Genomic DNA, 72089 nt, shown 5'->3' with positions numbered 1-72089 from the left:
CTAGGAGGGTCGTTATATTTTGAGCCTTGTGATATTTTTACTGTTGCAAAAGGCAACGACTAGTTATTAAAAAATTAATTAAATTTTATCACTATCTATACACATTTTCATACCCATTTTTTTTACACCAACTCATCCAAACTCTCTTAAATTCTTATAAAAATATTCTCCGTATTTAAAATGTCATGGATCCATACAACCCAAACAACCCGAACCTAAACCCGTTCTCGTTACCGGGTACACTCCACCACTCGATCTGAATTGGTCATCCCAATTTTCTTTTTCGGGTTTCCAACAAGCCCCCAATGCTTTCACCCAATTGAACCAAATGCAAATGCAACAAATGCTAATGCGAAACCAGTTTAACATGCCATTTCAACCACAACTACAATCACCACCATCGCCACCACCACTGATATGACCGTCTCAGCCGGTAGAAGATGAGCTTGAAAAATACGTGCCAGAAACGCAACCCCAAACTTACAAACGGAAAAAAATAATAAGCAACGGGTGTGTGAACGTGTTGAGTAAGGCACCAAAACGAAGCAAATTAGTTGGACACAAATCCATGATGAGGCATTAGCTAAGGCGTGGGTTGCTGCGTCAAAATACCCAATAGTTGGTAAATATTATTAGGTATATATACACACACACACATATTCTTGTTACTAAGATTTATTACATTTATAAAATGTAAGTAACAACCAAACCGCTGAAAGTTTCTGGAAGGAAGTAGTTGAAAATTTCCATTAGAGTATAAAGCAAGGTCCGACTCGAGAGATCGATTCTATCTCTTCCAAGTTTCGGAAGATGAATACTACGGTTCAAAACTTTATGGGTTTTATAATAATTTGTATGTACGTCGTCCAAGTGGGTGGAACGACGAGGACATTTTCAAAGAGGCGATACGTAAATACGAAGATTAGTATAGGCATCATTTCCCACACGTCCGGGCGTGAGATGTTTTGAGGAAATCTATCAAGTGGGCGCCGGTTCCAAACGAGGTTGCAACCACTAAACGATGTAAAACTTCGGAATCTGGAAGTTACAGAGTAAGAGGCTCGGACGACCGTTTTCAAATAAATAGACGAGCTGGAATTTGACAATGATATAAATGAAACTCCAGAGACGCAACGTCCCATAGGGTGGGACAAAGGCAAAAGGGAGGCGGCTGCCAAAAAAAAAAACCAAGCGCATCAGGGAGCAGTTCGAAAATGCAAGATTTAATGGCCCAATTCAAAGCATTCACCGAGGTGGAAGCCGAAAAGGTAAGAGTGAAGAAACATGAAGTCGACGAACGACTTAGGTTGAAACAAGAAACGACACAAATAGAGGAATGGAAAATAATGACAATTGACATCAACGCGTATATGGAAGAAGACTGTCACATTTTGCAAAAAATAAAAGAAAAGATCGCCAAAAAATGGAGTTCCTAGTTTTTTTAAATTTAGTAATTTTTTACTATTTTTTTATTTAAGCAATCTTTTATTTTTTTAATTAAGTTTTTTTTTCATTAGTTTAGGTCTTATTTTTTGAATATTATATACTTATACAAAAAGTAACTTGCACCATTTCAATGCCACCGAAGCGTTTCAATTGATATGATACACATCTAGAAAAATAACTCCTACCGTTTGAATACCTCCGAAGCGTTTCAATGCTATTTAAACCACAAAATTACTTATATACAATTATATTAAAGTTGCGATTTCACCGCTATACGTCACGTTCTTTCCAACTCTCAACATATGTCCATGTGCAAAGCAACACGCCGCTTGGAACTTCACAGGGATAAAATCCAACCGACAGTCAATATATAGTTTGTGAAAACGTTACGATGTTTTGACTCACACATCACCGGTTGTGGTGCAACCGTTTAATATTCTTTATATACCATGAAAACTGAACCAAAGAAACTGTCGAGGAACCGAAATTGCATGAACATCACAGACAATCGATGAAATAATGACATTCAAATTCGTAAACAAATTTCTCACATCGATTCATCATAATCAAACGAAGGATTGTCGAATTCTTTACCAAATAAACGCCCGTTCGTGCCATTTTGTTCTCTCACACACAATAACGCACACAGTATCTATGTCCACTTCGTTGCAGTAGCCGAAATCGGAAGTTATCGAACGACTTCTTGCCGGCCGGACGTTTGCCATCGCCGCCCGAATCTCACCGGTTTTATTCTCTTTCTCTCTGATATATGAGTAAGTAAAGTAACTTAAATGGATTTACACGTTTGTGGTTTTAACTTGAATATTTAAATGGTTTTACACGCTGTTGGTTTTACAAAACCAGTTGTTAGAAAAGTCTATTGATTTCAAATTTTAAATAAAAAAGAAATGGCAGAATGAATAATCTAAAAAGTGTTTCACTGTGACGTTTTTGGTTTTCAAATACTGGATCTAAAGGACACTTATGATATTAAACCCATGTTAAAATATTTGCTTTTGTAGGGGATCTAATTTGACAAACTTTATGCATAATAACTGGTTCAATACTTAATAAAACTTTATGTATTAGCACACGTCGTATGTCAATAATTAGGTAAATAACGATGCTTAATTTAGTTGAACTTAAATCTCTAACTGATTAGATATTTGAATTGAACCATTTCTTAAAACACTTTTGTATTTTAAGGTAAAATGCTTTAGTGTGGTATTCTACAACGAGAATAAAGCAAAAATGAAAAGAATACTTCCCGTAAATTAACATCCCGCCGCAACGCGCGGGTTAGCGTGAACTCGTTAATTAACAAAACAAAAAATAAAAAAAGGGGAACTTACCCGGACCCAAAACCATTTTAATGAAATTGTTAGCACCTTAACCGGACCGATTGGTAATATAATAGTTCGGGTCCTAGGAAGGTCTAATGGGTCTAGACCAATACAGTTCTAGTTGCTGAAACCATTTATTCAATGGCATTATCTCAGATAAAGCACCCAATCTCAAAGGGTCGTATTATTGGCACCTTGGCTTATTAAATCGACACCCTCAATACGTATCGTATAGGCCTATACGATGCGTATTGAGTTGGTTAATTAATTATGTGCCAGCCTTTGACACTGTCTCATGGGTTTAAAGTAATACGCATCGTATAGGCCTATACGACGCATATTACTTTTTTTAGAAAGTACGATTAGCTTTCTGTCACTGTTGAGTGACGTAAAGTGATTGACGTAAGCCCTATACGCATCGTATAGGGCTATACGACTCGTATTAAATTCTGAATTTGAATTCTTCCTCCCCTATTTAAACGACGAAGAAGACGATATATATATCGTCTTCGATATATATTCACATTCATTAACAAACATGTCTTGGTACAACTATGTTTTCGGTGAGCCATCTGACGCAAACACGAGCACGTTTATTTCGGATAGCAGTGTGGTATATCATTTTTTTAACTTATTCCGTTTTTTTTTGTTTATGAAATACTTAGCATACCGTTTGTATTAGGCGGGGTCTAATGTCCCTGATTCTTACGATTTGAGTGGAAATGATGATCACGCGCACGAGGTCGTGTCCGGCTATCATCCCCATCATAATGAATCATTGTTGCCAGACCTCAACGAGGTAAGTATATATATTTACTTTTTTATATTCGGCGTTAAACTTACCATTACCTTTTACCCGTTGGTTTTTTTTAGTCTGCTATGCCCTGCCAACCGTTGTTATCAGATTTGAACGCGTGTAGCCATGATCAAGGTTATGGGTCTCCGTATTATGAACTCGGTTATGTTCACTCGTACGGATAGGAAGAATATGGCAATAACGTTTTCGTTGGTGGTGTCTCGGGAGTACAAGAAGACGTTGGTCAGCCTTCTTGCGTGCAAGAGTCATTGAATGACGATCCACCCGTGCAAAAGTCGTTGGGTGACGAGCCACCCGTGCAAGAGTCATTGGGTGACGAGACACCCGCTTACCCTGAAGTTTCGTACAAAACTGATCAGGTACGAACCATATATATCTTTGTTACATGTTATATTTTTTCTGTTAAAAAATTATTATAAAATTATTGATACAAAATACATTAAAATTGTTATATTTTTCAAATAGGATAAAAATTAATTAATAAATGTTATATGAAATATTTTTATAAAATTAATTAAACCTGTTATTTTTCTTTAAATATTAGAAAAAATACATTAAAAATTGTTATATTTTTTAAAATATTCGTTGAAGAGTTGAAGACATTCGTATTATACAAACGAGATGATTTCACCAAAATAGGCATGAAACCCATAATTTGGTGAATGACTCTCAATCCGCTTATTCAATTTTGCACGAAATTACACCATCAAGTTAGGAGTGAGATCCACATCTTGACGGTAAGTTTCCAATTCAAACTCTAGTGGACGCTCGTCAAAGTGTCGGAATTAACTTTCTTGACCCGACGAATATCAACCACACTTATGGTACGAAATCTTCAAATTAGGGGTGAAACCCGCATCTTGTCGACTAGTCTCGATCCTCGATTTTCAATCCCGCCAAACTTTCGATTTTTCAATGGATTAGGGACGTGTAGTAACTGGAAGGGTAAAGTACCGTTAATCGCTTCTCGACGAGAGTATTTTACCTATAGGCCAAAGCACGTTTCCCTAATTTGAAAGGACTTTCGATTCACTTTGGAATAGTCGAAGTTTTTAAACACGAAACAATCCGATGTTTTATCAAGCCTCTCTTTTACTTTATCTCAATTTCTCTGTGTTTTAATACTTGTTACCTCGTTCATTTCAAAACCGATTCACAATTCGCACGTTCCTCGCAATAAAAAACGATAATAATTTGTACAATAATAAAAAATTGTAAAGAAAAAATACATTCAAAATTGTTATATTTTGTAAATAGGATAAAAAATTAATTAAAAAATGTTATATTTTTATAAAATTAATTAAAATGTTATGTTTTTATAAAATTAATTAAAATTGTTATATTTTTTAAGAATTTTTAAAAAAGTACATTAAAAATTGTTATATATTTTTAAATTACTTGTTATATTTTTAGGATTTTTTATCCCGCGATGATTTGGAAAGTTGGGTAAAACGAAGGGGTTTAGCCTACGGATACATTATTGTTACCAGACGTTCCAAGGATAACCGGGTGTGGCTCCAATGTTGTCGTAGCAGCGAGCATGAGAGTAAGGCCATGGTTAGGAAAACCGGCAGCAAAAAATGCGCGTGCCCTTTATGGTGATAGGTCATCTCAACCAAAGTCGTCGGGCTTGGCGAATAGATTATCTGAACAAAAATTTTTACGAGACGCACAACCACGGCCCTGCTGAACATCTGGAGGGTTACGCGTATGCCAGGAGGCTTACTCCTAATGAGTTTAGACTGGTGCAAGAGCTGACAGATCAAGACATACAGCCACATACAATCTGGAAGGCCGTATCCGAACAGAACCCTGAGTACAAATGTGTTCCGAAAGACGTACACAACGCTCGCCAAAAGATTAGGACCGCGAAGTTCGAGAAAAAACCGTCTCCCATGCAACGGCTAGAACAAATCCTCCAGGAAAAAAAGATGACCTATTACATACAGGTGGAACCTTCCACCAACGTCGTTCAACATGTATTTTTCCGTCACGATAAGTCCTTTGAAATGTGGAGGGCATTCCCGTATGTGCTTATGGTCGATGCTACCTACAAGACTAACATGTACAATCTTCCATTTTTGCAAGTTGTGGGTATGACGTCGACAAACCACACCTTCTGTGTTGCGCATGCATTTCTTTCAAACAAGCAGGAGGCAACGTACGTCTGGGTCATGGAGAGGGTCAGGTCTATGCTGCATGAGTGCATGGAGCCGCTTGTAATTCTAACGGACAGGGACCAGGCACTGATAAACGCGTGTAGAAAAATATTCCCTGGCGCACACAGATATCTCTGCAGGTTCTACATCTTACAAAATATTATGAAGCACTGCAAGAATTCGTTTAATACGCAAGATTGGGATGCCTTTATATCTCAGTGGAAAACAGTGTGTAATTCCGCTACCGAAGAGTTATACAAATATAACGTCCTCAACCTTCAGAGACACCTTATCAATCAACAACGTGTAGGAACTCGGTTCACGTTTTATTAAGAATATTAATAAAATAAATAATAAATAATAACGAGACTCTCGTTATTTGTGGGAAATTCGACTAGTACAATACCGGTTACAAAAACTAAATAAACGAATATAAAATACAATATAATTGTACCAATCTTGATTCAAGCAAGCGTCTTTGGAAACTTCAACCACACCTTCCAGATCGAAACTCCGCTGCAAGACAAGCAAAATTATTGACGGTTTTGGTTGAGGCACGTGTTCAACACGCTTCCCTTAAAACAGATTCCGCGCCTCCTCTCAGACGGTTCTGTCTCCCAGGGTACAACAACCGGAACAGTATGTGTACTGCCGGAGATGGCTCTCACGCCCAAGATTCCACCGGGTATAATGGTGGTCTAATGTAGTAGAAAAATGTGAAGTTGTTTAGTTTGAGAGTTCTCCTCTCAATGTGACAGAAACTCGTTTCTAGCACTTTTGAGTTATTGAGATTCTCTAGTATATCTCATGCCATATGAACCCAACGTTCATATATATATATATATATATATATATACACACACACACACACACTTACAAAAGATGAAACATATTATCCATTAATATTGTAATTAACAAGATCATCAATCTAGTAATAAACGATATTAATTTGTAATAAAATGTACCATTAATATTGTAATTAACAAGATCATCAATCTAGTAATAAACAATATTGATGTGCAATAAAATGGAATTGATGTGGTCAAATGAAACCGTCATATCAATTCATGACATTCTAGTAACTAGTGAAGACCGGGTTGACTGACTTAACTGAGTTGCGCGCCACACGGATGCCACTACGCATACCGGGACGCCACCTGATCATGCGCCAACCAAACTCGCGTGCCACTTGCAGTCTTCACCATAGCCAACGCATGGACATGCGCCTAAGGAGCTTGCGCCGCATCGACATGCGCCATGCCAAGGCATCCGCCTACGCCACCCAAGGGTGCGCCATAAGCGGACCCGCCATGTATCTGACCACACGCTCATGGGCAAAAATACAAAGGCGGTGTGCGAAGTCAAAGCGGACCACATTGGGCTTATAGCCCACGTCACGCGTGCATATGTGCAGGTGCGATGCACCCTTTGGGTCCCCACTAGTGTTTGCCTTTCAAGGAGTGCTCCTCCTTATATACCACTTTAAGTTTTGTCATTCCACCTATGTGGGACAAGGTGACAAATCTCAATCCATTTTTCTCATCTTTGTTTGTTCCAAACATACAACTTCAAGCTTCGATATCTCATTCATCTTAGCTCTATTTGGACATAGTTTGAACACAAACCATAAATAATTATTTATACAACACATATATAAATATTATTGATGTCCAAAATATTTAGTGAAAAACTCATTTTCACTAAATTTCCAACAATCCCCCACATGAATGGAGATCGATGAAAACACCCAAAAATTCCCCGATAAAACCTCGACAGTCGAGTATTACAGGATATGTAGGTTTTGCCTTTGAACCTTCCTTTGTGAAGCATACTTAGTCTACTAGGGTTTTGTAGACGTGATGTCCTTGAACAACCCCCCATTTGTGTAAACGACAATATACATTCACACAATACTTTCCCTAGCCGGGCCATCCCCTCACTATCGTGTCCTTTGAATCGACCCTACTTCTCTCTCACCTAGGTGATTGCTTTGAATCATTAAAAGCATTTTGGCTTCTATGATTTCCACAAATCAATTAGCCATATATTATGCTTAGCCTCACAACAATGTCACTGAATATTATAGGAATGGACTAGGACGTATTTTAAACACCCTTTTATAGTTTTAGGGGATATATGAACATATACACTAGCTTATATATAAACATATATATTAGCTATGCCCCCACAGTGACTACCCTTCAGTTCATGATTAAGTTGGCCTATTGAACCTAGATCTTGGGATCTCCAGTCAACTAGGTTAGGTTTCCCTCATGTCCCTTTTCCATGGGCTTTAGTCTCATTCCACAGCTTGATCTCTTATCAACCCACTGGTTGTTGGATCCAAAATTATTTGTTGACTTCGCTAAGTCACCAATGATAATTGAAATTGCGATCAGTTGTTCTAACGTGTTCTTGACTCGCTAGTCACCTTTGCCTTTTAGTCAATTCATAAGACTTATAACTCGTGATCTCAACCTGGATCTAGTTATGTACCTTGTCTTTAGAATGACATGAAACTCAATTCATGGCTAGACACGTTTTCACCATGCCTTTGGTGGGTCATGACTGACGTCTTACTAGATTTTGAATCTAACCAATTGGCATTCGAGTCTAATCTACTCAATTGACTCCATATAACCATTGTGTACTCCACTTGGTTATGCGTTTGCAATATATGCAAGTCACCCCCACATTTAAGTGTAATTGGATAGCATCCAAATGGGGCGATGAAAGGTTCTCCCTTTCATTTTGAGTTTGAGGAAAACTTCTCAACTACCATTTCCACCTTCAAATGCAAGTCACCCCCACATTTAAGTGTAATTGGATAGCATCCAAATGGGGTGATGAAAGGTTCTTCCTTTCATTTCGAGTTTGAGAAAACTTCTCAACTACCATTTCCACATACCCTAAAGGGTTTGTTTCTTAAATGGCTCCTCCCCCCACACTGCTTGCATTTTAATGAAGTTATATTTATAGTTTTGTTTAGCACAAAATTCGTTCTTGTGCCATCACATATTTTGAATGTTTAAACTTAATTTAATCTACGTCGAGCATATAAATTAACAAGTATTAGTCTAACATGCTTAAAACCACAATACTCTAGCATGTGAACAGAAGATGCATCATTCTGATTCTTCACAGCCTTAAGAGATAACGCACTATCTCTTCCAAACATTCGCTTTTTAGTTTAGACACAATAATGAAATTTTATTTCACCATTCCAAAACCATCGGTTTTTAGGAAGGCCTCAAAACCATAGTTAACTCCATCCATTAGGATCATAACTCGTTTGCCATTTTATCTCCAAGGCTTCACCATTGACTTCCTAAAGACTTAAACATAAGTCTTAATCCAAGTCACTTTGATGAAAAATCTTTGTATAAAATCACTTGAGTCTTGAGATATAGCCAATTAGATTGACTCTCAACCAAAGCATTCACGTATGCCTATAGTGATATATACATTTACGTTGTTTCATTAATACCATGTATTGGGATACTCTCCCAAATTAAGGACCAAGCCTCCACATAGTTTAAACAACATTGATGGTAGTAGAAGCATCTACAAGTCCATCACTATTGTAAAATTCCATTAATAAATTTGCTAAATTTATTAAATTCATTTGCAATAATAACATATATTTCTTTCATATGTTATATTCTTTGAAAACTTACATGTGCATTTCCATGTTGATACTCTCAACATTAGATGACATATCTCGTTTTCGTGCATTTCATCTCAAACCATACACCACGTTTCTCACGAACTCATTATACGTTTGATGTTTTATTTGTGACTTATTACATAAGTCATGATCACAACCCGCTCGTTGTGTTCGTGTAAATTACTTTTTACACATTGTATCAAAATGTGTATCATTTTGACAACTTATTAGTAGTCCAAAATAACGGATACACCAATGATATCTAAACATCAAATCCCAAAGTGTTATTATTTTCAACACAGTTTAGAACGACATAAACGCAATTACATCGTTCTGTCATGTTTTGAGGTACTCCCTCAATGGAACACGTATAACTTGTTTCGTCTTGAAACTCTAAACTTGAATAATCACAAGTTGTCCAAAATATAAAGTTGTTTACAATTAACTACTCGCAAGTAGTTGAGCAACTTATTATATTTATAACAAAATCAAGTTGTTTTTCACCAAATAGTCTATCCGAGACTATTATATGGTTGAAGACGTTATACTTCTCGTGGAAGTATCGAATCACTTATACTTCGCAAAGACATGTTTTATTCGTTCAAAACATTTCTCGTTTTTGCAAGTGTTTTAATATTAAACTATATATTTATGTTTTGATTACAAATCAAGACAATAAACCTTATAATAGTTTAATAAATAAAACAATTTCAAACTCGCTGGTTTGAAAATAAAACGAATACACATCATTTTAATAAATGGTTTATCATATTCAAACAACCGTTGTTAGATAATAACGATTATCAATCGTTAAAAAGAGTGGTTTGTATGATAACCGATTCTAATATGCTAATTAGAATTTAAATGTTGAGCAAATATTCAAAATATTCGGTTTTTATAAAGTAAACCGCTTCTAACGCGCTCGTTAGAAATAAAACGAATACAATTATTCACTTTTGGTTTAAATGAACGTTTTCTTACACGTTCGTTAGAAATGAACACAAACCTTTTCTAACAAGCTCGTTAGAAAATATATATAAATGATTACAAATCATCTTAAAACGTTTATCATAGTTAACCCGGTTCTAACCCGTTCGTTAGAAATTAACGATTGCAAATCGTTAAAATAGTTGGTCATAAGATAAACTAATTCTAATATGCCCATTAGAAAATTAAATGATTATTTATTTCCATAAGTTGTTTTTGGTTTATATAAAATAAACATTTTCTAACCCGCTTGTTAGAAACAAACAATTGACAAAGTCGTTAATCGTTTCTAACACGCTCGTTAGAAAATCAACAACTATCAAACTTTTTAAATCGTTTCTAACACGCTCGTTAGAAATAATCGATTACAATTTTTTTTCGAAGTTTATAAAAAATTATAAACTATTTCTAATACGCTCATTAGAAATAAACAAATAAAAATCGTTTAAACATATATGGAAAAAAATCCGTTTCTAACTCGCTCGTTAGAAATTTAATAGTTTAGATGAAACCGTTACAAGCTTTATTATCCAAAATAATTGTCTCCAACACGCTCGTTGGTAATTATTTGAAATAATAATATTTTCTAACACGCTCGTTAGAAAATCTAAACGTATATTTTCTAGCACGCTCGTTAGAAAATCTAGTCGTCTTTTACAAGCTAGTTTTACACAATCATCGTATCTAACACGCTCATTAGATATAAAAGATGATATTAAAACTTATTATTCTATAAAATTCTAACACACTCGTTAGAGATATAAAAAGTTTTACTCTTGTTATTCTTTCAATAACGTTTCTAACACGCTCGTTAGAAGATATTAAAACTAGTTATTTTATAAAATAATTATTTTCTAATATGCTCATTAGAAAATAAATATATTTCATGACTTTTAAAACCAACATTAATATATCAATTATGGTTACTAAAAGCTTATAAATTAAACGTTACAAACATTTAATTTGTATTGGGTTACAAAATATATATTTCTAATACGCTCATTAGAAACTTTTAGTATTTCAAAAACAAATTGAAATATATACTATTTTGTATATGGTTCGATTTATCTAAACACGAACAAAAAACCCATGAATTGTAAAAACTTGAATCAAAACAGTCGTTTTGCAACCCGGTATTCGGATTAAAGATTGTACTCCAATCATAAAATTAATCCGACTCATTGTACTAAATAAATATTTCCCAAAAATTATTTTCAAGATTTTAACAAAAATCCCATTAAATATTTTAACTTTCGTGAACCTAAATCCTCGTAGAGAAGTGATTTAAGATTGTAGCAACAATCTTCACGAAAGTCTATTTTAAGATTGTAGGAACTAGGTTCACGTTTTGTTAAGAATATTAATAAAATAAATAATAAATAATAACGAGACTCTCATTATTTGTGGGAATTCGACTAGTACAATACCGGTTACAAAAACTAAATAAACGAATATAAAATACAATATAATTGTACCAATCTTGATTCAAGCAAGCGTCTTTGGAAACTTCAACCGCAGCTTCCAGATCGAAACTCCGCTGCAAGACAAGCAAAATTATTGACGGTTTTGGTTGAGGCACGTGTTCAACACGCTTCCCTTAAAACTGACGGTTCTGTCTCCCAGGGTACAACAACCGGAACAGTATGTGTACTGCCGGAGATGAATCTCTCGCCCAAGATTCCACCGGGAATAATGGTGTTCTAATTTAGTAGAAAAATGTGAAGTTGTTTAGTTTGAGAGTTCTCCTCTCAATGTGACAGAAACTCGTTTCTAACACTTTTGAGTTATTGAGATTCTCTAGTATATCTCATGCCATATGAACCCAACGTTCATATATATATATATATATATATATATATATATATATATATATATATATATATATATATATATATATAGGGAGCCGCTAGAATGAGAACCACCTCGAGTTGTAAGAACCGCGAGAACTACACCCCACGGAGCGCCGTTCGCCGCGATTTTTTTTTTTACAAGTAGATGTGTGCATTATAAACACGGCCGTAAAAAATCACGGCGAACGGCGCTCCGTGGGGTGTACTTTTTTACACCTCAAGTTTGGTGAAAAAAAAAAGAAAAAAGAAAAAAAATTAAAAAACACCAAACTTGAGGTGTAAAAAAGTACACCCCACGGAGCGCCGTTCGCCGTGATTTTTTACGGCCGTGTTTATAATGCACACATCTACTTTTAAAAAAAAATCGCGGCGAACGGCGCTCCGTGGGGTGTATTTCTCGCGGTTCTTACAACTCGGGGTGGTTCTCATTCTAGCAGCCCCATATATATATATATATATATATATATATATATATATATACACCTACAAAAGATGAAACATATTAACCATTAATATTGTAATTAACAAGATCATCAATCTAGTAATAAACAATATTAATTTGTAATAAAATGTACCATTAATATTGTAATTAACAAGATCATCAATCTAGTAATAAACAGTATTGATGTGCAATAAAATGGAATTGATGTGGTCAAATGAAACCGTCATATCAATTCATGACATTCTTGTAACTAGTGAAGACCGGGTTGACAGACTTAACTAAGTCGCGCGCCACACGGATGCCACTACGCATATCGGGATACCACCTGATCATGCGCCAACCAAACTCGCGCGCCACTTGCAGTCTTCGCCATAGCCAATGCCATGCGCCTAAGGAGCTCGAGTCGCATCGACATGCGCCATCCCAAGGCATCCGCCTACGCCACCCAAGGGTGCGCCATAAGCGGACCCGCCATGTATCTGACCACGCGCTCATGGGCAAAAATACAAAGGCGGTGTGCGAAGTCAAAGCGCACCACATTGGGCTTATGGCCCACGTCACGCGCGCATGTGTGCAGGTGCAATGCACCCTTTGAGTCCCCACTAGTGTTTGCCTTTCAAGGAGTGCTTCTCCTTATATACCACTTTAAGTTTTGTCATTCTACATGTGTGGGACAAGGTGACAAATCTCAATCCATTTTTCTCATCTTTGTTTGTTCCAAACATACAACTTCAAGCTTCGATATCTCATTCATCTTAGCTCTATTTGGACATAGTTTGAACACAAACCATAAATAATTATTTATATAACACATATATAAATATTATTGATGTCCAAAATATTTAGTGAAAAACTCATTTTCACTAAATTTCCAACACAACGTACATGTATGTTCTCTCTAAGTAAATACATTCATACAAATACAAATTGATATATAATTTGAATATGTTTATTTTTTTCAGATGTTTTTGATTACCTATGGAATAACTGGTTAAGCACGTCCGGACAATTGTTCGTATCTGCATGGACCAATCAAACCCTGACATTCTTCCAAACTACAACAAACAGAGCTGAAGGCGCACATGCTGCATTAAAGAAACAACTAACTACACCGAGATGCATTCTGGAAATGCTGGTGAAAAAGGTGGACACCTTGGTACTAAAGCAATATGCGCAAATAAAAAAATCCTTGGAAGAAAGCCGCACCAAGCGAATGAACAGCCACCTTCAGATTCCTATGTTTTGCAACCTACTTCATAAAGTTTCCATCCATGCTCTTAACATATTGGAAAACGAGCTAACACGGAGAATAAACACGTTGCGGTCATTCGGATCAACATGTGGCTGCCAGCTGTACTCGGGTGCCGGGTTGTTATGTGCCTGTCGCCTGGAGAGATTGTAGAATACAGGTACGTATAGACTTATAAAAATGTTTTGTTGTCTTAATTTAATATGATTGTCTAATGCTCTTTTTTTTTTTGTTTTGCAGACTGTGTCATTCAGCTCGAAGATATAGACATTTTTTGGAGAAAACTTGACCTGAACCCATCAAATTTTGATGAGGAAGATGTTGACGTAGACAAACAATTAGAATATGTGAAACAAAAATTGTCTACCGAACCCCCGCAAGTGAGCAAAATCGTCTTATCGAGGATCATGGTGGTGGTAAACCCATATATGAGTGACAAAAAACCGCCTGTTGTAAGTCCCGTGAAACCGGATCTTTCAATGATATCAAACAATCACCAAGTTTGTGCGGAATCCAAACTTGGTGAGATTCAAGAAAAACATGAAAATATGAAATATCAAGAACACCAAAATCACCTTTAATACTTGCACACGTTCTATTACTATGAATTAGCAAAACGTCTGGTACAAGTATCTTTCACAACCAAATTGCCTCCCTCTCTCTCTGTAGGAATTCTGTAACTAAGAGGCTCCAAGAACTTCAAACCCTAAAACAAGTTGTAAACTTGTTTATATACCTAGGCAAGCCCAATTCCCTACATGGGCTCCCCTTGGGCCTGCTTGGCCCACATGGCCTAAAGCTTGGCCCAAGTAACCTATAAAGGTCCACAACCTAATATAAACTAACCCGGTAAATCCCAGTTCGTAACCATAGCCCGTTGTATTAATTTGATGCGTCAGTCTCACACTTTAGGGCCTAACAATCTCCCCCTAGACTGATGCCATCAAATTGTCTTCATAACATGAAATCTGGAACGTCTTCAACGTCGTCTATGGTCATTACTATGCTGCAGATGTTGTGGAAGTTCTTGACTTCTGAACTCTCAGCACTGGGTCTCTTTCTTCAGCTCTTGTGGTTAACTTCATATCAGGATCTCGATCAGCATCTTCTTGAAAGTCTTTGTTAAAAAGAATGTGAGAGGAGGATTCTCAGCAGCTCTTTTCTTCTTCAATCTTTGTCTTTCAAGCAAGTTCACGGTACTTCTTCAAATGTACTTTCACTGTCAAACGGCGTCTCGTATCCGGTTCTTCTGACTCAGGTACATCTTGTTGTTGTGATGCTTTAGGCTTCTTCAGCAACTAACAGCATCCCAGTCTTCATCAACCCCTGTTCTTGATTGAAATCAAATTCTGCACATGCTCACAAACTCATAAGCAAACATTTCTTATGCAACAGGGAGAGTACCACATGAACACTAGGTACATAAAATTTCATGATTTAAATTCTTTTAACTTTTGATGATCAGTCAAATCTTCAAGAACGGTTATAATTTTTAATTTTAAGAAAATCAAATAAGCACTCTATTTTTGGATTTTTTGATTTTATAGAAAAACAAGACACTATTTTTGTATTTTGAATTTTCCATTTTTTTTAATTTTTTTTAAAATAAGAACTAAAAACAAATAAAAACTCAAAATATAAACAATTACCATAATATACAATTACAATTGCAATGGGATCAAAACTCGTTCTCAGGCAGACTAAGGAACACTTTTCAGTACGAGCCTAATCAGACTGGTCTATGCAATTGCCAATATGTTTGTCCACTTAAACTTTAACGCTCAACTTTCAATTTTTCAACTTCGTGATATGTTTAAGGTAATATTATACTATTATACCCGTGTGTCCCATTCCAAGGCATACCCCTGCGATCAAGGTAAGCACAACGATTCATCATAGCAGGTGAGTATACTGATGTCATCCTTTAAGATATCCTGACTGTGTCTAGGTCTGCATATAATATGTTTTATCATGTTTTGATTTCTTAACAATGAACACCCAAAGAAATACTAATCAAATCCCAGAAATATAAACAACACACTCTATCATGCAAGTATCTTCCCTACCACATATTTCACAAGTCCAATCCAGATTTCTGAAATCTTAACTGGGAATAGGTTGAGAAGAGAACAGAATAGATCTTTTGCAGAGATGGTATAATATACAGATCAAATGAGTTTTTCTCAATTTGATATAGGTTTCTTGGGTTTCTTTTGGGCACTAGAGGGCCTCTTTCGGGTGTTTAGATCTACAGCGCGACAATGTACAGCTAGGTCAGCATGTATCTGGATGCAGCAGAAGCTGACGTTGCCTAGCACCTCCAGGTCAGCATGTATCTGGATACAGCAGAGGAGGTACACGACTTTTTCAGAGAAGATTTCAGAATCAGATCAAAATTGTGTGTATCGGGACAACATACAGACATTCAAATAGAAATGAGCTAATTCCAAGTGACTTTCTTTCCTGGGGTCATGTACAATTTTAGTTCTAAGCAGAAGAACAACCAAGATATCCCCGGATGATTCAACAATATAAAGACCCGAAACCTCAGATATTGGCTATCTATCAACGCAAGATTTAAGACCATAAAATCATACGCCGTTGGTATGTTACCCACATGATACATAGTTCGTTATGTTTATATCACTTAGTATCTTTTATCATGTTGAGCGTCAAGCCTATCGACATATCGCAGTAGATCCTAGTCTTTTCAGCTATGGCACCTTACATGTGTTAGTCAAACCCTTTAACACGAACATTTATTTCACTTCCCATATCATGCAATTTATCTTTTTGGCTTTTTCATTTTTCTAATGTTTTTGTATTTTTCTCATTTTCTCCCCCTAAAACAATGCATATATATACAGCAAACTCTTTTTGTATTTTTCTTTTGAGTTTTCTCCCCCTAAACTCTATATATGTCTCTCTCTTCCCTTAAATTTGTGCATAAATCTTGGATTTTTGCGCAAATTTACCATTTACTAGAGAAAGGACACTTTATATACAAAGTTATAAACTAAGAAAGAGAAGAATATTTTTGCTTAACCGTTCTGTCATCAGATTGAAGACTAATCAAATTCAAATCAAAGTACTGAATTTAAACGGTACCTTTTGCTGATCATTTCTTACTTCTTTTATCTCCTCTAAAGGAAACATATCATCTGTAAAAAAAAAAAAATTGAACTTTTTGCAACAGTGAAATGTTACCCGTTTTTATCTCTGGAACACCCGCTATCAACATTCCAGAGATTGTCAACAGCTCCTCCTTGGTTGTTCCTGAAAAGTAAGGAGATTAGTAAGACATGGGTACCCAGGCCATCGTGGTCCTGGGTTTACCTGAAGCATCAAAGTAAGACACTTCCTTCAAACACAAGTCCCCTTTCGTTTCAAGGATTGGAGATGTAGCTGCTTTTTGTTTTGCTCTCCAAATTTGTTTAGGCTTTCATAGTTTCTTAGAGGCCTTTGGCAAAACAGTTGGCTTATCAACCTTGTTATTTTTCGAAATTTGTATAGGTTTCAAAGCTTGTTTTCTTTTTGCTTTAGCAGCATTCCAATCCCTATCAGAAGGTTTAACCTTGGGATTCACATTCTTCATTGCCTTAGGTGAAGAAACCTTCATTGGCTTGGAATGGTAGTTACCCTTTGGTGTAACCCTCTGATTTTGCACATGATAGGGTATATAGGGACGATGTGTGCAGTTTCTTGCAATATGACCCGCAATGCCACAATTGTAGCAAGTTTGTCTTTTCATCGTAAAGACATTTTGAGCAGCTTGATTTGCTCTAGCAGGTCCTGAAGGACAAACCGGTCCTTTTTGCGTTGGATGCGCCTGCACATTTCTCTTAAACGAAGACGAATTTGGGTGCTTGTATTTGTTGTTTGCAGAAGTCTTGTTGCTCTGAGCACCATTCTTCGTCTTTTCTCCCTTATTGGAGCTTTCAATCACCTTGTCACGAGCCTTATGAGATCGTGATTGTCCTTGATAAGCAGACTTCGTAAACCCGCGACTTTGATCTGCTCGTTTTGGCTCATTTTGCTTTTTGTGAACCGGCTCATAAACATCAGCACAAGAGCGTGTATTGGCATTTTGTTGCACATTTGGACGATGAACACAATTTCTAGCAATGTGTCCAGGAATTCCACAGTTGAAACAAGTCTGTCGCTTCAATGTATGGAGATTCGGAGTGCTAGCAACAGTTGCTGATCTGATGGGTCTAGATAACTGAGCTTGCTTAGGTTGCTTTGCTTGTGTTCCATGTGCCTTTTCTGATTCTTTCTGTACCTGTTGATCAGAACTAGCAGAGGCATGAGATTCAGACAGATGATGTTTTTCGTCTTTTATAATTTTATCAGGGTCATTTTGAAAAAACGATTCAGTTTCTGTTTTAATTCCCTTATCAGAAACATTTTCTTGTGACCTTTCATTCAATCTGACCACCTCTTCTGTTTCAAAATCTGGTTCAGTTTTAATTTCAAAAGATGTAGAAGTTTCATCAACACGTGTTTCATCAACGCACGTATCATGTGAATCTACTTGTGGTTTACTTTCAGCTACGGTTTCCAATGGGGTCCCACTAGGTTCAACATTAGGGACACCCACTGAGACAGATTCAGAAGAAGAATCAGGATACTCTTGATTTTCTTGAGAAGAAGTTTCAGTGGTTTCACTGAATGTGTCTTGAGGAACCTCACCTGTAACACTGCCAACAACTGAAATATTAGAAGCATCACAATCACGTGCATTAACTGAAACACAATCATCACCACAATTATTGTTCAAAGATTCAACACAAACATCATCAGTTTTGCCCAAAACAACAGGCTCACAAGACGAAACATAAGCAGAAAACGACGCAAATAAAGAACGACTAAAAGCAATGTCAGATTCAGTTGGTTCAGAATAAGGTTCAAAATAAGGTTCAGAAATATTTGAAATAACGACTGGTTCACTCCCATGAACATCTCCACACTTTACTTCAGAAATATCATCTGCACATGAAGACGAAACGTTAGGATCAATTGAGCCTTTAGCAACAAAATTTATTGGAGGAGTCGCTCGTTTATCAACAGGTCTGCTGTTGATTGATGACTTATCAGTTTTAGGACCGTAAGCCATCTTGTCCTCATTCATCAATTCCTCCTCAGTCATGGGTAAATATGTGTAGTTGTCATTATATGGAGGAGGAACTTGATTGAAACCCAAACCACACCCTTTCCTTGCATGCGAGCTGTTGATCACATAAGTTTTTATAAAATAAACCCTTTTTTTTATAAAATAAACCCTTTTTTTAATTAATTAATTAATTAAACAATATAACTAAACTATTATTATTATTATTATTATTATTATTATAATTATTATTATTATTATTATTATTATTATTATTAATGATTAAGTAATGATGAGATAATGATTGATTAATTATTATTATTACTAGATTAGAACCCCGTGTATTACACGGGCTGAATAAATGTGAATTTATATACTAAATAATAAAATAATATATCTTTAAAAACTTTGTTTATTACATGGATTGAATACATATAATTTTATATACTAAAAAATAAAAAGTTATATCTTTAAAAACCCCTTGTATTGTTGTACAGGTTGAATAAATATAATTTTATATATCAAATAATGAAAAAAAATACTAAATAATAAATTATTTATATATTTAAAAAACCCCGTGTATTGTACGGGTTGAATAAATCTAATTTTATATATCAAATAATAAAAAAAGTTATATTTTTAAAAACTCATGTATTACACAGATTGTATAAATGTAATTTTGTATAGTAATTTATAAAAAAAATTATATCTTTAAAAAACCCGTGTATTACACGGGTTGAATTTATATATCAAATAATAAAAAATTATATTTTTAAATACCTCATGTATTACACGGGTTGGATAAATGTAATTTTGTATAGTAAATGATAAAAAAAGTTGTATCTTAAAAAACCCCGTGTGTTAAAAGGGTTGAATAAATGTAATTTTATATAGTAAATAATAAAAACTTATATCTTTAAAAAACCTCGTGTAATACACGAGTTGAGTAGTTGAGTTCTGATTAATTTCAGATTTTGATTTGCTGCATTTTCTCTCCTATTAAATAATAATAATTTTTCTCTCCTTAAAATTAGATCTTAAGTCATATTCTTATTTTTATAAAACATATTTAAAAAATATATAATATTTTATTTAAAATAAATATATTTAAAACATTTACTGATTATAAAAAGTTAAATATATTTAAAACATATTATTGATTATAAAGAGTCATAGACAATTTAAATATGTTACCTAAATTTGGATGTAAAAGTATAAACGTAAATATTAAAATAAAATCTCTCTACGATATAATAAAACTATAATGTAACCTATTCCTATATCTAAGGAAATATATTATAAAAATAATAATTTAATATTAATAGTATATTTTCTAAATAAGTTTTTAATCTATACTATATCTCTACGTATATCTCATAAATATATATATTAAATAGTATATCTCTACGTATATCTCATAAATAATTATTTAATTTTAAATAATTATTTAATTTTAATAGGCTAAAAAATAGATGGCTTAAATGAATGACATGTGTCCCCAAAGTGGTTTCTTTTATTATATAGTATAGATTATTAATAAACAAATACGGTTTTCTTCTCCGTTTAAACAAAAGCATCCCCGAAACCCTAATTTGAACTCCGCCGTCACCAATATGATGATGACGATGAAGAATGATGATTGTGGAGTTCGTGGTTCGTCGGAAGCGATGATCGGACGGTAAACAGTGGTGGTTGTACGGTGAGGATGGTAACGGAGAATAAGATGATGAGCGACGGGGATCAACGGAGAAGATGAAGGTGATCGCCGGAGTTGATGACGGTGCTGTGACGGAGAAGATGGACGGAGTCGATGGTTATAACAGGTTGGCTGGAGAAGATGACCAACGACGGTGATGATGATGATCGAAAACTAGAAAAATCGAACTCGAAACTCTACACTCGAAACCGTAACTCGAAACCTTGAATGAGTTGAGACCTTGAAAGCTTTGTGAGTCGAGACCTTGAAAGGTATGTTGTCGAGACCGTGAAGTCGAGAACTCAAAACCGTGATAGTTGGTTGCGACTCGGAAAAGAGAATGGACACCTTTGCGACTCGAGAACTCGGAAACGGTTTAGCGACTCGAGACGGTGAAGATGAAACTCGAGACCTGCAACTTGAGAAGTCGAAATCGTGATTGCGACTTGGTGAAGATCAACAGAGGTTGCGACTGTGGAGGTTGCGACTCACAAACGTACAACTCGAAACCTTGGTTGCAGATGATGAGTCGAGACTTCGGAGCTTTTGTATAATCCGAAGAATATGGAGTTGCAGGTGGCGATTAAAGGTTGCGACTCGAGAACTCGGTTGCGACTCGAGACTATGAAGATGAAGTGAGTCGAAACCTGTGAAGTCGAGACCGAAACCGTGATGAATCGAGACCTTGATTGCGACTTCGGAACGATGGACTCGAGATGAACGGTGGAATGTGATTGCGACTCGTCACAGTAGAGATGAACGGTGGTTGGATGATTGCAAAGGTGATTTGATGATTGACTCGAGACTGTTTAAAATTGAATTTGAAAGTAAACAGATTTTCAAAGATTTTGTCAAATTAACAAATTCCCGAAAATTTGTAAAGATTTTTAAAATCAAGATATTTCCAAAATTTTAAAGATTACATTTAATCCTTTTAACAGCTCTTTTCAAAATCAAAACACCAAAATGTAGTGATTTTTGATAAAATTTCGATGAACACTACGAAGAACGCGAAGAATACGAAGAACATCGAACAAAAATTAACGAAAATCTTGAATCTTTGATATTAAACCGAGCCTAGAAATAGGTTCTAAAAGCTCTGATACCACTTGTAAGTCCTGTGAAACCGGATCTTTCAATGATATCAAACAATCACCAAGTTTGTGCGGAATCCAAACTTGGTGAGATTCAAGAAAAACATGAAAATATGAAATATCAAGAACACCAAAATCACCTTTAATACTTGCACACGTTCTATTACTATGAATTAGCAAAACGTCTGGTACAAGTATCTTTCACAACCAAATTGCCTCCCTCTCTCTCTCTGTAGGAATTCTGTAACTAAGAGGCTCCAAGAACTTCAAACCCTAAAACAAGTTGTAAACTTGTTTATATACCTAGGCAAGCCCAATTCCCTACATGGGCTCCCCTTGGGCCTGCTTGGCCCACATGGCCTAAAGCTTGGCCCAAGTGACCTATAAAGGTCCACAACCTAATATAAACTAACCCGGTAAATCCCAGTTCGTAACCATAGCCCGTTGTATTAATTTGATGCGTCAGTCTCACACTTTAGGGCCTAACACCTGTCGTACAAGAAAACACTCGCGGGCGGCCAACTTCCAAGGTCCAACAACAAAGAAAAGAGTAAGCTGCTAGAGATAGCTCAGTTGGGCCTCCCAGATAACAAAGTAGGTGTGACCCTCCTCGACATAGCTCTTATGTACCATCGCAAGATTCCCTAATACCGTCTACGTCTGCAATGTCACTAAACTCTCAAAGGTCGTTAAATCGACGCGGTCTTTCAACATCTTCACGTGAAGAAGAGCCTGGGAAGGGCAATGCCTTTCCGTTAATCACTGATGAGGGAATGCTTGAATATGTGCACCGATACAAAAAACAAATTCCAAAAGTGTTCCACCCCAACATTTCAAGAATAAAAGATGTCAGGCCGGATGGACATTGTGGGTTTCGGGCGGCGGCTGTGGGTTTAGGGTTTGAACAAGATTACTTTGGGTATATTCGAAACCAACTACTTAAAGAGCTGACGGGTCCGAACAAAGAAATGTGGAACTACGTCTTCGATAGTGAATTACCAGGGGACTACGACCAACAAGTACAGAGAATAAATTTTAGCGGGGTTGGAATGGCACCCAGGGTACATTGGATGGAGATGCCTCAAGCAACACTCCTTCTTGCCAATAGGTTTGGTGTGATTGTTCACATATTAAACATCCAAGGCTGTTCTACTGTATTTCCCTTATATGATCCAGAGTACGCACGTTACCCCCATCAGTTCATTTCACTGTTATTTGTTAATCGTAGTCATTTCATCCACGTCAGACTTGAAGGGGACTATCCAATTCCGCCACCGAACCTTACATGGAGTAGACGCGCGCGCCAAGAAGCTTTACGTTGGACGGAAAACTACACGGAACGGATAGCATGGTATGATATGCTAAGCAAGCCTAACATTGACCCTACATTGTTTGTTATTGATTGATTTGTAATTTTAAAGAATAACTTATTTGTATAATGTATTGCATTTGTTTATTGCCAAATCAATGCATTATATTGATTAATTTGTAATATGAAAATACGGTAAAATATTCGAAAATGCGCTAAAATACGTCAAAATACGTTAAAATACGCCGAAATACGCTAAAATGCGCTTAAATACCTTAAAATACCCTAAGATACATGAAAATATGTTAGAATACCTTAAAATACGATATAATGCTCTAAAGTACGCTAAAATGTTGGAAAACACGGTAAAATGCATCAAAATACAATTAAATATGCTAAAATACGCTAAAATGCGCTAAAATACCTTAAAATACCCTAATATACATGAAAATATGTTAAAATACCTTAAAATACGATATAATGCTCTAAAGTACGCTAAAATGTTCGAAAATACGGTAAAATACGTCAAAATACAATTAAATACGCTAAAATATGCTAAAATACGCTAAAATGCGCTAAAATACCTTAAAATACCCTAAGATAAATGAAAATATTTTAAAATACCTTAAAATACGATATAATGCTCTAAAATACGCAAAAATGTTCGAAAATTTGGTAAAATACGTCAAAATACAATTAAATACGCTAAAATATGCTAAAATACGCTAAAATGCGCTAAAATACGTTAAAATACCCTAAGATACATGAAAATATGTTAAAATACCTTAAAATACGGTATAATGCTCTAAAATACGCGACTAATGATATTTCCACGAGCGTATACATATAACACGCAACCGAACGTCACCGAAATGACGTATGTTGAAGTCATACGTCATAAAATGACAAAATATGCAAAAGTTCGTCAAAAACCGACTCGTATACGCATCGAAACGAGAAAAACACGAAAAACCAAATTTTCAAACTATGGCATATACGATCGTATAGGCCAAAGTTGTATCGTATTACCCCTTAAAAACGCATCGTATAGATCTATACGATGCGTATTATCCCCTGGATTTATTTAAAAAACAGGGGTATATTGGTAATTTACTAACCATCGTATAGATCTATACGATTCGTATAGAATGAGAAAACGATATGACCCCTTAAAACGCAGGGGGTTGATATGATCCAAAAACAAACAAAACTCAAAATACACCCAAATACACACACATACGGTCATCATACGGTCAAGATTTCAAGATCGAAGACTAGTACGGTGTTCATCTCCAAACCCTCATCATTTTAACGTTTTCAATTTTGCATTTTAGCCGTAGGTTTAGTGTGATTTTTGGGTTAAAACTGGGGTTTTTTTTTGGGGGGGGGGGAGGGGTTTGTCACAACCCCCGACTTCTATCCCGGGAGCGGGCGGCCGTGAGCCAGTTTCGGTGGTATCTGGTTATTGTCTAATTTGGCAGCGGAATTTTTCATCAGGACCGTAGTTAGGAAATATTTTATCAGAGTAAAATACCACATTTTCATATCCTTAAACACATGGGTAAAAGCCAAGTTTTCAATACACGCATTTTCATAGGGATACACCCTATTTTATTGAATAAAAACATCCATTTTATTCTTAGGTAACTTTATTGCCACTTTTCCAAGCCTTCAGTGCTGTCCAGTTGGCTTCTATTTGCCTTTCATATTTTGTTACCTGAAACGCGTTTTAAAAACATTTTGTCAGTGAGAAATACTGGTGAGTGAATCCCAGTTTAATCAAGTTTAACAAAAACCATTGTACAGTATTGAGGGCGATCTCGCAATTACATTTGTTACCAAGTTATAACAATTAACATCCATGGTACTGTCATACTCAACTTGTGGAAATGTTACTCCTTGACCAGGTGGTAACAAATTTTGTATACAAAACCCCAACATACTCATGATAATTGTATTCTTACAAATACTCAATAACTGCTTAATATATAATTAATCATGTGAGGTTTTGTAAAAACAGTTAACACAAAAAGAGGATTACTCACATTGCTGTCTTAGATTATCCGTAAGGGTTTCCTGATGACAATCTATAAATTACACAAATGCACGCATGTTAGTATAATAACCCATTTCAACATTAGTGATACCCTCCCCGAGACGGCATTCCAACGACTACGTCGGGCAGAACCACGACAGCCGTTACGGAACCCTAGATCAATCGGGCAGAGTATCTAATACGTCTCCAGGGGTTATGATACTTACATCGTAGCAGAACCTCGCTATTTAGTGGGGTATTAGACCCGAGTATAATGCCCACTATTTAATTTTGAGAGAGAAAGAAAGATTTTGAACGACAAAAAGTGAAATCCCGAGGCCTTCTTATATAGGGCCTGATTCTGGTCCTTTCGCGACCTATGTAAAGGTAGACAGGAGTCTACGCGGCCCGCGTCAAACCCAGGTAAACGCGTAGCTCGTCCGGATCAGCGACGAGACTTGACACGATGATGACACGTGTCATCACCGGGCTGCGCCACCATTTCGATCTCTAGCGGCCCGTGTAAGGTTGAGGTGTGGCATTCGCGGCCTGCCTCAACTTAAAAATTTGATTTTTAATTTATTTTTAATAGCATAATGGATTTTAGGCTCGATTTTCACCCACGGGGTATATTTTAAGACATATTGGGATATTTTAAATATTTTTAGAGTGTCGGAAAATTTATGAGGGTGTCGGTTTACGTTAGGGTTGTTATATCCTCCCCACCTTGTTTTATAGCTCATCATCGAGATCTACTGGAACAAGTGTGGATATTTTCTTTACATTTCTGATTCAGGCTCCCATGTATACTCAGGTCCTCTTTTGGAGTCCCACTTCACTTTGACCAGAACTAGTCTCTTATGCTTAAGATTCTTGATTTTCCTATCTTCAATTTGTAGAGGTTTTTCTACAAATTTGAGTTGCTCATTTACCTCTATATCCTTAAGAGGCACCATCAGTGATTCATTGGCTAAGCATTTCTTGAGATTAGATACATGAAATACATCATGTGTTCCTGCCATTTCCTCTGGCAGTTGTAGCTGTTGGTGCATATGTCTGTCGACTTCTTCTTGTATCGAGTCTTGTAATAGGAATGATAGATCAGGGCACGTTATACGAGGAATATAGGTTTGAGTGTTGATGGTTCATTCCGCACGAAATGGCAAGAAGCCATTTCGCATGAAATGGTTCTTGACCATTTCGTATGAAATGCTTTCCCTATATATACCTAGCTTGCCATTACATTTGTAACGTTCCTGATTCCGGTACCAAAGTGCTGCCGACGTGTCGTTTGATCTGTATCTGTGTTATATCAATAAACAAGGCAATTCAAGAGTGAATCAAGCTGTTTCCAAGTCTATATCATTGAATTCCGCCTTTGATATGGATTAGAACTCTTCTGATAGACTCGTTTAGATCGATTCTCGATCCTACAAGTGGTATCAGAGCTTAGGAGGAAGAGTTCTTACCAAATTCAGCTTGTTTTCTTCAAAATTCTGATTTCTACACCTTCTTTTTCAAATTTAACAAGTTTTCACGGTTAAAATGGCTTGAATTTCACGTAAAACACAGTTTTATCGAATCCTTGAAAGAATTGGACCTAAAATCGACCAAAAACCAGATCAATTTGACAAAATTATGGCCGATAGGATGATGCCATCATCATTTCGTACGGATTGATATAGTCCATTTCGGACGGAATCATCTTTGTTGAATCCATTTCGCACGGAATCAACATCTTGGACTTCATTTCGCACGAAATCGACCGTTTGTATTTCATTTCGCACGGAATAGACACTGAGTATTTCATTTCGTACGAAATAGGCCTCCATTTCGTACCAGAGGACCCATTCCGCTTGAAACCTGCATTTCGTGTGAAAGTGCCATTCCGCTTGAAGAGGCTATTTTGCACCAAAGTTGATTTCGCACCAATTGTCCATTTCGCACCAAGTTATTTAGTTTGAGATCTCATTTTGTGTGAACTTATATTTTGTGTGAACTTTGTGAATTTGTGAAACAGGTTACCGAAACATGGAAGAAGAGTTTTACAATGCGTTTGCTACACCAGTTGCTCCAATTACAGCTGCCGAAACTGTTTACAGTGAGAATGAGACAGGAACTTATCAAAAACCGCCAAAGCTTATGTACATTGAAGATTTTAAAGGATGGTAAAATCGATTTGAAAACTGGGTGCAAGCTTATAAGTTTGACGCATGGTGTTCGTTAGATGTAGATTACGTTAAGCCGAAAAATGAACATGGAATTGAAAAAGCTTTCAGTGACTATTCAAAGGTTGAGAAATTGAAATACACCAGTGAAAAAATGATGATTAGTATTCTTCAACAAGCAGTAAAAGAAGATATCTTTGTTTTGCTTCAACATGAAGCCACTGCTAGATCAATTTGGTTGGCGTTGATTAACAAGTTTAAAGGAAGCGTTAATATGATAAAGAACAAACAAGCTTTACTAAAGAAATCATTTGATATGTTTGTAGCTTTTGAAGGTGAAACAACAAAAACGACTATCGATAGATATTGTCATCTTGTTCTGGAAATGGAAGATTGGAAATAAAGAAAGACGGCGATGAATGGGTTGATAAGCTAGCCGATGCATTACCACAGAATAAATGGGGAACATATTTGGTGATCTTAAAACATATGAGAAAATCTGAAAGTATGAATTTGGCGAAGTTCATTCAGAAGATTGAAGAACATGAATTGGATATTCAGAAAACTGCTATCATGAATAATCCAAATGCTCAACAAGATCTTAGTCTATACTACAAAGGAAACAAATTTGAGACTACTCCAAGTCCAAAGATTAAGACTGCTTTCAGTGCTGATAGTTCTTCTGCAACAAATGGTAGTACTGTAACTCAGATTGGTGGATATTCGTCGTCGTATTCAAGTTTTGATCCGAATTTTACAAGACCAAGTCCTCAACAACAAAATTCAACAAATCTGCAATGCAATGTTACGTTGAATATTCAAAATGGTCAAAATCTCTCTCCAGAAGTGGCTAAGCAACAGATGGCATCACTTGTTACCATGTTAGAGTCTTATGAAAGCTTAGTTGCTGGAAGAATCGGAAATCCAATGCTTACTAAAGAGGATTATGATCAGATTGATGCTGAGGAACTTGAGTTAATGGACATCAAGTGGTGTTTAGCCAGTGCTGTAAGAAGAGCAGAAAAATTTCAACAAATCACCGGAAGAGATGATTTTCGTGAGATTGCTACGTCTCTGTTAGGGTTTGACAAATCAAAAGTTACTTGTTTTCGTTGCAGAGAAAAAGGGCATTTTAAACGAGAATATAAAAATAACGAAGCAACCGGAAGACAAGATCTGTTTGGAAAGAACGATTATTATCAAAAATCAATTTTTCATCAGATTGCTCAACAACCATCATCATCCCATGCAATTGAAGAGGGAAAGAAGAAAGCTTATCTTGTAAATCAAGATGATGAAAAAGTAGCAGAGGGTTTTAGCTGGGACAAATACATTCCAGTTGATTTAGGACTTGTTGCTCGAATCTTGGAAAAAGAAGAAGTCAAATCTAAGCCAAAAAGAACGAAGATTTTCAGATCATCAAATAGTGATGAAGATACCGATGATGAGGAAGAATACATTAATAATGCTAGAAAAAGTTTAGACTCATTCAGTTTTAATTTGTTTTTTGCAGATAAAATTGAGATGTTGAAAGAAAAAAGGGCTGCTCGTCTGAAAAAGAATTGGAAGAAATGGAAGCTGAGAAAGCAGAAGTTGAAGAAAATTTGACAGATAAGGTTGAAGTTGAAGGGTGGGAAGAAGAAGTAGAACTCGATGAAGAACCAATGAAGACTCAAAAGGTGATTGAGAAGGAAATAGAGAAAATTGTTGAAGTGGAGAAAGTAGTTGAGAAAATCATCGAAGTTGAAAAAATCGTTGAAGTTGAGAAGATAGTTGAAGTTGAGAAGATTATCGAGGTTGAAAATATTGTCGAAGTCACGAAATCTTGTCTGAAATGCTTGGAATCATGCAAATATTGTGAAGAAAAAGACAAGGAGATTAGCGAACTTGAAGAATTGAAAGAAAAATTGTTGTTTGATGTGAAGTATGTAAAAGAGTCGTATGATGTGCTAAACAAAACGGTTGACAGTCTGAACAAGACAAATCTAGAAATGGGAGCTGCTCAGACGATGATGAGTTCAACATTAATGACTAAGCAGAAGGTTATCAATGAGTATATTGAAGATTGTGAAAAGTTGAAACAGGATTTGGAACTCGAAAAGATTGAAAGTGAAAGAATCAAAAGATTGTTGTTGAGTTATACAACTTGTGATTATTTGATTGATCGAGTTTATCCTACTGTTGTAGGTCTTGAAGCTTTTCAAGATAAAAAGACGGAAGAGGATACTGGTAAGAAACAAAGTATCAAGTATAACAAGTGTCCGCCTCCAATCTATGAAAGTTATTCTCCCAGAAAACCAAATGAGAAACGATTGAAAAAGGCTGTCAATATAAAATTAAAGTCTGAAACTATTGATGAGTTACCAGACATCATTGATGTCCCATTCACAGCGTCTGACACTGATCATGAGTCTGAGTTATTAAAGAAAGTGGTCGATCAGGTGTTGGATATAGATGAAGAGTCAAAGTCGGAGTCTAAATCTGAAAGTTCAAGTTCATCAGACAAGAGTCCGAGTTCACCGGTCAAACGGGTTTATAATAAAGATTTTCTGTTGTTAAAAAATAATTTGAATGATGAAACATTCAAAGTAGCTTATACTTTGAAAGATTCTGACAAATTATTTTCTGATAAAGAATTTCCAATAAGAAGTGTCAAAACTGAAATGATTAAATAGGTTTTCAAATTAACAAAAATTAATATTTCTGAAATAAAAGGTGTAAATCTTAATGAAAAACCTAAAAAGTACACTTCAAGAGTTCAACAGAGATTGAACAAGAAAAAAGGTTACAGTTTTGGTTCAGGTTTTCAACAAAGATCAAACCATAACAGTAATTTCAACCAGAAAAGTTTAGGTTTCTTTCCCCTAGAAACTCATAAAAATGAGAAATCTTATAAACCAAAAACTAAATTTGTTTCAAGTATAAGTTCAGAAGAAGAAGAAGAGAAGAAACCTTTTTGGAGACATTCAAACAAAGAGTTTCTTGCTGAGAAGAAAAAGAATATGTTGAAGATATCTGTACCAAGAGTTGAAAGACGAACCTGTTACAGATGCCAAAAGGTTGGACACATCGCTTGGAATTGTCCAAAGTGCACCAACACAAAACAGGGAGTTTTCTATAACTCTAAAGTTGAAAAGAAATGTGTTGATGAAAAGAAACAACCAACAGAAAGTTTTAAAAAATTCAAAGATTTGAATTTCGAAGTTGGTGAAAGTTCGAAACGGTTTTACAAAAGAAAAGTCGATTTGAACAAAGAGAAGTGGGTTGTTAAATCAGAAAGTAGTTCTGACAATGAATCTGACTCGTCAAAGTCAGAGGAGTCATTTGTTGAGAAGATTGATGAGAATTTCGTTTCAGAAATGAACGATGAAAACTTTCCACCGTTGACAAAAGAAAACTTGAAGTTGAAAGTTGGTAAGGTTGAGATCAGATCAATTCTTTGCTGCTAAGGAAGAATTTGATGTTGAAAAAGTGTTTAATGGAAAACTAAAACATTTTTTTGGGAAGATGGTTGACAAGAAGGTGAAAGGTGCTAAAGAGTTTTACAAATCAAAAAGATGGTGGGATAGAGGTGAATCACAATCACCCAAGGCTGGCCAGGCTTGGGTGAAAGCACTTTCTACTTAAAATCCTGACTTGCCGGAGCTCCCAAGTTGGTAATCGTGGAGCAGGAATCGGCATCATTCTTAAATATGTTTGTTTGAAAATCCTACAAGTGGTTAAATTCAAAATTGTTATATTTCAATCTACAAGTGGTAGGGTTGCTAAGTGAACCTACAAGTGGTTTTCATCTACATGTGGTTAATCAAGGTCATTGAGTTGAACTTGATTTAACTATTCATTCAAATGGTTGAAAAATTCAAAGTGATGAATTTATCTCCTAACCTACAAGTGGTTGGTGAATTTCTACAAAACTAATTTTTCGGAAAAACCATTTTGATTAAAACAAACTTAAGTGTTTTGAAATCATAATGGGAAAATAGTTTGTTGTCAGGGGGAATTCTGATTGTTTAAGCCAAGTGGATGGAGATTTGAAGCGATTCGCATCAGTTTGTTACTTTACTTGTGCAGTTTATCAAATTTTCTTTAAATGATTTTGAATTTTAGGGGGAGTAAGAATTTCAAAAAATCCAAAAACATTAGAAAATTTGAAAACAAGAAAAACATGAGAAAATGAAAAAGAGTTTTGCTGTAAAAAGAGGAAATGATAATACATCAGTGGACTATCACAACACGCTAAAGAATTAGAAAGTCAAATGTGATAAACGATCTCACTGACGATATGCCAATAGGTTTTTATACACTCAGTAGATTGTTTTTGAGATATAAACCTAAAAAATCAAACTTGCTTATTTCGTGGGGAACATCTCTCGGATATATAGGTAACCCCTAAAATCTTGTTTGAAAGGCTCTCTATTTCTGACATACTAGGTCTTTGTGCGTGATGATATCTGGGGTATTATACCAGGACTTCTGATTTTGCGGGAGCAATAGCCTAGTCCTCGTATAATACTTTGCACTACTTAAATTTTTAAGCTCACCCTCAGTATAAAAAATAATGAAACATTGAAAAATGCTAATCATGTGCTGTTGAAGAAAAGATCCCCAAACGGGACACACCAAAAGTCGAGCCATCATCTCTTTGTCTGAACGGAAGTTCCAACCTGAGCTCTCATTGTAACAACTGTCACTAGAATCAATAATTAGGATGATAATTAGTCAAAAAGAAAACCCGAATTGAGACACCCAAGTAATTCTGCATTAGCCCTAAAATTTTCAGAACAATCGGAATCAGGATCAGGGCCCCTAAAACTCAAGGGGGGCAAACCCTAGTTGAATAATTATCTAAATTATACGTTGCTTAAAGCTGATTGGCCAAAATAGTTGATTCATGCAAGCTAGTCCCGAGCCTAGGCAGCCTATAATTAGACTGCTTAGCTTACGGACCGTAAGGGATCAGGCATACGGTCCGTAAGGGAGTCCCAAAAATTAGTATAAATAGCCGACCTTGGGACTTGCCTTCTGCCTTTATAACGACGTTTATACCTTCTGTGTACGTCGAGTTATACTCAAAACAGTCCCCAACACACACACGAATCACGAGGTGCTGCCGCAATCAGGGTAATAACTCGATCGCTATTACGATTCAACATCCGATCGATTATACTATCCAACGATTGTCTGAGTGCTGCTCAAATTGAGCTGATACTTTGTTATTCATTGTGATTTCGACTTGAATGTTTGAGTGCTGTTCGAATTCGGACTATGCTCTGTCATTCGTTGTGAATCCATTGAATTATTAAGTATTGCACTTATTAATTGTTGTGAGGGTTTAATCTCGTGAATTGACGTAACTGCTGAATTAGTTACTAACCCGTTTGTGTGTGCATTTTATTTAAATTAGGTTAATCACAGGCAAATCAGTAAGGCTTAAACTCTGCTCGTAAAATCTGCAAAGTGAGTCATTCTCTTTTTATCAAATATGCTTTACAAAACTCCAAACTATTTTAAGTTATAATTACAGGGATTAAGTCTATGTAATCACCAAATTACAGCCGGTATGTGGGGTTTTGTATACATTACTTATTTCCCGTCACACTTGGACAACGAGTTAGCCAAGGGGTGATCTGACCACAGTCACAGACACCATTTGGACAACGAGATAGCCAATGGGTAGTCGAGTGACAAGTATTGTGGGTAGTTGGTTTGATATCAGAAACATTGTAATTCCCCTTAATACTGTAAATTATAACAAATGCGTCGTTTTTATAAACTGAATGATTCACTCAGTATTTCCCCACTGACAAAACCTTTTTCAAACATGTTTCAGGTGATCTGTTGTGAGCAAGGAAAAGTGCCGTGGAGCACTCTCAGCTTAGAAAAGTGGCTCAATGTAAATAAACAAAAGAAACATGTTTTGAAAAATAAAGATTTCCCTGAGAAATCACATTATTGTAAATTACGGGAATTTATCCCTAAATTATGAAACGGGCAGTTTCAATTATTAAAAGATCCTGTTTTAAAAGTCTTCCGCTGTCGCCTAAATTAAATACCACGGGATTTCTGTCCCGCGGCTCCTGAAACGGGTCAAACCGGGTCGGGGGCCGTGACAGAAATAAGGTGGTATCAGAGCCACTGTTTTAAGCTTACTGATTAAGCTCACTGTTCTAATTGATTTAAGCCTATTACAATTAGGAAAAATTTTATTTGTCATTCTGTGAATATATGTGCATTAACTTATTAATTGTTGAAATTACAGTATGGGTAAACAAAAGATTTCTGCTATCTACCGCAAATTAGATAGTACACCTAAGGAACAAGGAACCTCTTCCTCCAATTCTCCCATCAAGTTAGAGGAAGGAATCTTTGTCCGTAAGGAAAATTATGAAAACCCGCTTACCCCGGAGAAAAGGAATTTGATTATTAGGAAGGGTCAAGAGAAAAAGAAACCCCAAACCAAGAGAGTGAGGTTTAACCAAGAGATTCAGGAAATTAGCAATAATCCACCAGGGGAAAATAACCTAGATGAAAAATGGGCAAATCTGTATCTGCTCGCTACCGTAGCAGAAAATACAAATCTTTAAACTCTAAATCTAGAAATAAGTACTTCCCAGTAAATAAAGTGGTATCAGAGCCACTGTTTTAAGCTTACTGATTAAGCTCACTGTTCTAATTGATTTAAGCCTATTACAATTAGGAAAAATTTTATTTGTCATTCTGTGAATATATGTGCATTAACTTATTAATTGTTGAAATTACAGTATGGGTAAACAAAAGATTTCTGCTATCTACCGCAAATTAGATAGTACACCTAAGGAACAAGGAACCTCTTCCTCCAATTCTCCCATCAAGTTAGAGGAAGGAATCTTTGTCCGTAAGGCAAATTATGAAAACCCGCTTACCCCGGAGAAAAGGAATTTGATTATTAGGAAGGGTCAAGAGAAAAAGAAACCCCAAACCAAGAGAGTGAGGTTTAACCCAGAGATTCAGGAAATTAGCAATAATCCACCAGGGGAAAATAACCTAGATGAAAAATGGGCAAATCTGTATCTGCTCGCTACCGTAGCAGAAAATGCAAATCTTTAAACTCTAAATCTAGAAATAAGTACTTCCCAGTAAATAAATAAATAAATCTGAGTGTGTTCTGTTTGCTATTATGTTGTACAAATTGGTGTGCAATAAAAATGTTTATTTGTTAAACTTTGTTCCAAAGTTTTAACTTAGCATTTTTGTGCATTTTGCATATATGCTACACAGCATGAGTGAGCTATCCGAGGCGTTTCAGAACCTCAACCTCTATCCTGTGCCAATTGAAGTCTCCCACAACTTCACTGGTTACATTGCTGACATAGAGGAACCTTTGGAATTCCAAGCTCCACCGCTGGAAAAAGCAAAACCTAAAAAGAGGAGAAGATATGTAGGGTGGCAAAAAGTGCGCAGAAGGAAACCTAGAAGACTCCCTAAAATAGAAAATCATGTAAGTGTGAGCAAGGGAAAGGAAATAGAAACTGGAGAAAGTTCCAAACCAGTAGGGACAGAAATAGGGATAGACCTAAAGTAAAAGGGAATAGAGATCGGAGAAAGCTCTAAACAGCCAGAGGAGATCACATTCCAGGACGAAATAGACCGTCTACTGGCCAATTGTGACGTCATAGAGCCTGTCAACAATAATCTCTTCTCTTATCCTGCTATAGCCCAATTCCCAATAAACCTAGAACCAGTTATTCCAGACCCACTAGTACACACACGACCATTAGGCCAAATGGAAGAATGGTGGACCAATGACTGGCAATTCCAGAATATAGTCAATAGTCCCTATAGTTTTCTCCCACAGTTTGATCCAGAACCTATCCCTAATCCGCCAATGAGCTATGAAAATTTAGTTGAACTGCATCAGTTTGGTGAAGAACTGATTGGCACTGGGAATAGGATCAGGGAAATTGGGGAGCAGATTTCCTGGAAGTATGACGAAAGGGAACATCACTACTGAATTGTCAGTTGATCCAAGAATAGTGGGGAGGGTTGGAAAAGTCTGTTTGTATTATAACTAATACAGTAAAACTAACTCTGTAAAATGGGCAATAAAACAATGTAAGATAAAAGGTGTGTATTGAAGCAGGTATAATATATAAAACAAAACAGAAGTCGAGGCATCGACAATTTTGGTTATATTTGTATGTTGTAATAATCTATGTGTTATCTGTGCTGATTTTGTTACCAATAATTAGATACTAATAAATTACACTTATACCAATTATCAGATGGAAAACGCTAGTAATGAACCAGTTAATGAAGAGAATCAGTCTGAGCAAAATCAGGAAAACCAATACATGACTAGACAAGATATTGAAAATATCATCACTCAAGGGATAGCCAATGCTATTCCAGAAATCATGGCTGCTGCTAGGAAACCTATTGAATCCCAACAAATCATTCCTAGTAAACGTACTCAAGAAGATAATTTTAGCCATAGTGTAAATGGAGGCGACAATCATGATAATCATGATAACAATCCGCAACAGGCCCCACTCCCTAAGAAAATGAAAGCTGCAACGCCTGGTTGCACTTACAAGGAATTTCTTGCCTGTAAACCAGCAGAATTTGCAGGTAATGAAGGGGCAACTGCAACACTACGATGGTTAGAGAAAACCGAAGCAGTAATTGCAATAAGTAAATGTGCTGAAGAAGATCAAGTGATGTATGCATCAAATCTGTTCAAAGAAGGGGCGCTAGAATGGTGGAACACAGTACTACAAGCAAAAGGAAGAAGAATGGCCTATGCAATGAATTGGGAAGAATTTAAGAGTCTTGTAGAAAGAAAATTCTGTCCCGAATACGAAAAGGAACAAATGGCAAACAAGTTCCTGAGTCATCGTATGATAGGCGTCGACTGTCGGGGATATACTTCGACATTCTTCGAATATGCGAGAGTAGTACCTAACTTGGCTTCGCCAGAACCGGTACTCATTTCCCGTTATATTTGGGGATTAATCGGAGAAATCCGTAACATCGTTAAAGCTGCGAGACCACGCACTATTGACGATGCTGTAGAGTTAGCTAACACCTTAACCGATGAACTGGTGCGCACAAGAGAAGAAGATCGAAAGAAAGAATTGGCTCAAAAGATTACCCAAGGATTTCGTATGGGTAATAATAACCGCTTCAAAAGAAGAGGAACAGGGCAATCCTCATCACCTCCTGTCTGCAGAAATTGCAATAAGAAACACTGTGGGCAATGCAATATAGTTTGCAACCTTTGCAAGGCAAGAGGACATCGTGAGGAGGATTGTAGGAAAAAAAAACCAGAATTTGCTATAACTGCGGAGAAACAGGGCATATCAAACCCGACTGCCCTAAGCTAGTCAGAACCGCAGATAATAAAGGCAAACAAGCTGAAGGGACAACCAAGAAAAATGCTCGCGCATTTCAGCTGACCACTCAAGAAGCCGAACTCATTCCAGACGTGATAGCGGGTACGTTCATAGTGCATAACGTCTATGCAAAAGTATTATTTGACTCTGGTGCAAACCAAAGTTTTATTAATACTGCATTCTGCCAAGCTCTTAACTTACCTCTAACTACTCTTAGGCAGATTTTTACAGTCGATACGGCAGATGGAAATTCTGTCAACATAGATAAGGTATTGCAAGAAGGAAAGATAGAACTGTTAGGCCATAGTTTTCTGCAAACTTGTTACCTATGAATGTAGCCGGATTCGATATTGTATTAGGAATGGATTGGTTAGTCGCCAACCATGCTCGAATCCTGTGTGATAAGAATTCCGTAGAAATCCGTACCCCCACAGGAGAAGTAATCTTAATTACAGGAGATAGACCTCGGAAGCCATTAAAATTCATTTCAGTAATGAAATTGGCTAGTTATTCAAGGAAACAAGAAATGGTGTATATGATTTCTGTAATCATTAACACTAAAAGTAAGGAACTCCAGGACATTCCTATAGTTTCAGAATACCCAGATGTCTTTCCAGAAGAATTACCTGGGTTACCACCGGATAGGGAAGTAGAGTTTAGAATTCATCTAATTCCAGGTACTACACCAATAGCTAAGGCACCTTATCGATTAGCACCTACTGAAATGCTAGAATTGAAAAAGCAATTAGATGAATTACTAAGCAAAGGATTTATACAACCTAGTTCATCCCCTTGGGGTGCACCAGTGTTGTTTGTGAAAAAGAAAGATGGGTCGATGAGAATGTGTATTGATTATAGGGAATTGAATAAGGTTACAATTAAGAATCGATACCCATTACCTAGGATTGATGATCTTTTCGATCAATTACAAGGAGCTAGGTGTTTCTCTAAGATAGACTTAAGATCTGGATATCACCAGCTGAAAGTGCAAGAGGAGGACATACCTAAAACTGCTTTCAGAACTAGGTATGGTCATAATGAGTTTACAGTCATGCCCTTCGGATTAACAAATGCTCCCGCCGCATTTATGGACATGATGAATAGGATCTGTAAACCATACTTGGATAAATTTGTAATCGTGTTCATTGACGATATACTCATTTATTCCAAAAGTCAGGAAGAACATTGTAAGCACCTGCATGCACTCTTAACCTTGTTAAGAAAGGAAAAGCTTTATGCCAAATTCTCGAAGTGTGAATTCTGGCTGCAGGAAGTACAATTTTTAGGTCATATGGTGAATCACGAAGGAATTCACGTAGATCCTGCTAAAATAGAAGCAGTCACCAATTGGAAGGTTCCACGAACGGCTATGGAAGTTAGAAGTTTTCTAGGATTAGCTGGATAATATAGACGATTTATTAAAGACTTCTCTAAAATAGCTGTACCTTTGACTAAGCTAACCTGTAAGGTAGTTAGGTTTGAATGGGGACCTAGACAAGAAGAAGCTTTTAGGATTCTAAAGCACAAATTGACGAACGCTCCAATCTTAGCTTTACCCGAAGGAACCGAAGATTTTGAAGTATACTGTGATGCTTCAAAATTAGGATATGGATGTGTGTTGATGCAACGCAAAAGGGTAATTGCGTATGCCTCTAGACAGTTGAAAAAGCACGAGGAAAATTATACAACTCATGACCTAGAGTTAGGAGCCATAATTTTTGCCCTTAAGATCTGGAGACATTATCTGTACGGAAGTAAGTTTACTATCTATACAGATCATAAAAGTTTAAGGTATATATTTGGGCAAAAAGAATTAAACATGAGGCAAAAAAGGTGGATGGAAATCCTAAGTGATTACGACTGTGATATTCAATATCACGAAGGGAAAGCAAACGTAGTAGCAGATGCCTTAAGTCGTAAGTATCATGAAAAGCAAAAACGAGTTCGTGCTCTTTGGTTAAATCTACAATTAGATTTAATGGAACAATTAAAGAAAGTTCAAGGAACGGCAATCAAGGACGATGCCGAAGGAATGAAAGGTTACTTAAAGGAACTAGAACAAGGAAAGGATGGAATTTGGAGATTCCACAAGAAACGAATTTGGGTACCTAAGCAGGGAGAATTAAGAAATAAAATTCTAGAAGAAGCACATAAATCTAGGTATACTGTACATCCAGGAAACAATAAGATGTACCAAGATTTAAGAAATAATTTCTGGTGGATAGGAATGAAAAAGGACATAGCTGAATATGTAACCAAGTGTCTTACCTGTTCGCAAGTTAAGGCAGAACACCAAAAATCTTCAGGACTACTACAACAGTTAGAAATGCCTGTATGGAAACGGGAACTCATAACAATGGACTTTGTTACTAAGTTACCCAAAACCAGAAAAGGTAATGATGCTATTTGGGTAATTGTGGATCGATTAACCAAATCAGCTCATTTTCTACCAATGAGGGAAACCTTTAGCATGGAAAGGTTAGCCAAGTTGTATGTAGATGAAGTAGTATCCTTACATGGAGTCCCACTCTCCATTGTATCAGATAGAGATAGTCGTTTTACTTCCCGTTTCTGGACAAGTTTCCAGGAGGCAATGGGAACTCGACTCAATTTAAGTACTGCATATCATCCTCAAACAGACGGACAAAGTGAAAGGACGATACAAACCCTAGAAGACATGCTCCGAGCATGTGTAATTAATTTTGGTGGTAATTGGGATAGCCATTTACCATTAATTGAATTCTCCTATAACAATAGTTATCATTCAAGCATCAAAGCTGCTCCATTTGAAGCACTGTATGGACGCAAGTGCAGAACTCCCGTATGTTGGGCAGAAATAGGAGAAAGTCAATTATCAGGTCCAGAGATTGTGCAAGAAACTACTGACAAGATATCACAAATCAAGGAAAGACTGAAGACTGCTAGAGATCGTCAGAAGAGCTATACAGACAATCGCCACAAGCCGTTAGAATTCCAAGTCGGAGACAAAGTACTATTAAAAGTATCTCCTTGGAAAGGAGTAGTACGATTTGGTAAGATAGGAAAACTGAGTCCAAGATATGTTGGACCATTCCCCATGATCCAACGAATAGGACCAGTAGCTTATCGTTTACAACTACCAGAAGAATTAGCTGGAGTACATGATGTGTTTCATGTATCCAATCTCAAGAAATGTCTATCAGACGAATCCCTGGTAGTACCTCTTCAAGATATAGAGGTAAATGAAAAGCTGAAATTCGTAGAGAAACCCCTACAAATAGAAGACCGGAAGATTAAGTTTCTCAAACACAAACGACTAGTGCTAGTGAAAGTCAAATGGGAATCCAGGAGAGGACCAGAGTACACTTGGGAACTGGAATCAGAGATGAAGCGAAAGTACCCTCATCTATTTCAGTAAATCTCGAGGACGAGATTTTTCTCAAGGTGGGGAGGATGTAACAACTGTCACTAAAATCAATAATTAGGACGATAATTAGTCAAAAAGAAAACCCTAATTGAGACACCCAAGTAATTCTGCATTAGCCCTAAAATTTTCAGAACAATCGGAATCAGGATCAGGGCCCCTAAAACTCAAGGGGGGCAAACCCTAGTTGAATAATTATCTAAATTATACGTTGCTTAAAGCTGATTGGCCAAAATAGTTGATTCATGCAAGCTAGTCCCGAGCCTAGGCAGCCTATAATTAGACTGCTTAGCTTACGGACCGTAAGGGATCAGGCATACGGTCCGTAAGGGAGTCCCAAAAATTAGTATAAATAGTAGACCTTGGGACTTGCCATCTGCCTTTAGAACGACGTTTATACCTTCTGTGTACGTCGAGTTATACTCAAAACAGTCCCCAACACACACACGAATCACGAGGTGCTGCCGCAATCAGGGTAATAACTCGATCGCTATTACGATTCAACATCCGATCGATTATACTATCCAACGATTGTCTGAGTGCTGCTCAAATTGAGCTGATACTTTGTTATTCATTGTGATTTCGACTTGAATGTTTGAGTGCTGTTCGAATTCGGACTATGCTCTGTCATTCGTTGTGAATCCATTGAATTATTAAGTATTTCACTTATTAATTGTTGTGAGGGTTTAATCTCGTGAATTGACGTAACTGCTGAATTAGTTACTAACCCGTTTGTGTGTGCATTTTATTTAAATTAGGTTAATCACAGGCAAATCAGTAAGGCTTAAACTCTGCTCGTAAAATCTGCAAAGTGAGTCATTCTCTTTTTATCAAATATGCTTTACAAAACTCCAAACTATTTTAAGTTATAATTACAGGGATTAAGTCTATGTACTCACCAAATTACAGCCGGTATGTGGGGTTTTGTATACATTACTTATTTCCCGTCACACTTGGACAACGAGTTAGCCAAGGGGTGATCTGACCACAGTCACAGACACCATTTGGACAACGAGATAGCCAATGGGTAGTCGAGTGACAAGTACTGTGGGTAGTTGGTTTGATATCAGAAACATTGTAATTCCCCTTAATACTGTAAATTATAACAAATGCGTCGTTTTTATAAACTGAATGATTCACTCAGTATTTCCCCACTGACAAAACCTTTTTCAAACATGTTTCAGGTGATCTGTTGTGAGCAAGGAAAAGTGCCGTGGAGCACTCTCAGCTTAGAAAAGTGGCTCAATGTAAATAAATAAAAGAAACATGTTTTGAAAAATAAAGATTTCCCTGAGAAATCACATTATTGTAAATTACGGGAATTTATCCCTAAATTATGAAACGGGCAGTTTCAATTATTAAAAGATCCTGTTTTAAAAGTCTTCCGCTGTCGCCTAAATTAAATACCACGGGATTTCTGTCCCGCGGCTCCTGAAACGGGTCAAACCAGGTCGGGGGCCGTGACAGAAATAAGGTGGTATCAGAGCCACTGTTTTAAGCTTACTGATTAAACTCACTGTTCTAATTGATTTAAGCCTATTACAATTAGGAAAAATTTTATTTGTCATTCTGTGAATATATGTGCATTAACTTATTAATTGTTGAAATTACAGTATGGGTAAACAAAAGATTTCTGCTATCTACCGCAAATTAGATAGTACACCTAAGGAACAAGGAACCTCTTCCTCCAATTCTCCCATCAAGTTAGAGGAAGGAATCTTTGTCCGTAAGGAAAATTATGAAAACCCGCTTACCCCGGAGAAAAGGAATTTGATTATTAGGAAGGGTCAAGAGAAAAAGAAACCCCAAACCAAGAGAGTGAGGTTTAACCAAGAGATTCAGGAAATTAGCAATAATCCACCAGGGGAAAATAACCTAGATGAAAAATGGGCAAATCTGTATCTGCTCGCTACCGTAGCAGAAAATGCAAATCTTTAAACTCTAAATCTAGAAATAAGTACTTCCCAGTAAATAAAGTGGTATCAGAGCCACTGTTTTAAGCTTACTGATTAAGCTCACTGTTCTAATTGATTTAAGCCTATTACAATTAGGAAAAATTTTATTTGTCATTCTGTGAATATATGTGCATTAACTTATTAATTGTTGAAATTACAGTATGGGTAAACAAAAGATTTCTGCTATCTACCGCAAATTAGATAGTACACCTAAGGAACAAGGAACCTCTTCCTCCAATTCTCCCATCAAGTTAGAGGAAGGAATCTTTGTCCGTAAGGCAAATTATGAAAACCCGCTTACCCCGGAGAAAAGGAATTTGATTATTAGGAGGGGTCAAGAGAAAAAGAAACCCCAAACCAAGAGAATGAGGTTTAACCCAGAGATTCAGGAAATTAGCAATAATCCACCAGGGGAAAATAACCTAGATGAAAAATAGGAAAATCTGTATCTGCTCGCTACCGTAGCAGAAAATGCAAATCTTTAAACTTTAAATCTAGAAATAAGTACTTCCCAGTAAATAAATAAATAAATCTGAGTGTGTTCTGTTTGCTATTATGTTGTACAAATTGGTGTGCAATAAAAATGTTTATTTGTTAAACTTTGTTCCAAAGTTTTTAACTTAGCATTTTTGTGCATTTTGCATATATGCTACACAACATGAGTGAGCTATCCGAGGCGTTTCAGAACCTCAACCTCTATCCTGTGCCAATTGAAGTCTCCCACAACTTCACTGGTTACATTGCTGACATAGAGGAACCTCTGGAATTCCAAGCTCCACCGCTGGAAAAAGCAAAACCTAAAAAGAGGAGAAGATATGTAGGGTGGCGAAAAGTGCGCAGAAGGAAACCTAGAAGACTCCCTAAAATAGAAAATCCTGTAAGTGTGAGCAAGGGAAAGGAAATAGAAACTGGAGAAAGTTCCAAACCAGTAGGGACAGAAATAGGGATAGACCTAAAGTAAAAGGGAATAGAGATCGGAGAAAGCTCTAAACAGCCAGAGGAGATCACATTCCAGGACGAAATAGACCGTCTACTGGCCAATTGTGACGTCATAGAGCCTGTCAACAATAATCTCTTCTCTTATCCTGCTACAGCCCATATCCCAATAAACCTAGAACCAGTTATTCCAGACCCACTAGTACACACACGACCATTAGGCCAAATGGAAGAATGGTGGACCAATGACTGGCAATTCCAGAATATAGTCAATAGTCCCTATAGTTTTCTCCCACAGTTTGATCCAGAACCTATCCCTGATCCGCCAATGAGCTATGAAAATTTAGTTGAACTGCATCAGTTTGGTGAAGAACTGATAGGCACTGGGAATAGGATCAGGGAAATTGGGGAGCAGATTTCCTGGAAGTATGACGAAAGGGAACATCACTACTGAATTGTCAGTTGATCCAAGAATAGTGGGGAGGGTTGGAAAAGTCTGTTTGTATTATAACTAATACAGTAAAACTAACTCTGTAAAATGGGCAATAAAACAATGTAAGATAAAAGGTGTGTATTGAAGCAGGTATAATATATAAAACAAAACAGAAGTCGAGGCATCGACAATTTTGGTTATATTTGTATGTTGTAATAATCTATGTGTTATCTGTGCTGATTTTGTTACCAATAATTAGATACTAATAAATTACACTTATACCAATTATCAGATGGAAAACGCTAGTAATGAACCAGTTAATGAAGAGAATCAGTCTGAGCAAAATCAGGAAAACCAATACATGACTAGACAAGATATTGAAAATATCATCACTCAAGGGATAGCCAATGCTATTCCAGAAATCATGGCTGCTGCTAGGAAACCTATTGAATCCCAACAAATCATTCCTAGTAAACGTACTCAAGAAGATAATTTTAGCCATAGTGTAAATGGAGGCGACAATCATGATAATCATGATAACAATCCGCAACAGGCCCCACTCCCTAAGAAAATGAAAGCTGCAACGCCTGGTTGCACTTACAAGGAATTTCTTGCCTGTAAACCAGCAGAATTTGCAGGTAATGAAGGGGCAACTGCAACACTACGATGGTTAGAGAAAACCGAAGCAGTAATTGCAATAAGTAAATGTGCTGAAGAAGATCAAGTGATGTATGCATCAAATCTGTTCAAAGAAGGGGCGCTAGAATGGTGGAACACAGTACTACAAGCAAAAGGAAGAAGAATGGCCTATGCAATGAATTGGGAAGAATTTAAGAGTCTTGTAGAAAGAAAATTCTGTCCCGAATACGAAAAGGAACAAATGGCAAACAAGTTCCTGAGTCATCGTATGATAGGCGTCGACTGTCGGGGATATACTTCGACATTCTTCGAATATGCGAGAGTAGTACCTAACTTGGCTTCGCCAGAACCGGTACTCATTTCCCGTTATATTTGGGGATTAATCGGAGAAATCCGTAACATCGTTAAAGCTGCGAGACCACGCACTATTGACGATGCTGTAGAGTTAGCTAACACCTTAACCGATGAACTGGTGCGCACAAGAGAAGAAGATCGAAAGAAAGAATTGGCTCAAAAGATTACCCAAGGATTTCGTATGGGTAATAATAACCGCTTCAAAAAAAGAGGAACAGGGCAATCCTCATCACCTCCTGTCTGCAGAAATTGCAATAAGAAACACTGTGGGCAATGCAATATAGTTTGCAACCTTTGCAAGGCAAGAGGACATCGTGAGGAGGATTGTAGGAAAAAAAAACCAGAATTTGCTATAACTGCGGAGAAACAGGGCATATCAAACCCGACTGCCCTAAGCTAGTCAGAACCGCAGATAATAAAGGCAAACAAGCTGAAGGGACAACCAAGAAAAATGCTCGCGCATTTCAGCTGACCACTCAAGAAGCCGAACTCATTCCAGACGTGATAGCGGGTACGTTCATAGTGCATAACGTCTATGCAAAAGTATTATTTGACTCTGGTGCAAACCAAAGTTTTATTAATACTGCATTCTGCCAAGCTCTTAACTTACCTCTAACTACTCTTAGGCAGATTTTTACAGTCGATACGGCAGATGGAAATTCTGTCAACATAGATAAGGTATTGCAAGAAGGAAAGATAGAACTGTTAGGCCATAGTTTTCTGCAAACTTGTTACCTATGAATGTAGCCGGATTCGATGTAGTATTAGGAATGGATTGGTTAGTCGCCAACCATGCTCGAATCCTGTGTGATAAGAATTCCGTAGAAATCCGTACCCCCACAGGAGAAGTAATCTTAATTACAGGAGATAGACCTCGGAAGCCATTAAAATTCATTTCAGTAATGAAATTGGCTAGTTATTCAAGGAAACAAGAAATGGTGTATATGATTTCTGTAATCATTAACACTAAAAGTAAGGAACTCCAGGACATTCCTATAGTTTCAGAATACCCAGATGTCTTTCCAGAAGAATTACCTGGGTTACCACCGGATAGGGAAGTAGAGTTTAGAATTCATCTAATTCCAGGTACTACACCAATAGCTAAGGCACCTTATCGATTAGCACCTACTGAAATGCTAGAATTGAAAAAGCAATTAGATGAATTACTAAGCAAAGGATTTATACAACCTAGTTCATCCCCTTGGGGTGCACCAGTGTTGTTTGTGAAAAAGAAAGATGGGTCGATGAGAATGTGTATTGATTATAGGGAATTGAATAAGGTTACAATTAAGAATCGATACCCATTACCTAGGATTGATGATCTTTTCGATCAATTACAAGGAGCTAGGTGTTTCTCTAAGATAGACTTAAGATCTGGATATCACCAGCTGAAAGTGCAAGAGGAGGACATACCTAAAACTGCTTTCAGAACTAGGTATGGTCATAATGAGTTTACAGTCATGCCCTTCGGATTAACAAATGCTCCTGCCGCATTTATGGACATGATGAATAGGATCTGTAAACCATACTTGGATAAATTTGTAATCGTGTTCATTGACGATATACTCATTTATTCCAAAAGTCAGGAAGAACATTGTAAGCACCTGCATGCACTCTTAACCTTGTTAAGAAAGGAAAAGCTTTATGCCAAATTCTCGAAGTGTGAATTCTGGCTGCAGGAAGTACAATTTTTAGGTCATATGGTGAATCACGAAGGAATTCACGTAGATCCTGCTAAAATAGAAGCAGTCACCAATTGGAAGGTTCCACGAACGGCTATGGAAGTTAGAAGTTTTCTAGGATTAGCTGGATAATATAGACGATTTATTAAAGACTTCTCTAAAATAGTTGTACCTTTGACTAAGCTAACCTGTAAGGTAGTTAGGTTTGAATGGGGACCTAGACAAGAAGAAGCTTTTAGGATTCTAAAGCACAAATTGACGAACGCTCCAATCTTAGCTTTACCCGAAGGAACCGAAGATTTTGAAGTATACTGTGATGCTTCAAAATTAGGATATGGATGTGTGTTGATGCAACGCAAAAAGGTAATTGCGTATACCTCTAGACAGTTGAAAAAGCACGAGGAAAATTATACAACTCATGACCTAGAGTTAGGAGCCATAATTTTTGCCCTTAAGATCTGGAGACATTATCTGTACGGAAGTAAGTTTACTATCTATACAGATCATAAAAGTTTAAGGTATATATTTGGGCAAAAAGAATTAAACATGAGGCAAAAAAGGTGGATGGAAATCCTAAGTGATTACGACTGTGATATTCAATATCACGAAGGGAAAGCAAACGTAGTAGCAGATGCCTTAAGTCGTAAGTATCATGAAAAGCAAAAACGAGTTCGTGCTCTTTGGTTAAATCTACAATTAGATTTAATGGAACAATTAAAGAAAGTTCAAGGAACGGCAATCAAGGACGATGCCGAAGGAATGAAAGGTTACTTAAAGGAACTAGAACAAGGAAAGGATGGAATTTGGAGATTCCACAAGAAACGAATTTGGGTACCTAAGCAGGGAGAATTAAGAAATAAAATTCTAGAAGAAGCACATAAATCTAGGTATACTGTACATCCAGGAAACAATAAGATGTACCAAGATTTAAGAAATAATTTCTGGTGGATAGGAATGAAAAAGGACATAGCTGAATATGTAACCAAGTGTCTTACCTGTTCGCAAGTTAAGGCAGAACACCAAAAATCTTCAGGACTACTACAACAGTTAGAAATGCCTGTATGGAAACGGGAACTCATAACAATGGACTTTGTTACTAAGTTACCCAAAACCAGAAAAGGTAATGATGCTATTTGGGTAATTGTGGATCGATTAACCAAATCAGCTCATTTTCTACCAATGAGGGAAATCTTTAGCATGGAAAGGTTAGCCAAGTTGTATGTAGATGAAGTAGTATCCTTACATGGAGTCCCACTCTCCATTGTATCAGATAGAGATAGTCGTTTTACTTCCCGTTTCTGGACAAGTTTCCAGGAGGCAATGGGAACTCGACTCAATTTAAGTACTGCATATCATCCTCAAACAGACGGACAAAGTGAAAGGACGATACAAACCCTAGAAGACATGCTCCGAGCATGTGTAATTAATTTTGGTGGTAATTGGGATAGCCATTTACCATTAATTGAATTCTCCTATAACAATAGTTATCATTCAAGCATCAAAGCTGCTCCATTTGAAGCACTGTATGGACGCAAGTGCAGAACTCCCGTATGTTGGGCAGAAATAGGAGAAAGTCAATTATCAGGTCCAGAGATTGTGCAAGAAACTACTGACAAGATATCACAAATCAAGGAAAGACTGAAGACTGCTAGAGATCGTCAGAAGAGCTATACAGACAATCGCCACAAGCCGTTAGAATTCCAAGTCGGAGACAAAGTACTATTAAAAGTATCTCCTTGGAAAGGAGTAGTACGATTTGGTAAGAAAGGAAAACTGAGTCCAAGATATGTTGGACCATTCCCCATGATCCAACGAATAGGACCAGTAGCTTATCGTTTACAACTACCAGAAGAATTAGCTGGAGTACATGATGTGTTTCATGTATCCAATCTCAAGAAATGTCTATCAGACGAATCCCTGGTAGTACCTCTTCAAGATATAGAGGTAAATGAAAAGCTGAAATTCGTAGAGAAACCCCTACAAATAGAAGACCGGAAGATTAAGTTTCTCAAACACAAACGACTAGTGCTAGTGAAAGTCAAATGGGAATCCAGGAGAGGACCAGAGTACACTTGGGAACTGGAATCAGAGATGAAGCGAAAGTACCCTCATCTATTTCAGTAAATCTCGAGGACGAGATTTTTCTCAAGGTGGGGAGGATGTAACAACTGTCACTAAAATCAATAATTAGGACGATAATTAGTCAAAAAGAAAACCCTAATTGAGACACCCAAGTAATTCTGCATTAGCCCTAAAATTTTCAGAACAATCGGAATCAGGATCAGGGCCCCTAAAACTCAAGGGGGGCAAACCCTAGTTGAATAATTATCTAAATTATACGTTGCTTAAAGCTGATTGGCCAAAATAGTTGATTCATGCAAGCTAGTCCCGAGCCTAGGCAGCCTATAATTAGACTGCTTAGCTTACGGACCGTAAGGGATCAGGCATACGGTCCGTAAGGGAGTCCCAAAAATTAGTATAAATAGTCGACCTTGGGACTTGCCATCTGCCTTTAGAACGACGTTTATACCTTCTGTGTACGTCGAGTTATACTCAAAACAGTCCCCAACACACACACGAATCACGAGGTGCTGCCGCAATCAGGGTAATAACTCGATCGCTATTACGATTCAACATCCGATCGATTATACTATCCAACGATTGTCTGAGTGCCGCTCAAATTGAGCTGATACTTTGTTATTCATTGTGATTTCGACTTGAATGTTTGAGTGCTGTTCGAATTCGGACTATGCTCTGTCATTCGTTGTGAATCCATTGAATTATTAAGTATTTCACTTATTAATTGTTGTGAGGGTTTAATCTCGTGAATTGACGTAACTGCTGAATTAGTTACTAACCCGTTTGTGTGTGCATTTTATTTAAATTAGGTTAATCACAGGCAAATCAGTAAGGCTTAAACTCTGCTCGTAAAATCTGCAAAGTGAGTCATTCTCTTTTTATCAAATATGCTTTACAAAACTCCAAACTATTTTAAGTTATAATTACAGGGATTAAGTCTATGTACTCACCAAATTACAGCCGGTATGTGGGGTTTTGTATACATTACTTATTTCCCGTCACACTTGGACAACGAGTTAGCCAAGGGGTGATCTGACCACAGTCACAGACACCATTTGGACAACGAGATAGCCAATGGGTAGTCGAGTGACAAGTACTGTGGGTAGTTGGTTTGATATCAGAAACATTGTAATTCCCCTTAATACTGTAAATTATAACAAATGCGTCGTTTTTATAAACTGAATGATTCACTCAGTATTTCCCCACTGACAAAACCTTTTTCAAACATGTTTCAGGTGATCTGTTGTGAGCAAGGAAAAGTGCCGTGGAGCACTCTCAGCTTAGAAAAGTGGCTCAATGTAAATAAATAAAAGAAACATGTTTTGAAAAATAAAGATTTCCCTGAGAAATCACATTATTGTAAATTACGGGAATTTATCCCTAAATTATGAAACGGGCAGTTTCAATTATTAAAAGATCCTGTTTTAAAAGTCTTCCGCTGTCGCCTAAATTAAATACCACGGGATTTCTGTCCCGCGGCTCCTGAAACGGGTCAAACCAGGTCGGGGGCCGTGACAGAAATAAGGTGGTATCAGAGCCACTGTTTTAAGCTTACTGATTAAACTCACTGTTCTAATTGATTTAAGCCTATTACAATTAGGAAAAATTTTATTTGTCATTCTGTGAATATATGTGCATTAACTTATTAATTGTTGAAATTACAGTATGGGTAAACAAAAGATTTCTGCTATCTACCGCAAATTAGATAGTACACCTAAGGAACAAGGAACCTCTTCCTCCAATTCTCCCATCAAGTTAGAGGAAGGAATCTTTGTCCGTAAGGAAAATTATGAAAACCCGCTTACCCCGGAGAAAAGGAATTTGATTATTAGGAAGGGTCAAGAGAAAAAGAAACCCCAAACCAAGAGAGTGAGGTTTAACCAAGAGATTCAGGAAATTAGCAATAATCCACCAGGGGAAAATAACCTAGATGAAAAATGGGCAAATCTGTATCTGCTCGCTACCGTAGCAGAAAATGCAAATCTTTAAACTCTAAATCTAGAAATAAGTACTTCCCAGTAAATAAAGTGGTATCAGAGCCACTGTTTTAAGCTTACTGATTAAGCTCACTGTTCTAATTGATTTAAGCCTATTACAATTAGGAAAAATTTTATTTGTCATTCTGTGAATATATGTGCATTAACTTATTAATTGTTGAAATTACAGTATGGGTAAACAAAAGATTTCTGCTATCTACCGCAAATTAGATAGTACACCTAAGGAACAAGGAACCTCTTCCTCCAATTCTCCCATCAAGTTAGAGGAAGGAATCTTTGTCCGTAAGGCAAATTATGAAAACCCGCTTACCCCGGAGAAAAGGAATTTGATTATTAGGAGGGGTCAAGAGAAAAAGAAACCCCAAACCAAGAGAATGAGGTTTAACCCAGAGATTCAGGAAATTAGCAATAATCCACCAGGGGAAAATAACCTAGATGAAAAATAGGCAAATCTGTATCTGCTCGCTACCGTAGCAGAAAATGCAAATCTTTAAACTTTAAATCTAGAAATAAGTACTTCCCAGTAAATAAATAAATAAATCTGAGTGTGTTCTGTTTGCTATTATGTTGTACAAATTGGTGTGCAATAAAAATGTTTATTTGTTAAACTTTGTTCCAAAGTTTTTAACTTAGCATTTTTGTGCATTTTGCATATATGCTACACAACATGAGTGAGCTATCCGAGGCGTTTCAGAACCTCAACCTCTATCCTGTGCCAATTGAAGTCTCCCACAACTTCACTGGTTACATTGCTGACATAGAGGAACCTCTGGAATTCCAAGCTCCACCGCTGGAAAAAGCAAAACCTAAAAAGAGGAGAAGATATGTAGGGTGGCGAAAAGTGCGCAGAAGGAAACCTAGAAGACTCCCTAAAATAGAAAATCCTGTAAGTGTGAGCAAGGGAAAGGAAATAGAAACTGGAGAAAGTTCCAAACCAGTAGGGACAGAAATAGGGATAGACCTAAAGTAAAAGGGAATAGAGATCGGAGAAAGCTCTAAACAGCCAGAGGAGATCACATTCCAGGACGAAATAGACCGTCTACTGGCCAATTGTGACGTCATAGAGCCTGTCAACAATAATCTCTTCTCTTATCCTGCTACAGCCCATATCCCAATAAACCTAGAACCAGTTATTCCAGACCCACTAGTACACACACGACCATTAGGCCAAATGGAAGAATGGTGGACCAATGACTGGCAATTCCAGAATATAGTCAATAGTCCCTATAGTTTTCTCCCACAGTTTGATCCAGAACCTATCCCTGATCCGCCAATGAGCTATGAAAATTTAGTTGAACTGCATCAGTTTGGTGAAGAACTGATAGGCACTGGGAATAGGATCAGGGAAATTGGGGAGCAGATTTCCTGGAAGTATGACGAAAGGGAACATCACTACTGAATTGTCAGTTGATCCAAGAATAGTGGGGAGGGTTGGAAAAGTCTGTTTGTATTATAACTAATACAGTAAAACTAACTCTGTAAAATGGGCAATAAAACAATGTAAGATAAAAGGTGTGTATTGAAGCAGGTATAATATATAAAACAAAACAGAAGTCGAGGCATCGACAATTTTGGTTATATTTGTATGTTGTAATAATCTATGTGTTATCTGTGCTGATTTTGTTACCAATAATTAGATACTAATAAATTACACTTATACCAATTATCAGATGGAAAACGCTAGTAATGAACCAGTTAATGAAGAGAATCAGTCTGAGCAAAATCAGGAAAACCAATACATGACTAGACAAGATATTGAAAATATCATCACTCAAGGGATAGCCAATGCTATTCCAGAAATCATGGCTGCTGCTAGGAAACCTATTGAATCCCAACAAATCATTCCTAGTAAACGTACTCAAGAAGATAATTTTAGCGATAGTGTAAATGGAGGCGGCAATCATGATAATCATGATAACAATCCGCAACAGGCCCCACTCCCTAAGAAAATGAAAGCTGCAACGCCTGGTTGCACTTACAAGGAATTTCTTGCCTGTAAACCAGCAGAATTTGCAGGTAATGAAGGGGCAACTGCAACACTACGATGGTTAGAGAAAACCGAAGCAGTAATTGCAATAAGTAAATGTGCTGAAGAAGATCAAGTGATGTATGCATCAAATCTGTTCAAAGAAGGGGCGCTAGAATGGTGGAACACAGTACTACAAGCAAAAGGAAGAAGAATGGCCTATGCAATGAATTGGGAAGAATTTAAGAGTCTTGTAGAAAGAAAATTCTGTCCCGAATACGAAAAGGAACAAATGGCAAACAAGTTCCTGAGTCATCGTATGATAGGCGTCGACTGTCGGGGATATACTTCGACATTCTTCGAATATGCGAGAGTAGTACCTAACTTGGCTTCGCCAGAACCGGTACTCATTTCCCGTTATATTTGGGGATTAATCGGAGAAATCCGTAACATCGTTAAAGCTGCGAGACCACGCACTATTGACGATGCTGTAGAGTTAGCTAACACCTTAACTGATGAACTGGTGCGCACAAGAGAAGAAGATCGAAAGAAAGAATTGGCTCAAAAGATTACCCAAGGATTTCGTACGGGTAATAATAACCGCTTCAAAAGAAGAGGAACAGGGCAATCCTCATCACCTCATGTCTGCAGAAATTGCAATAAGAAACACTATGGGCAATGCAATATAGTTTGCAACCTTTGCAAGGCAAGAGGACATCGTGAGGAGGATTGTAGGAAAAAAAAACCAGAATTTGCTATAACTGCGGAGAAACAGGGCATATCAAACCCGACTGCCCTAAGCTAGTCAGAACCGCAGATAATAAAGGCAAACAAGCTGAAGGGACAACCAAGAAAAATGCTCGCGCATTTCAGCTGACCACTCAAGAAGCTGAACTCATTCCAGACGTGATAGCGGGTACGTTCATAGTGCATAACGTCTATGCAAAAGTATTATTTGACTCTGGTGCAAACCAAAGTTTTATTAATACTGCATTCTGCCAAGCTCTTAACTTACCTCTAACTACTCTTAGGCAGATTTTTACAGTCGATACGGCAGATGGAAATTCTGTCAACATAGATAAGGTATTGCAAGAAGGAAAGATAGAACTGTTAGGCCATAAGTTTTCTGGAAACTTGTTACCTATGAATTTAGCCGGATCCGATGTAGTATTAGGAATGGATTGGTTAATCGCCAACCATGCTCGAATCCTGTGTGATAAGAATTCCGTAGAAATCCGTACCCCCACAGGAGAAGTAATCTTAATTACAGGAGATAGACCTCGGAAGCCATTAAAATTCATTTCAGTAATGAAATTGGCTAGTTATTCAAGGAAACAAGAAATGGTGTATATGATTTCTGTAATCATTAACACTAAAAGTAAGGAACTCCAGGACATTCCTATAGTTTCAGAATACCCAGATATCTTTCCAGAAGAATTACCTGGGTTACCACCGGATAGGGAAGTAGAGTTTAGAATTCATCTAATTCCAGGTACTACACCAATAGCTAATGCACCTTATCGATTAGCACCTACTGAAATGCTAGAATTGAAAAAGCAATTAGATGAATTACTAAGCAAAGGATTTATACAACCTAGTTCATCCCCTTAGGGTGCACCACTGTTGTTTGTGAAAAAGAAAGATGGGTCGATGAGAATGTGTATCGATTATAGGGAATTGAATAAGGTTACAATTAAGAATCGATACCCATTACCTAGGATTGATGATCTTTTCGATCAATTACAAGGAGCTAGGTGTTTCTCTAAGATAGACTTAAGATCTGGATATCACCAGCTGAAAGTGCAAGAGGAGGACATACCTAAAACTGCTTTCAGAACTAGGTATGGTCATAATGAGTTTACAGTCATGCCCTTCGGATTAACAAATGCTCCCGCCGCATTTATGGACATGATGAATAGGATCTGTAAACCATACTTGGATAAATTTGTAATCGTGTTCATTGACGATATACTCATTTATTCCAAAAGTCAGGAAGAACACTGTAAGCACCTGCATGCACTCTTAACCTTGTTAAGAAAGGAAAAGCTTTATGCCAAATTCTCGAAGTGTGAATTCTGGCTGCAGGAAGTACAATTTTTAGGTCATATGGTGAATCACGAAGGAATTCACGTAGATCCTGCTAAAATAGAAGCAGTCACCAATTGGAAGGTTCCACGAACGGCTATGGAAGTTAGAAGTTTTCTAGGATTAGCTGGATATTATAGACGATTTATTAAAGACTTCTCTAAAAGAAGGTGGATGGAAATCCTAAGTGATTACGACTGTGATATTCAATATCACGAAGGGAAAGCAAACGTAGTAGCAGATGCCTTAAGTCGTAAGTATCATGAAAAGCAAAAACGAGTTCGTGCTCTTCGGTTAAATCTACAATTAGATTTAATGGAACAATTAAAGAAAGTTCAAGGAACGGCAATCAAGTATGATGCCGAAAGAATGAAAGGTTACTTAAAGGAACTAGAACAAGGAAAGGATGGAATTTGGAGATTCCACAAGAAACGAATTTGGGTACCTAAGCAGGGAGATTTAAGAAATAAAATTCTAGAAGAAGCACATAAATCTAGGTATACTGTACATCCAGGAAACAATAAGACGTACCAAGATTTAAGAAATAATTTCTGGTGGATAGGAATGAAAAAGGACATAGCTGAATATGTAACCAAGTGTCTTACCTGTTCGCAAGTTAAGGCAGAACACCAAAAACCTTCAGGACTACTACAACAGTAAGAAATGCCTGTATGGAAATGGGAACTCATAACAATGGACTTTGTTACTAAGTTACCCAAAATCAGAAAAGGTAATGATGCTATTTGGGTAATTGTGGATCGATTAACCAAATCAGCTCATTTTCTACCAATGAGGGAAACCTTTAGCATGGAAAGGTTAGCCAAGTTGTATGTAGATGAAGTAGTATCCTTACATGGAGTCCCACTCTCCATTGTATCGGATAGAGATAGTTGTTTTACTTCCCGTTTCTGGACAAGTTTCCAGGAGGCAATGGGAACTCGACTCAATTTAAGTACTGCATATCATCCTCAAACAGACGGACAAAGTGAAAGGACGATACAAACCCTAGAAGACATGCTCCGAGCATGTGTAATTAATTTTGGTGGTAATTGGGATAGCCATTTACCATTAATTGAATTCTCCTATAACAATAGTTATCATTCAAGCATCGAAGCTGCTCCATTTGAAGCACTGTATGGACGCAAGTGCAGAACTCCCGTATGTTGGGCAGAAATAGGAGAAAGTCAATTATCAGGTCCAGAGATTGTGCAAGAAACTACTGACAAGATATCACAAATCAAGGAAAGACTGAAGACTGCTAGAGATCGTCAGAAGAGCTATGCAGACAATCGCCGCAAGCCGTTAGAATTCCAAGTCGGAGACAAAGTACTATTAAAAGTATCTCCTTGGAAAGGAGTAGTACGATTTGGTAAGAAGGAAAACTGAGTCCAAGATATGTTGGACCATTCCCCGTGATCCAACGAATAGGACCAGTAGCTTATCGTTTACAACTACCAGAAGAATTAGCTGGAGTACATGATGTGTTTCATGTATCCAATCTCAAGAAATGTCTATCAGACGAATCCCTGGTAGTACCTCTTCAAGATATAGAGGTAAATGAAAAGCTGAAATTCGTAGAGAAACCCCTACAAATAGAAGACCGGAAGATTAAGTTTCTCAAACACAAACGACTAGTGCTAGTGAAAGTCAAATGGGAATCCAGGAGAGGACCAGAGTACACTTGGGAACTGGAATCAGAGATGAAGCGAAAGTACCCTCATCTATTTCAGTAAATCTCGAGGACGAGATTTTTCTCAAGGTGGGGAGGATGTAACAACTGTCACTAAAATCAATAATTAGGACGATAATTAGTCAAAAAGAAAACCCTAATTGAGACACCCAAGTAATTCTGCATTAGCCCTAAAATTTTCAGAACAATCGGAATCAGGATCAGGGCCCCTAAAACTCAAGGGGGGCAAACCCTAGTTGACTAATTATCTAAATTATACGTTGCTTAAAGCTGATTGGCCAAAATAGTTGATTCATGCAAGCTAGTCCCGAGCCTAGGCAGCCTATAATTAGACTGCTTAACTTACGAACCGTAAGGGATCAGGCATACGGTCCGTAAGGGAGTCCCAAAAATTAGTATAAATAGCCGACCTTGGGACTTGCCTTCTGCCTTTAGAACGACGTTTATACCTTCTGTGTACGTCGAGTTATACTCAAAACAATCCCCAACACACACACGAATCACGAGGTGCTGCCGCAATCATGGTAATAACTCGATCGCTATTACGATTCAACATCCGATCGATTATACTATCCAACGATTGTCTGAGTGCTGCTCAAATTGAGCTGATACTTTGTTATTCATTGTGATTTCGACTTGAATGTTTGAGTGCTGTTCGAATTCGGACTATGCTCTGTCATTCGTTGTGAATCCATTGAATTATTAAGTATTGCACTTATTAATGGTTGTGAGGGTTTAATCTCGTGAATTGACGTAACTGCTGAATTAGTTACTAACCCGTTTGTGTGCATTTTATTCAAATTAGGTTAATCACAGGCAAATCAGTAAGGCTTAAACTCTGCTCGTAAAATCTGCAAAGTGAGTCATTCTCTTTTTATCAAATATGCTTTAAAAAACTCCAAACTATTTTAAGTTATAATTATAGGGATTAAGTCTATGTAATCACCAAATTACAGCCGGTATGTGGGGTTTTGTATACATTACTTATTTCCCGTCACACTTGGACAACGAGTTAGCCAAGGGGTGATCTGACCACAGTCACAGACACCATTTGGACAACGAGATAGCCAATGGGTAGTCGAGTGACAAGTACTGTGGGTAGTTGGTTTGATATCAGAAACATTGTAATTCCCCTTAATACTGTAAATTATAACAAATGCGTCGTTTTTATAAACTGAATGATTCACTCAGTATTTCCCCGCTGACAAAACCTTTTTCAAACATGTTTCAGGTGATCTGTTGTGAGCAAGGAAAAGTGCCGTGGAGCACTCTCAGCTTAGAAAAGTGGCTCAATGTAAATAAATAAAAGAAACATGTTTTGAAAAATAAAGATTTCCCTGAGAAATCACATTATTGTAAATTACGGGAATTTATCCCTAAATTATGAAACGGGCAGTTTCAATTATTAAAAGATCCTGTTTTAAAAGTCTTCCGCTGTCGCCTAAATTAAATACCACGGGATTTCTGTCCCGCGGCTCCTGAAACGGGTCAAACCGGGTCGGGGGCCGTGACACTCATGGTTTCGGATTTACCCATTTACAGATATCATTAGTGTACATTCACCTGTAAGACTGAATATAGAAGTCTGGATACGGGAGTATATTCTGAGGTGGGATACGCAAATAAGTTTAAGTCTATTAAAACACTACTCGTATCTCGAAACAGTTGAACTTTGTATGAAAATTTAAGTGGATCAGTATACTGACAATCTACGTGAATCGTTTAGAACTTAAAATGTTTAAAGCTTAACGGTGTTGGTGATTTGTCTCATAAACTGATATGATCCTCTTACACAAACTCACAAAAATAGTGTCTGTAAATACTTCTTTACTGCATTTTATTAAAATCAAAAATCCAAAAAGATTTTAAGTGTGTTTTAGCATAATTTTTGAAAATACAAAAAGATTTTCGACAACGGATGATGAAAAGCTGATTTTCAAAATTCCAAGTGCTAAACATGACGAACAAGTTTGGGAGAGTTTGTTCGAGATGAAAAGTAAAATGAAATGGTTGAGATAGTTTGAGAAATGTTATACTATAAATATTGATGTATTGAGTTTGATTCTACAAGTAGTAAGCATAGAATAAATTTGTCAAATTGATAAATTTGTGAAATTTATTGTAAGGTAAAGATTTGTGCAGGTCCCCGTGTCTATACTTGAGCAGAGGGTGAGCCAGGTCACGATTATAGAACTTGTGAAAGCCAGACTACGATCCCAGCACAACTTAAGGGGGAGTCTGTTAGAAAAGGGGAGTCTGTAGATGCATAGAGCTAGCTTTTGATCCTGAAACTATGTTCACACAAGCTGCTAATGCTGAAGAGCTTAAGGAATCAAGAGATCTGATCAAGAGAATGTGATGAGTCAGATTGAGATTCTAAAAAAGAGAAAATAAGAAATTGAAAATTGTTAGATCAACATCCAAAGGGGAGATTAGTTGATAAAGAGAAGAAGATAGAATTTGATGGATGCTTACACTGTCAGATATTTTGGAAGAGCACAAAGACTGATAAAGACTGAAGACTGTGAAGACTCGACACTGAAGACTTTGTCAACATCCAAGGGGAGGCTATTGGTGTCCAAGCCAAGGAACTTACGCCAAAGAGTCCTGATAAATGATGATTGAGACGAGATTCTGCATTTTTGAACCACGAAACGCTCGGCATATATCTGTTGACTTCGTCTTGTATCGAGTCTTTTAACAGGAATGATAGATCAGGGCACGTTGTACGAGGAATATAGGGTTGAGTGTTGATGGTTCATTCCGCACGAAATGGCAAGAAGCCATTTCGCACGAAATGACGTTTGGCCATTTCGCACTATGAAATGCTTTCCCTATATATACCTAGCTTGCCATTTCATTTGTAACGTTCCTGATTCCGGTACCGAAGTGCTGCCGACGTGTTGTTTGATCTGTATCTGTGTTATATCAATAAACAAGGGAATTAAAGAGTGAATCAAGCTGTTTCCAAGTCTACATCATTGAATTCCGCCTTTGATATGGATTAGAACTCTTCTGATAGACTCGTTTAGATCGATTCTCGATCCTACAGTAGCTGATAGGCTTCAGGTCCTATTCTTCTAATAATCTCAAAAGGTCCAACATACCTGGGACTTAGCTTCCCTCTTTTGATGAATCTTACCACCCCTTTCCAAGGAGAGACTTTTAATAATACCTTATCACCTACCTGGAATTCTAACGGCTTACGTCTGTTATCAGCATAACTCTTTTGTCGATCACGTGCTGCTTTTAGTCGTTCCTTGACTTGAATGATCTTGTCGGTTGTTTCTTGCACTATCTCAGGTCCAGATAGTTACTTTTCCCCAATTTCTGCCCAGCAGACTGGGGTTCTGCACTTTCGTCCATAAAGTGCTTCGAAGGGTGCAGCATTGATACTTGTGTGATAACTGTTATTATAAGAAAATTCTATTAAAGGTAAGTGTTCGTCCCAATTACCTCCGAAATCAATTACACAAGCTCTAAGCATGTCCTCCATTGTCTGAATTGTCCTTTCGCTTTATCCATCCGTTTGAGGATGATAAGTTGTGCTTAAATTTAGCTTGGTTCCCATTGCTTTTTGGAAACTTACCCAAAAATGAGAGGTAAAATGGCTATCCCTATCAGAAACAATTGATAAAGGAATTCCATGTAATGAAACTATTTCATTTACATATAATTTGGCTAATTGTTCCATGCTGAAAGTTTCTTTCATTGGTAGAAAATAGGCTGACTTGGTTAGCCTGTCTACAATCACCCAGATTGTATCATTACCTTTTCTTGTTTTGGGTAATTTGGTAACAAAATCCATTGTTATCAATTCCCATTTCCAAACTGGTATTTCTAACTGTTGCAGCAATCCTGAGGGTTTCTTGTGTTCAGCTTTAACTTGTGAACAAGTTAAACATTTAGAAACATAAGCTGCTATATCCTTTTTCATTCCTCTCCACCAGAAATTTTTTCTTAAATCCTGGTACATCTTATCACTTCCTGGATGCATCGTATATTAAGACTTATGGGCTTCTTCTAATATACGGTGACGTAAATTTCCTAATTTAGGTATCCACATTCTCTTTTTATGGAATCTCCAAATTCCATCTGTTCCTTGTTCTAAGTCTTTAATCATTCCTTTTAATTTTTCAGTATCATCCTTGATTACTGATTCTTGTGATTTTCTAATCTGATCGTTTAAATCTACTTGTAGACTTAATTTAAAAGAACGTACCTTTTTTGGCTTTTCATGATACTTTCGGCTTAAAGCATCAGCCACTACATTGGCCTTTCCTGCATGATACTGGATATCACAATCATAATCACTAAGAATTTCCATCCAGCGTCTTTGTCTCATATTCAGCTCCTTTTGCCCGAAAACATACCTTAAACTTTTATGATCTGTGAATATGGTAAACTTACTACCATAAAGGTAATTTCTCCAAATCTTAAGGGCAAAAATTATGGCTCCTAGTTCTAGATCATGGGTTGAATAATTTTCTTCATGATTCTAAAGCTGTCTGGATGCGTAAGCTATAACCTTTTGACGTTGCATCAATACACATCCATAACCTAACTTAGAAGCGTCACAATAGACTACAAAGTCTTCAGTTCCTTCTGGTAATGCTAATATGGGTGCATGGGTTAATCTTTGCTTAAGGATTCTAAAGGCTTCTTCCTGTTTTAGTCCCCATTCAAACTTAATGGATTTACAGGTTAATTTGGTTAAGGGAATGGCTATTCTAGAAAAATCTCGAATGAATCTTCTATAATAACCGGCCAATCCTAAGAAACTTCTAACCTCAGTTGGTGACTCAGGGGTTTTCCATTGGGTAATTGCCTTGATCTTTGTTGGATCCACATGAATTCCTTCATGATCGACTAAGTGTCCAAGAAATTGTACCTGTTCTAACCAAAACTCGCACTTGGAAAACTTAGCATAAAGCTTTTCCTTTCTTAAAAAACTTAAAAGTAAGTGCAAATGCTTTGCATGATCCTCTTTACTCTTAGAATAAATTAGAATATCATCAACAAAAACAATTATGAATTTATCCAAATATGGCTTACATATTCGGTTCATCATGTCCATAAATGCAGCTGGGGCATTGGTTAAACCAAATGGCATGACAGTAAATTCATAATGACCATACCTTGTTCTAAATGCGGTTTTAGGAATGTCCTCTTCCTGTACCTTTAATTGATGATATCCCGATCTTAAATCGATTTTAGAGAAAAATCGAGCTCTTTGCAGTTGATCGAACAGATCATCGATCCTTGGTAATGGGTACCGATTCTTAATCGTGACATTATTCAATTCACGGTAGTCAATACACATTCGCATTGATCTGTCCTTCTTTTTGACGAATAAATTGGTGCTCCCCATGGTGATGAGCTTGGCTGTATGAATCCTTTTTCTAACAATTCGTCTAACTGTTTCTTCAGTTTCTGCATTTCAGCGGGTGCCAAACGATAAGGCGCTTTGGCAATCGGTTCCGTTCCTGGTAACAGATGGATTCTGAATTCAACTTCCCTATCTGGCGGTAGTCTTGGCAATTCTTCTGGAAATATATCTGAAAACTGGGACACTACCGGAATGTCTTTTAGTTCTTTTCCTTTAGTGTTAGTGATTATAGAAATCAAATACACTATGGATCCTTTTCTTATATAACTTGCAGTTTTCATCACAGAGATGAATTTAGTGGATCTAGATGGTTTATCTCCTTTAATTGTGATCTTTTCACCCCTTGGTGAATTTACTTGGATTGACTTTTGATCACATAAAATACTGGCTTTATTGGCTATTAACCAATCCATTCCTAATACAACATCAAATCCTGCCAGATTCATTGGGTAAAGGTTTGTAATAAATTTTCGGTTAAAAATTTCTAGTCTTGCTCCCTGCAAGATTTCAGAAATCCTAACGGTTTCTCCATTTGTTGTCTCTACTAGACATTCTTGTGGTAGTTTAGTTAATGATTGATTTAGAAGTTTGCAAAACGAAGTATTAATAAAACTTTGGTTTGCACCAGAGTCAAATAATACTTTAGCAAAAATATCATTAACTAAAAACGTACCAGCTATGACGTCTGGAATCATCTTGGCTTCATCTGCAGTCAAAAGAAATGCTCTAGCATTTTTAGTGTTCTTGTTGTTTGCAGGTGGAGCTAACTTTGGACAATTTGGCTTGATGTGACCTTTTTCTCCACAGTTAAAGCACAATCCATTACTGGATTTCCTCTTGCAATCTTCTTCCTTGTGTTCTGCTGCCTTGCAGAAATTGCAATGAGTGGAGCATCTTCCAGAATGCTTCTTTCTGCAGGTTTTACAGTATAGTGCAGAGGTAGAACCTACATTCCTACGGTTGGAATTCCCAGAACGGAATTCTTGAGTAAGTCTTTGAGTTAGGTTTCTCCTCTGATCTTCTAGTACACACCAGTTCATCAGTCAAGGTATTGGCTAGTTCTATAGCTTCTTCTATAGTTTGGGGTCTAGCTGCCTTGACTACATGCCTAATCTCCCCGATTAGTCCCCAGATGTATCGACAGATTAATACCGGTTCAGGTGATGCAATGGTTGGTACTATTCTAGCATATTCGAAAAATGTAGTAGTGTACCCCTTACTATCTACCCCGGTCATTCTAAGGTTCAGAAACTTATTTGCTATCTGTTCCTTTTTATTGGGAGGGCAGAATTTCCTTTTTACCATATTCTTAAACTTCTCCCATTCTATGTTATAAACCCTATCACTTCCTCTTGACTGGAGAATAGTGTTCCACCATTCTAGGGCTAAGTTCTTAAATAGATTAGAAGCAAACATTATCTTATCTTCTTCAGCACACTTGCTTATTTTTAGAACAGCCTCAGTCTTTTCTATCCAGCGTAGAGCTGCAATGGGTCCTTCATTGCCCGAGATTCTATTAGTTTGCAGGACCAGAATTCTTTATAAGAACAACCATATGGCACGGTTCTTCTTCTTTTGGGAATGGGCACTTGAAGTACGGGTCCATTGTTCACGCTATGTTCCGGTTCAGTTGGTCGCTTACTGCTATGCTTGCTTTTATTTTCGGCTTCCTTAACATTTTGGATAATAAATGGCATCGCATCTATAATTCCTTGTGCCACTATTTGCTGGAGGGCACTATTATCCACTTGGTTTCCATTGTTATTGTTGTTCGGATTCTCGTTATTCAGATTATCGTTATTTGAGTGGTTATCATTTTGGTTTTCCTGATTCACTTCGTTGTCCATCTGAATTTTAAACATTTACCACATATTAATATCACCAATAATATTTGAATATAGCCAATCACATGACACGCACTTTGGTCAAAAGCGTCGAGCATTGCGACTTTACTCTATTCATATACTATGCGTCTATTACACACCAGTACTGAAATAAAGATTACAATACCGACTGAAATTTAAAGCTACACTACTAGTAATAGGCATTCGTAGTTTTTTTTAACAGATACACACATATTATATTATTATATTATATTATTATTATTATTTCTACCTTCTCCACCATCGATTCAAGGATATGGATTCATCCAAAAATCCATATTGCGCTCATCGTATTTCCATACGAGACGCTCTCCCACCTGTTGCATTCTCTCACTACTTTCTAAAATTTCCTCACCAAAATTTCTTGTACGTTATCTACACTCATTGGGGGTGCAGGTTCTAGGACTGGGTTTAGAATCTGGGGTGCGGGTTCCTGGTACGGGGCGTGGTATGGGTAAGGATTCTCTAAAATCTCCCTAATGAATGCATCATTATCGTAATAGGGATCTAGAGGATTTAACCCTGGGTAGGCTCCTAGATTGGGCATGGGCAAATCTTCATGCATTGGGTAGCGTTGCACATAGTCCCTGTTATCGTCCCACCATGGGTCGTAATTTGGGTCCAGGGGATTTGGTACAGGTACCCTAGGTATTTCCTCCGGATTGAAATCATGCATTTCTACTTGGTTTTCAGGGTTTTCTATCTCCATGGGTTGGTCAGGAATCAGTGGTTGTGGTGCTAACATTTGCTCCAGGTTTGGGTCAGCTGCAGTGGTTGCTAAAATATGGATATTGGCTATACCCCTATTAAGCATATCCTGGACATAAGCATCGGTTTCTCTTTTAGCTGTTGCTAACACTCTCTGTTCTTGCAACTTTTTCATACGCTTTCTACGCTCATGTGCTCCCCTACTGAACCATCCCCTCTTTTTCTGAGGAAATGGCTCTTCAGATTGAGCCTTAAACACGAATATTCCTTCTTCTGTATCAGCAGAGTACCCCGAGAGGGCAGGCTAAGAAGAGACACCTTCACTTCTAGGCGAACCAGACAATTGACAGTACGCGTCAGATGGTCCTTGGTCGCTCATACTGTAAACTAACAAATAGTCAGATAACACATAACAAGAAAATACAATTATGCATGTATTCCCGTTATTTATTTCCTAACACTTTGAATTTTGGCGTCAGCAGAACACTTCTGTGGCTGAATCAGTGGCTTAGCTCTGATACCACCTTCTATCACAACCCCCGACCCCTATCCCGGGAGCGGGCGGCCGTGAGCCAGTTTCGGTGGTATCTGGTTATTGTCTAATTTGGCAGCGGAATTTTTCATCAGGACCGTAGTTAGGAAATATTTTATCAGAGTAAAATACCACATTTTCATATCCTTAAACACATGGGTAAAACCCAAGTTTTCAATACACACATTTTCATAGGGATACACCCTATTTTATTGAATAAAAACATCCATTTTATTCTTAGGTAACTTTATTGCCACTTTTCCAAGCCTTCAGTGCTGTCCAGCTGGATTCTATTTGGCTTTCACATTTTGTTACCTGAAACGCGTTTTAAAAACATTTTGTCAGTGTTGGTGAGTGAATCCCAGTTTAATCAAGTTTAATAAAAATCATTGTACAGTATTGAGGGCGATCTCGCAATTACATTTGTTTCCAAGTTATAACAATTAACATTCATGGTACTGTCATACTCAACTTGTGGAAATGTTACTCCTTGACCAGGTGGTAACAAATTTTGTATACAAAACCCCAACATACTCATGATAATTGTATTTTTACAAATACTCAATAACTGTTTAATATATAATTAATCATGTGAGGTTTTGTAAAAACAGTTAACACAAAAAGAGGATTACTCACATTGCTGTCTTAGATTATCCGTAAGGGTTTCCTGATGACAATCTGTAAATTACACAAATGCACGCGTGTTAGTATAATAACCCATTTTAACATTAGTAATAACCTCCTCGAGACGGCATTCCAACGACTACGTCAGGCAGAACCACGACAGCCGTTACGAAACCATAGATCAATTGGGCAGAGTATCTAATACGTCTCCAGGGGTTATGATACTTACATCGTAGCAGAACCTCGCTATTTAGGGGGGTATTAGACCCGAGTATAATGCCCACTATTTAATTTTGAGAGAGAAAGAAAGATTTTGAACAACGGAAAGTGAAATCCCGAGGCCTTCTTATATAGGGCCTGATTCTGGTCCTCTCGCAGCCCGTGTAAAGGAAGACAGGAGTCTACGCGGCCCGCGTCAAACCCAGGTCAACGCGTAGCTCGTCATGATCAGCGACTAGACTTGACACGATGATGACACGTGTCATCACCAGGCTCCGCCACCATTTCGATCTCTAGCGGCCCGCGTAAGGTTGAGGTGTGGCTTTCGCGGCCCGCCTCAACTTAAAAATTTGATTTTTAATTTATTTTTAATAGCATAATGGATTTTAGGCTCGTTTTTCACCCACGTGGTATATTTTAAGACATATTGGGATATTTTAAATATTTTTAGAGTGTCGTTAAATTTATGAGGGTGTCGGTTTACGTTAGGGTTGTTATAGTTTTTAAGAACTTTTAAATCGATACGATGCGTATCGGCCTATACGCATCGTATCGGTTCAAAATTTCAAATTTTTTTCAAGAACACATGGTTTGATACGATGCGTATCGGCCTATACACATCGTATCGATTCATAATTTCATTGTTTTTTCATGAACATTTGAACTGACACGATACGTATGAGCCTATACAATCGTATTGATTCTAAATTCTTGTTTTTTTTCCTTTTCTGTTTTATAAAGTATAAACAAATGTTTTGTATCTTAGTTTTTTTTAATGTTTTACTGGTAAGTAGAAAGTTTTTATTTTTATTCAGAGTTGTCCGTATCGCGCAAAGGTCGGTAACGAGCGTCGAAACCTAATACGTCGTAGATAGATAATAATTATAATATACCATTTGGGTCGTCCGTAACGCGATTAGATCCATTTCGAGCGTCGAAACCTAAGACGTCGTAAATATATAGTTTTTTTTTATTTTTTAGTCAAAACGTCCGTATCGCGCGTAGGTCCGTAACGAGCCTCGAAACCTAATACGTCGTAGATAGATAATAATTATAATATACCGTTCGGGTCGTCCGTAACGCGATTAGGTCCATTTCGAGCGTCGAAACCTAAGACGTCGTAAATATATAGTTTTTTTTTATTTTTTAGTCGAAACGTCCGTATCGCGCGTAGGTCCGTAACGAGCCTTGAAACCTAATACGTCGGAGATAGATAATAATTATAATATACCGTTCGGGTCGTCCGTAACGCGATTAGGTCCATTTTGAGCGTCGAAACCTAAGACGTCGTAAATATATAGTTTTTTTTTTTTATTTTTTAGTCGAAACATCCATATCGCGCGTAGGTTCGTAACGAGCCTCGAAACCTAATACGTCGTAGATAGATAATAATTATAATATACCGTTCGGGTCGTCCGTAACGCGATTAGGTCCTTTTCGAGCGTCGAAACCTAAGACGTCATAAATATATAGTTTTTTTTATTTTTTAGTCGAAACGTCCGTATCACGCGTAGGTCCGTAACGAGCCTCGAAACCTAATACGTTGTAGATAGATAATAATTATAATATACCGTTCGGGTCGTCCGTAATGCGATTAGGTCCATTTCGAGCGTCGAAACCTAAGACGTCGGAAATATATAGTTTTTTTATTTTTTAGTCGAAATGTCCGTATCGCGCGTAGGTCCGTAACGAGTCTCGAAACCAAATACGTCGTAGATAGATAATAGTTATAATATATAGTCGGGGTCGTCCGGGGAGGTGGCGGTGTTGTATTTTTTTTTAAATTAAATAAAAATTGTTATATTTTGAAAAAAAATTGATTAAAATTGTTTAATCATGCAGATATGGAAGTCGCTATGGGTAGAGGGAGAGGCCGGGGAGGTGGCGGTCGAGGTGGCGGTGGCGGTCGAGGTGGCGGTGGTGGTGGAGGTGGACGTGGCCGCGCACATGGAGCGGCGGGGGTGTCGATCGCGATGGCGGTGCCTGGTGGGCGTGGACGCGGACGTGGACGTGGCCGTGGCATTTGACGTGGGCGCGGGCGTGGCGCTGACCCTGGAGAGGATCCCCTGTTGTAGAATGATTATTTGAGGTTCGAGGAGGGGAGCGAGGCTTATCACAGATGCGAAAAGTTTCGTCGTACGGAGATCGGCGGCCACTGTGCCCTCGATTGGGGAGCTATAGAAGAGGTCGAGGCGGCGAGAGCCCGACAGTTCATCAGACACGATACTCCATGGTCGAGGTATACTATTTATTACTGTTTTTTCTTTGTTTTGTATACTACATGCATACTAACCACACTGTGTAATAGGTTGTTCGATATTGCATACACGCCGTCTTACAGGGTCATGGCGTGCGAGTTTTTATCGAGTGACTTCGCTCCCAGGCCTGCAGACTGTCCGGAGGAGGATGACGACGAGGACGACCCGTGGATAGAGGTCAGCTTTCGTTTAGCGGGGCGGTGGCATTTGATGTCACTCAGACGGTTTGCCGAGCACTGAGGCCTTTACAGGGTGGAGGAGTTAGACACCCCCATCTACACCGATGGCATATGGATGGCCCCCCATACGACTCTGATGAGGTTCTGGCAGGTGATCAGCAGGGGTCGCTTCGGCACGACGTCGAAGCAGAGGGCTTCCTTTATCACCGATCCCCTCTACCGCTACCTGCACAAGCTTATTGCCACATCTATAGCACCTATTAGGATCTGAGTTTGGTTTTGATTGTGTTTTACATTTGAATTAAGATGAAGATGAATGAGTTGTGCAGCAGAATTATAATGGAAACAAACTCTGTACACAATCAAACAGCATAATTGCTTTAATCAAACATTTTCAACAAAGAACCGAAAGATTGAATTTATTTCAATAACGATTACAATGCATGAATGAATACAAACTCCCCCTCAGCCTGAGCTCACAGTATTTGTTCGTGCAGGAAGAAGATGGTGAAAGAGCTAATAGAACAGTACAGAGCACTGTTCTATTTATAGGCACGAGCAAATCACTAAAGCATCTACGGTGACGTCACCAATGAAAGTGACATCTAACCTCCTAACAAACTCTAACCTCTGATCTATACAACCTCTGCTATGCTAACTACTGATATTACAATACATTACATAAAGTAAACAAAACTACTGCTGCATCATTCCACTGCTGTAAACCCAGCAGTACTTGTCATGATCAACAGTGCTTGACTCAAGGCAGTAGATTGGGCAACAGGGCTTTAGTTCTTCATCAGTCTTTGACTAGATCAGCAGTTGTAGGTCAGCAGTTTGTATGATCAGTAGATAGGAGGTCAGCAGATGTTGAAATCACTTTCAAGGGGAGAGACTTGTATGCATAACATCTGCTTATTCTGGATCCACTGACCTGATCCAGTTTTGGCTTTAATTATTTGTTCCTCTGATAGGGTTCAATCCCAACAATCTCCCCCTGGAACAGATAATGCCAAAACTCTTCATTATTGTAGATCTTTATTGCCTCATCAGCAGTTCCCTTATTTGCCCTTTGAGTTGAAGTTCAAAGGCTAAGGCATCTGAGTCATCATCATCCCTGCTAAGTGGAAGATCAAGGAGATCCTGCAAATCTTCAAGACGCAGGCCAAGAGCTTGTTCACTTGATATATTCTTCACCTCTCCACTAGACTTGAGCAATGTCAGTACATGGGTCTGTTTGTCAGTTTTCCACTTTAGTACTTTTGAGTCTGGTGGGTTTCTTGGGAGATTTTTATTGGACGAGGTGTTTGGTGATGCAGGCCTAATCATGACTGTCTGAGCAGTGTTTGCAGATTGTTCCAATCCGAGATCTTCTTTAATCATTATCTTAATGCCCTCTTTTACAAGGTCATCACCAGCCATTAGATCTTGGATTGTTTCAGCACCCAACTGTTTTTGTGGCCTTCTTTTAAAGATGGTTGCACCAGCTGGAGCAGTGGATCTCCTGATTTGCAGCTTTGATGGTCTCTTTGAAACCTCTGCTTCAGAATAGTCAGGCTTTTGTGGAGCAATAGGATCTGTCTTCCTTAATTTCTCCAAGCTTTTGTAAGTAGCCCTGACTTTGTCTTCTTTCCATATCATCACTTGATTCAAAGACCCATAATTAGTAGCAGCTAATTCCTCTTTCATTCTCTTCAGCTCTATCTTTTTATCAGGTACATTCTTTTTGAATTTTGCCCAATTTGGAGGAGTGTGTTTGACCTTATTCTTGATCATTTCCTGAATCCTGGTAGCTTCACTTTCAAGCTCAGGAATGGTACACTCTTTGTACATGTGTTTTTCTCCTTTGTACTTCTTGGTTGCCATGATGCTTTCAATGTAGTCTTTTCTTAGAGTTTCATCTGCTCTCTCTGAGATTTGTTGACATACATTTTTTGCAAATTGCTCTAAGGATCCGACTTATGTGAGCAAGAATTGGTAATTCTGCTGAATTTCTCTATCAGATTTTCCTTGAACATTTCTTTTTGAGATATCCTCTGCTTGTTTAGCTTTGACCTTCAAATATTCTTCAATATTGTTTGGCCTTGGAGATCCTTCAACTGATGGCAAACTCCTTTTAGCAGGGTCGTCCTCATAATAAAAAGACTTGATTTCTCCTATGACTGTTATAAGTTCAAGAGGAAACTGAACACCTGCAGGAGGTAAGGGCTTTAGAATTTGAGTTGATGAGAGAGGAACAGGCTTGGGTATTGTAACAAGTGACAGGGATTTTGAAGATGTTGGTGGTGGTGATGGAGAATCATCATCTGGAATGATAATCCTTCTCCTTTTTATTGTAGGAGAAGCAGATGATCCTTTGGGTGGAACAGTGGTGGTGGTTTAAGTGGCAGTGATTTGTGATTGACTAACAGCTGTTGAAACAACTGGTGTTTCAACCACTGTTGTCATTACAGCAGATGTTGTAACATCTGCTGTCTTCTGCTTTTTGACAGGAGGTGATGGTGGAGATGTTGTTTTTGGTGGTGATGGTGGTGGTGGTAAGGCAGTGGTTGTGGTGTGTGTTGAAGTAGTGTGTGTTGAAGTGATATCAGATGTTGAAACAACTAAAGTACCAGCAGATGTTGATACAACAGGAGTTATGACAACTGTTTTGGTGGAGGTTTGATGTTGGAGGCTTTTGGACAGTGGTTTTGAAGTATGTTTTGTGAGTCTGGATGGTGTGGACTTGGGTTCCCTTACTTTTCTAGTAGGATTTCTTTTTGGCATAGGATTTTGAACATCCTTTAGCCTAAAACAACCCTGCGCATTCAGCTCCATGTAAGCTCTTTTCTCCTCATTCCACCTGGACATATCCTTTGCCGCTCTGTCCCTTTTTATACTTGCTACTCCTTCATCAAGTGCATTTTGGGTAACATCAACCTTTTTGCTACCATCTGGCAAGGGAATGTTTCTGGTCATACCATCCTTTTTAGGTTCAACATACAACCCATCATCTATACCCTTCTTTTTCCACTCCTGAATTTTCTCCCCCTTTTTGGCATTATCTGGGGCAGTTGATCAATGAATAGAACAGTTGGAGGAGCAGTGCCAGTGGTTGTCAATAGATGGGCCTTTGTAGCCTTGATGTCAGCTTGTGTGTTCCTGAACCTAGACTCCATTGTGTTTCTCAGCTCTTGGACATGTTTTTCATGTTGCTGAGTAGCCATTTGTTGTTGTTGTTGGAGAAAAGGTTGGAAGAAGTTCCATATCTCATCTGTAGTAGATGCTTGTGGTGGAGCAGGTGCTTGAGGTGGAACAGCAGTGGATTGCACCTTTGGTACTGTTAACAACTGTTGCAGCATTTTTTTGATCTCTGCAACCGAAGTATCCTGTTTTTCAACACGTTCTGTCAATTCCAGGTACTTTAAACCATCACCCAATTTAATGGGATCATCTGATTTCCCACTAGCAGTGGTTTTATCAGAGGTTGGGGTAGGGAGTGTACTCCAATCATCAACAACTGATGCCCTTTTTTTCTTGGTACTAGGGTCTTCTTCCTTCAACACTTGACAACCTTTTGATGTTGCCAGTGGTCAAAACAAATCCATTGGTGGATGTCAGAGGTGCTTTGGAAGGAATTGCCTCCAAGGAAGTCTTATGGATGTAACCACTGTCCAAATGCAAACCAGTGGGTTCAGCACTTGTAGTGGCTGCTTCACTTGGATTACCACCAAGAGTTACTTGTAACTCAAGGGGTGTAACCTCCTCAACCATTGTTGGTGGGTTAACTATGATTGATACATCAGACCCAGTCATTTGTTGAAGTATATTCTCATTGACATGTGATTGAGAAGGACTGGTTTGGGCCTGGTTCAAATCAATAGCATCCTACAAAAGTTTAGTTGGTGTGGGAATTGTGGATGTGAGGCTGGGTGTAGAAAGAGAATTTGCCCCGGGCATTGGGCTGTGGATGATGGAAACGAGTGATTCCAGAGCATTATAGAGTGGTGTCCCTTGTTGTACAACATGTTCTTTTTGAGAAGAAACGAGAGGAGTTTCAGCCATGGTGTGAGATATTTCTACTAACTGCTGTGAGGAAGTAGCAGCAGTGGTTTGTTGTGACTTTTGTGTTGTCACATGCAGTTGCTCTGGTATCTCATCTTCTAGAGTTGCCTTTTTGGTAGGTTTGGGGGGTTTTAAGTTTTCTTTTTCTGTGGCTTTTTGGTGATTGTAGGTGTGGGTTTCAAAGCAGTTGTTTTGCCACTTTGATCACCTTGAGCAGTGGGCTCAGCAGTAGATACCTGAGGAGCAGTGTTTGCTGCTAAATTCTGCTCAGGCACCTCTGCTTGTGTGTTG

The 72089-nt window shown here is 37.6% G+C and overlaps 1 protein-coding gene across 1 annotated transcript; it reads left to right on the top strand.

Annotated features, from left to right (window-relative positions):
* Positions 1-27945: 27945 nt before the first annotated feature.
* Positions 27946-67344, top strand: LOC110893113 (keratin, type II cytoskeletal 1-like). Its single transcript, XM_022140233.1, has 4 exons — positions 27946-28253; positions 28907-29093; positions 29142-29481; positions 67160-67344. The coding sequence occupies exons 1-4, from the start codon at positions 27946-27948 to the stop codon at positions 67342-67344; spliced, it is 1020 nt and encodes a 339-aa protein (XP_021995925.1).
* The last annotated feature ends 4745 nt before the right edge of the window (positions 67345-72089 follow it).

This window comes from Helianthus annuus, chromosome 12 (genome assembly GCF_002127325.2).
Source record: "Helianthus annuus cultivar XRQ/B chromosome 12, HanXRQr2.0-SUNRISE, whole genome shotgun sequence".
Classification (NCBI taxonomy): domain Eukaryota; kingdom Viridiplantae; phylum Streptophyta; class Magnoliopsida; order Asterales; family Asteraceae; genus Helianthus; species Helianthus annuus.
Note: the sequence above shows the minus strand (reverse complement) of the source record. Positions and strands in the feature narration are given on the sequence as shown.

Excerpts from the sequence above, each read along its gene's own strand:
- LOC110893113 (XM_022140233.1), top strand. The coding sequence starts at position 27,946 with ATGAATAATCCAAATGCTCAACAAGATCTTAGTCTATACTACAAAGGA. Across the intron at positions 29,094-29,141 it reads AAATTGTTGAAGTGGAGAAA|ATAGTTGAAGTTGAGAAGAT; the intron begins GTAGTTGAGAAA and ends GAAGTTGAGAAG. Across the intron at positions 29,482-67,159 it reads GGAACTCGAAAAGATTGAAA|ATATGGAAGTCGCTATGGGT; the intron begins GTGAAAGAATCA and ends TTAATCATGCAG.